Source organism: Zosterops lateralis, assembly GCF_965231275.1.
Source record: "Zosterops lateralis genome assembly, chromosome: 10".
NCBI lineage: Eukaryota > Metazoa > Chordata > Aves > Passeriformes > Zosteropidae > Zosterops > Zosterops lateralis.
The window spans coordinates 12477284-12548112 of NC_139770.1; the positions used below are offsets into that span (position 1 = coordinate 12477284).

Sequence of the window (70829 nt, forward strand, 5' to 3'; positions counted from 1 at the left end):
CAACCTTTTCAGGAAACAAAGGCAAAGATCACCTTCTCCAGGAGAACTAGATTAAACAGTCTCTCCTGAGAATCTACTTTCCGCTACGGTACGCTGGTTTAAAATACCACTGACCATATTAACAGTGTAATTATACTTTAACTTTACAGATGGCAGGGAACTATCTTCCCTCCAGTGATGTAATTAGGAACTCGAGAGCAGGCACTCCAGGGGAAGCAGGAGCTGAGGTGAGAGCTCTGCTGTCAGGGGACCCTCTGCATACACAGTGCAAACTGTCTGTACAGGACACACACAAAGATTCACAAAGCCAAAACCAGCTTGGTTGCACACCCCACATTTGCTGTGGCTTTGCTCAGCAGCTGCTTGCATCTCTCCATTCACATTTAAGGCCTGGAAAGTACAAAATTACAAGACAGCAATCCCTTTTTATAGTATCAAGAGACCAGCATCATGTGCTATTCCACCACCTAAAAACAAAGCATGACTCGTCTCTGTGAGCTTTTCCAGTCTATCATTACTCCCTGTGCTGAATAAGAAATGAAGAACTCTGACCAAGTGCACAAACATTTTCTCAGTAGGGCAGCTGAGAAGTAAATCTCACTTTAATGTGACCCCAAGTAAGTAAAGTCTTTTTAGTATCAAATGCTCATGTACTCAATTAAAATCTGTTAGCAGACAGTCCTCTGACTTAGGGCAAAGAGACAACATGACACACATATAGGAAGTAAAATCTCAAATATATTTAAGGACAAATTAGCACCAGATTTTTAGCCAGTCATATGGAGCCAATGTTTTAAAATACCAGTGGGAAGTCACACAAAAACAACTGATACCAGCTCAGTGTAAAAGATATAAAAGAAACACTTTCCTTGCACGGTGTGCTGTGCTCTGCTCAAGCTGGGAAATAGGGAGTGGTTACAGATTCTACAGAATAGGGCTGCAAATAGCAGAGAAGGAAGAGGGCAATAAAGATAATTTTACCTCATTTGTCAACACACTAAAGCATCTTGTCAAATTAACAAACAAGCCTTAAAGACAAAAAAAAAGAGCAATAGTGTCTCAAAATGTAACAAATATCACTCATTGAAATTCAACTGTTTAAAGATTTTAGTCAGTTTTACAGGACTTGCTTTGATTGCAAGAGCTATAAAATACATCCTTTATGGAAGGAAAAAACATTCCTGCACAGCTCCATCTGCTCCCATTGAAAGGATGTTTCAGCAGCAGTCAAATGTCTGGGCTGGCTTCCAGATAACAGGAACAGCCAGGTCTCTTTTGTTCTCAGAAGGGGTGAACTCCAGCCACCAGAGCCCACTCTCATCTCCTGCCAGGCCAATCCACTGCAGAGAGCTCCCAGGTGAGCTAGTGATGCCCACTTATCTGTTTTTTTCCCCCTCAATTAAGGCCTGTGAGACAGTGCAGTCCTTGCCCTGAAAAGGCAAGATACTGGTGCCACAGCTAAGCCTCCAGGTGCTTCGTGATCCTGCGGATTTTCTCTTTCTTGTTCCTGTTCCCATGTTTTTTCCAGGGCTTTCCCACCACATTGGCAGGGTTGGATGCAGCCGCAGGCACGAGGCCGCTCCCAGGCCGGTAGCCCATGGCAGCCCGGACACCTTTCATCAGGGCACGAACGTTCTCCTGGAAAAGGAGACACAACCACCAGTGACCGAGGAGAAGATACTCAACCACTGCAGTCTGTCAGTAAAACCAGACACAGGCAAGCTCAGACCCTGCTCCAGAGCTGCAGGAAGGTCACGGCAGGCAGCCAAAGCCTGCCAGCAGCTCCAGGTCTGCCAAGCTGTGCCGGGTCCCCAGCGTCTGCCACTGATGTGACACCGTGTCCCAGCCAGTAGCAGCTCCAGCAACCAGGATGGATCCTCACAGCCTCTGCTCTGTGCACAACAAATTGTCTTCACAAATAAATCTGGCGCCCAGGAAAGCCACAGACTAAAATAAGTTGCTCAAGTCTGGAGTGTGGGCAGCACTGACAGGGCTCGCAGCTTGTGCCAGCACTTTAGGCAGACAGAGCAACAGTCTGGTAATCCCAAAAATTCTTTTCAGGTCACAGTTTTCTGAAATAGCTCACTTTTTTTTTTTTTTTTTTGAAAAGAGCCTGAGTTCTTGTTTTCAAAATGCATGATTATCTTAGCTGTGCTAAATAAATGTGTTCCTATCCAGCTAACCAAACAGAATGGAACATGCTATCTATGACCCATCCTCTTCGCAGCTAAAAAACCATTCTGATCTTTGTCAAGTATGCAGATCTGGTCAGTTATGGATTTCATTGTTCACAAAGAGTCATTAATACACTTTTTCAGTAGTGTAGGGACAAAACAGATCCCTGGGATCGAACAAGAATTGTACAAGTCAAGAAAAATTCCCATTTTCCACCTAATCTTGAGATTTCTTGACTGGATTTTAAATCAGTTTGTATTCTTTTCATCTGATTTCAGGTACTGACTCAAAACCTCCAGGTAGTACTAAATCAATTGTCTTAAAGCTTATCACATCTTCTAAATACATCAGCTTAGGAAAGAAATGTCAGTTTGAAGGACCTGTTAGTTCAAAACCATGTTCTGGGTCAGCTCCCGTGTCATTCCTCCTTGTCTTTCTTCCCAGTCACCCTCCTGTTTGTTCAAGATTGATGTCTGATTGCTAATGACCAGTCACCCTGCTGATCTCTGAAAAAATCATCTGTGCACACCTCATTAGCAATCTTTCTGTCACCTAGGACATTTCCAGTGATTTAGGAGATAATAAAAAGAACAGAGAGCTCCTGGATAGAAATTACATGCAGATCCCACAGCAGCAAACACCATTAACTCAACCCAGCACATCTCCATCATCAGAGGTGGTTTTCCCCAGTAACTGCAGGTGAGTGCTGCAGCAAAAATCCCTAGAAAAAATCTCTTCCAGAATTTACCTGATGAAAAAACGTTTTGTCCACCACATTTTCAATTTGTTTTGCTTTGGTATTCTTCTCAGGCTTCACCTGTCCAGTGGCCTGCAGAGTTGTACTATCAGGGCATCTTTGATGTTGGTGCTGAAAATCATTTGGGTCAATACCAGGAGGGGGGTGGCAATATAACAGCTTCCCCTGTGAAAGCAATGGGACACAGTTATCACAAAAGAAACTTGGAGAGGAAAGAAAACAACTCCTGAAGTTTAGGGACTCACACTGGCAGACTATCAGTACACCTTACTTCGTCTCCCAGGCAACAACTGGTTTGACTCCTAAGTTAAAGTACTGTTCCACCTCTACATCAAAGTACCATTTGCAGCTGCAGTGTCCAGCTGCAAACAACACAGAGCAAAACCCTCAGGAGCACCAGGGGATCCTATTAAGAAATTATCAATAGTAAGTTGCCAAGAGGTGCTGCAGAAGTATGCAGTATTACAACACTCAGAACAACAGTCCTTAGTGCCAAATACTGGTCCAGCTGTACATTATGGGTTAATTTCCTGAGTATCTGCTAGCTATTTTGGAGATATAATTATTTATTTAGCTGGCACCATATTTTTAAGCAATCACCTTTTCAAGATTAGGCAGCTCAAGAAATTCAATTTATTCTTTTAAAACATAAAAGCAGCTCAATTTAATGAGTCTTTTGATACCTGCTGATTTTATCCAGAGAAATAGAATTTACTTCATTGTACTCCAGTGCAACCTTTAATCCACCTCTGAGAAGGGAAGAAAACCCAGATGTAGGAAGCACTTACATTGACATAATCTTTTAACACATATCGAGCTGATCTTGGCTGGTCTGGCTGTCCATGAGCTGTCATAAAGCCCCTCATATCTGGAAGAGAAATCCAAAGTATACTCTGTGTAAGTACAAGAGACTGTTAGTATCTTTCCCTCTGCTGCCTAACCACTCATTTGTATTCTTTCTCAAAAACACTCCCTTAGAAAGAGGCTTCTCTTGGGGAAAGCAGAGGGAAAAAAAAAGAATTTTGGTGACTATAAAGGTACTGCAGAAACATCTTGATCTGAAAGAAATTAAGAGCTGACTTCTTCCTACTAGCAGAAAACTGCTAGGGTTTTGTTTTTGTTTTAAAGGCAATGAATGAGAATTCACTGCATTCTTCAAAGTCCAATTCAGACACAGATGGTGGGAGGTATGTGAAAGGGTAAAGGCACCACACTATGGAGTGGTAGGGCATTTCACCAATATCTTCCAAACCATCACTACATCTGTCAGATGAGACTGGCAAGCACCACTCCAACATACACAAGAGATGAGCCATTAACAAAGACCATTCCTGAGAGGAGGGCAAGTCCTGTTGAAGAGGTCCAATGCACAACAAACCCAAGCTGGGCCTACTTTCCAACGTTCTCCTAAGGCCATGTTCAGGACCATGCACACAGTGGAGGTGACAGGTTTTAAAAGGATCATCACTCACATCCATATGCTGTCAGCAGCTCTTCAGCTGTTGGCTTTCGATCTGGGTCCTCATCTTCCCTCGGCCTGATGATATTTATTCCATAGGTTGCTTCCAAAATGTTTCGTGGGATATGCTGGCAAACATAAGCTAGTGAAGGAAACTACTTTGTGATTTACAGCTACACAAGTAATCTTGCCCATGTCACTCTGAGAGCACACACAAAGAATGACTTTTGGACTTTGTTGCAAACCAGAAAAATAACACAAGTCTGACAATACAACTAAGTTGAAATGAGATAGGAAAACACCAACACAGCAGGACTGCTTTATCCAGTATGTCCCACCTCCCTCAAAGCACGAGCACGTGTGCTGCTAGCAGGGCTGGAACATGCTACTTGGCATACTCCAGACCCAACCCTTGCATGCACTCTCCCAAACCCCATGCAAAGGATATTAGAGAAATAGGTGGAACATGGTCCCTCATCTGATCTATAGGCAGAATTCCAGAACAAATCATTTCTGCCTTGGTAGAGACGAAAGATGGCATCACCAGACCGGGGCAATCACAAAGGCACAGGCCAGGCTCCACATACAGGGTCTACGTGATAAACAACCCATTAATTCACTATGGCAAGTCAGTGTGCATGGAGGAAAAAGGTACAACAACAAAAAAACTCAAATGCATTAAAAAAACATGGATGCAAATGACAATAATCAGAAATTCTACTAACACAGACACCTGCCCTGGTCCCAGCCAATGAATTAAGGAGGTCAGATGTGGAAGACAGCAACACTTTCAAAGTTCCTAAATAAGGTGTCCAGATGGGGGCAGCAAGATCTTCAGCTCTCCAGTCTGATGGGAGAGAAGAAAGCACTCCAGAAACCTTTAAGTGTGTTGTACCTTCTGAAACAGCTAGAAGTTTGAAAAGTACAAGTCCCACAGTGGTCGACACTACACCATTGGAGTTGCTGCCTCAAAATCAAAGCTTGATCAATATGAAAACATCAGCAAAACTACATTTATTCAAAGCAATGATGTAGACAAGGATAGTTTGAAACCTTGACCTTAATTATTTGGAGGAACACTCACTTTAAAAAGCTTCTCTCCTCATGACTGATGTTGGGAAAAAAAGGGACAAGGTAAATAAATAAAATCAGGAGACCAAAAACATGCCCAATTGCACAGCAGCTCTCATGAGTGGCTCAAAATCAAGCACAAGTTTAGAAGCAAGAATTTAAGTTCCAAAATTATACACATTAAGACCACCCCTCTCCAACCTACTCTGCTGGCCACAGTTCAGGCTGGCAGAGTTCTCAGTGAGGGCATGTGGTTGCAACTAGGTCATAATGAAGCTCTCTTCCACTGGGGAAAAAGAAATGATAAGAAGACTGATGTTATTTGTTAGTAATACCTGGAAGTGTTTTGTACGGCCTGGTGTAGCAGACACCGACACCTTCTTATTTCCAAGGATTGTGTTGATGGTTGAACTTTTGCCAACATTAGGGTAACCCACCTAGATGACAAAGAAATGAAATGTTAACAGGCACGGTGATGCCAAAAGACTGACAGAGCTCTGACACAAAAGTTCTTCAATAAAACTTATTAAAAAAAACTAGGGCAAGCAGCAGGGCACATTGAGCTCCAGGAACTTCAGTATTCTCTTTGCACAAAACCCAGAGTAGTTTGTGCTTGATAGTTTCTATACCCTTATAGGAAGCCAGGCTACAGGATGAATTTTTCCCATGGAGGGCACATGGAATTAAAATTTAGATTCAGTAAGTCCCATTTAAGCACAAAGTCCAACTCACCAGCCCAACATTTACTTCCCCATCCTTCACCCTAGGTCCATTGTGCAGAGTTTTGAATATCTCCAGCAGCTCATTTCTCTGTACCAGATGGCTGAAGTTCCTGATGTTCCTGTTCTGCTCCTGCACTCCATGCTGCACTGCAGCACCATCAGTCCTGCTTTCCCTCCTCTCTGGAGCAACAGCATTGATGTTGTCACCAGCTTCATCTTCAGAACAGGTTTGCCAGTCCTCCTCTTCCTCATCTGCACAGTCTTCATATTCATCACTGCTGTTATCATCACTCCCCAGAACCTGGTTTACACTTCGCCAAGTGCTGCCTGTGGAGGCTCTTTCTGCGCCACCTTGTGCTGTGTTGTCATCTTCTTGACTGGAGCCTTCATCCTCAGAACTGCTCGGGTGCTCCACTCCCCCCTCAGCACCCAGCTCCTGTGGGAACAGCAGGGCAGAGGTGAAATGCAAAGACAACACCAAGCCTTGCTGCTGGCTGCAGCTGCTGCCACCAGCCAGATCCCAGGAGCTGAAAACTCACTGTGTTTACATCACACTGAGATTTTTCAGAGCTCTTAAGTAGGATGTAGGAAAAACTAGCCCATTTCAGGAGAAATACAAAAGTATTCCAAGAGGGACTGTTCACAGCTTCTCTGTGAAGTCATTAAGAAGTTCCTCTCCAGGATGAATGTTTGTACACCCACACTAGTTGTTTGGGGTTTTTTAATTATTAAGTGTTCTGAATAAAAAGAATAAATGTTGTTTTTTCAAAATGTTCAAAACAAAGACAGTTTGTTTCATGTCTAAATATTTCATTAAAATAATTTCAAGCTGTTTTGTTCTCAGTCAACTCTACACTTCTTCCCTGCAAACAGTTTCCATTCAAAAATGAAGATATTTTCACAACAATAGTATTTTGATCTTTCTTCCCAAAAAAAGAGAACACCTTCACTCTCACTATTAAACCAGTCTGTAAAAGCATTTTATACAAGGACTGTAAACCAGATGAACAGAGTAGGTATTTTTGGAAGGATATATGGGGTATTCCAAAGCTGAATGGCTGTAATAACAGAAGAAAGCAGCACCTATTGATAATGTAATTTGGGGCAGCAGCTCAGTTTGTTCCACTGGGTAAATGGATTTCAGGTACTTTAGGTTCTCCAAGAAACACCTCCCCAGGAAAGAAAAAAACTTCTGTACAGATAACCCCATCCCTCACAGCATCCCTCTTGGAAAGGTTCATAATTCTTTCAATGTGTTAAGAGTTTGCAAGCAGGTCCACAAGGGCTGTTTCTGTCTTCTGCACTATGTTCACCATTTTATTCTCCTCACTTTTGTCTCTGAATGATCCCTCAAATGCTGTTTTACAGCTGCACAGGTCTTTAAAATAATCCTTTTATGCTCAGGGATGTCACAAGGATAGCTGCAAGGCAAGTTCCCAGCTGCAGCCAGCACAGACCTAGTTTGAACTGGTCACCTACAGTACCTTTGATTCTCCACACAGCCGTTCACACTCTGCCAGAGCTGACCAGAACACCACCTTGACACCCTCTTTCTCAAAGAACTGTGCCCAAGCAGCACGTTGCTCTTCACTCAGCAAATCTGCTTTGTTGATCAGGATCATGTTCTCCTTGTCATTACTGACTTCCTTAACGTAACTTTCCTAAAGAAAACAAGAGAAAGATCAGTTTGTACTCTGGTTTTGACTCCTTCCACCCCAAGGTAATGCAAGAGCAGCAAGACAAATTACTCCATGCAGCTCCACATGAGTGTAGCCAAGCTCACCATCCCTGGGTTGGTGGAAGTGTTTTGTTCAGCAGACAGCTACAAAAACAAATTGGAGCATGCAACTAGCACAATACAACTTGTTGCTGGCCATGTGTGCAAACACCTTATCTGCTTAGAGCTGTGACAAGATATTAATCAGCCCCCTGCAGCAGGAGTGGAGTTCATAAGATAACTATTTGAGCAATTTCATGTCTCCCTGATGCAGTGTTCTATAGCCTATAATTACAAACCTGTCACTTCAATAATTTTTGATATTTTGTAATCCTCATCCATTTTTATTCCACTATGCTTCTACGTAAGACAATTCCTTTATGTGAGGACACTTCTAGTGGGCAATGAGGAATAATATAATATCTGCAATGTAACATCTGCAGAAGTGCCTTTAAATCCACAACATTTTTTGTGAAATACCAAAAGACAAAGAAAAATAATTTCATGCCAGAATACTTGCATCAATTAATAAGATATCCACTTAGGCACAACAGCAAAACACCTTCAAGGGTTTGAATGCATTAAACAAAAATATATCACATAAACATTAAGACATAAAATGAAGACAACATTCAAGAAAGTGGTTTACCTACCAGATCTTGACATCTAAACAGAAGGGGGTTTCTGGCATCTACTATCTGGACTACAATATCACTGCAAAACGAAAGGAAAGCCCCATAAAGTACTCCTTTTTACCTCGCCTCAAAGGAAGCAGTAAAACACAGCAATCATTCACTTTTAGGTTTTGCTAGGAATTTTAATAGTTTTAACTGTAGTATCCTACTAAATACCTTTACTGAACCACACAGCATCTCAGCAGCCCACCTGCCCAACAGAGCCATGCTTGTGCTACAAGCCAGTCCTGCCATACAGAGTTTCCTTCTCACTCAGCTCATTCTCCTGTACAAATGTACAGCCAGCAAGGGGGAAGAAAACATGCCAGTTTTGCTAGCCCATCTACCATTCAGAAATGCTCAGCAGACAAGAACCACAGTAGTAGTACTCCATCTTTTAGAATGGTACTAAAAACTGTGATAACACAACTTTTTTTCTGTCTATTCTCATCCTCAACTGTGGCAGGGTGGTTACAGAGAGAAAGAAAAGGTGCTTTTCCTACACAGAGATATTTTGGAACACTGTTGTCTTGCTTGCATGAATCAAGATGTACAAAGGCTCCCACAAATGACCTGCAGATTCTAAGCATTTGATATTGGGCATTTTCAAAAGTTCCTCTGTGTTCTTTTTGTCACAAAAAGCATAAAACAATGAAAAAATAGCCTTAGACTTCACTAAAATATATTGCTCCCCCATGGAAGCAAGGCCTTGCAACATGCTTTTAGGAAGCACCTTCCAAACCCAGAGACCTGGTTGCCACCACATACACGAGCAGGACTCATTAATTCCACACAGTAATTAAATGCAATGGCTTCAGATCCCAAAGGCATCCATGCTTCTTTTGTCAAAAGGGGAGGAAAATTTAACTACAGCCTCTTCCACTAGAACTTCTCCAAGCAAGTAATTTAAAATACTGCCATATATTATCACATGCTGATTCTATTTTTTTTTTTTTGTCAGGGATTTCTGTTAAGTCAGGACAGCTTTAGAACACCACAGGTCGAATTGAAGAATTTCAAGCCTCACTAAGCAGTTTGTTATGTATTTTAAAAAAAAATCAATAATCCCCCCAAGGGAATAATTTAATAAGCCACATGGGTACAAAGAGGGACTGCACAGTTACAGACATTCAAAGATCAATACAAGAGAAAGCTGACACCATCATACTGGGATGGGATACAGAGAAGTCACTGAGCCACACTGCTGGGAGCTAGTTTGAAGCAAATACATGGGAAAGGCTGATAACAGATCAAATTATCTGGAAAGGTTAGAGGACTGAGTGACTTTTCCATTCACTTCTGAGACAGCATCCTCACTCTACATGAAATAAGCTTCAACAGGAGCAGAAAGGCATTAATAACACATTCCAGTCACCTCAAAACACCCAGTACACTCACACAGCACATCATGATACCCTACAATGGATGCTCCTGACCAGCACTCTCCCAGCCAAAGGCCCAGCAGCACTCAGGACAAAGCCCCTTCTGTGAAAGGACCAGCTCACCATGACCTCACTGGTGAAGTATTTTTCAATTTTAGGAAAGTGAGATGAGATTATCTCAAACTTAATTACTAGTGAAATTAAATGCCCCAGTTAGATTAATGTAGTACATAGCACTCTTATTGTATTACAGCTCAGCAGAGCAAACAAAGCTATTCCTGTGATATGACAGCCTGCTGTCTTCTGTGCACTGCTGCAACTTCTCTGTGTGGCAAACAGCCAAGAACCAAGATGTTCCTTCTTTCCCAACATTCCTTAATCCTTGCCTCCTGCCCCTAAACATCAGCTGCAGCTGTGTAGTTGGGGAAGAGGGGAATGGGTTAATCTTGGCAAGAGACCTCAAAGGCACTTTCTTAAAGGAGGCCTCCCATACTGAGTTACTGGAGGAGGCCAAGAGCAGCAGCCACTGAAGAATCTTCAGACTCAGAGTGAACCTCCTGCGGATTACAGTGCTGAGAACCAGCTGGCAGCACTAAGAAGCTGCCCTTCTTCACATCACATTTTGATCACTTCCAAACAATATCACTGCAGTGCTGATAATAAAACATTACTAACTTAATAATTTTTCCTGTGCTGAGACACTTGAAGTTTGTCTCAAAAGCTACAGTTCATGAAAACACATTCAACATTGCTTTTCAGAAAGTGGATAGCAAAATACTTTACCTTCTTTCAATGACTCTCCAAAGCTGACGCCAAAATTCTAAGTTTCTTTCAAATGGGGTTAGAATTAACTTTTTCTCTTCCTCGAGGCTAAGGCAAAATTGAAAAAATTATGTTACATTTGGTCCATGGCAGGCTGCAACCTCACTACCAGTTCTTCCCTAGATCCAGAAGGCTTTAGTTTTGCAGAGAGCAATCAAACCAAGCTCATATAGAGGTAATATTTCTGATTTTTTTTCCAACAGATCAAGCACTCAAGTACACTGCTGTCAGTGGTACTGGTTTTGTGGTTACACAATGGCTCCTGATCTTGTCAATGCAGAAATGGTAAAAGATGGAAAGAACAAGAACTTAGGAAGAGTCTGCCTGTGAAATTTGAGAGCCACGATAACAAACCAGGGAAGTTATCCCAGGTGCCAGCAGTTATTTCTTAATTGAGTATCACTTGGAAAAAATAACTAATTTTGGGGATGGTACCTGAAATACCTCTATACAACCTTTAGCTTGGTGTTACCACCACCTGAACAACTTCACTCAGGTAAGCATGGGTTTGCAGGGTGTGAGCAGATACCACCCAACTCTCCAAGCCAGTGGATGCAACACCAGACCAGCACAAGCTGCTGCACGTAGGCTGGCAACACTGTTGTGTCTCTTAAAAGACACATCCAGTAACCCTCTACTTACAGGTGAATGAAGAACATCACATGCCATCCTGAATTATTAAAAGAACATGCAAACACAAGACAGCTTTGCAAAGCTGACCACAAAGGCATTCTGGACTGTGGCTGAGATGTCCAGCTTTCCAGGCCAAGTACAGAGAGCTACTGAACAGAGTTTGTTTTATTGGTCCAACAAGGATAAGTACAACCCACTGCTTCTCATGTCACTAAATGCTGCCAGCTACTTACCCAGTCACAAGCAGCATACTCACTGGGCAAGCTGTCGCCTCCACTCGAGAAAGCTCTCTCTCTCTGCTTGCTTCAAGTCCTCTGCACTGGTTGTCCTATCCCAGTGTGGTCTATAACAAGCATATTTTGGAGTGAGTGGTCAGAAATAGCAGTCAGTCCAGCTACATGACTTCAGGAAAACAAAAAGAACACCACACAATCAGCTATGCTGAGGTAACAGTTCAGATGTGTGTACACCTTTTTGCCTTGTTCCTTCCAAACTCCATTAGCAGAGAGCATGAACACCACAAAGTTGTTTTCTTGAGCTAGGTTTTGTAGGGTTCTTAAGATGGGGATTAATCTTTCTGTTTGCCATTCACAGAGCTCTGGAAAGGCTTAGCAGGCAGCCTGGATGCACCTGCTACAGCAGTGCCAAGCTTTGGGCAGGAAAAGCACCCCATCAGGCCAGAGAGGCTGGAACTGGCAGCACTCACAAGGCAGACAGGCACATGTGCTGTGGGTTACAGCCAGCTCACGCAGGTTATTTAGTGGTTTCTCAAAAAGCAGAGTATTTTCAGCCTGAAGGCTGTCCTCAGGCTTGCAGCCATGGAGGGATCAGGCACAGAGCCCCACACAGCCAAGAGACAGTCAGTCCCAGCCCTGCAGAACTCACCTCCGTGGGATGCGCAGGAACTGCTGGTTCTCCTGGTGCAGCTGCCGAACGCGCTGGGCCTCCTGTGCCGTGAGCAGCCCCGTGCTCTGGGCAGACACGATCTGGGCATTCAGGCGCTCTGAAGGGAGACAGAGTCATCCAAAGCCACCAGGCCCCAGCCCTGCTACCCCTGCCACCCCATCCTGTCCCTGTCACCCCAGCCCTGGCTCAGGGCCTCACCACCTGCCCGCGGCTCCCGCCCGGTCAGACCCACTGCCAGTGCACACTCATCCCAGAACCGGTGTCACCCCGCCCCGGGATCCCCTCAGCAGCCCCGGGATCCCCTCACCAGCCCCCGGCCCAGCCCAAGCCCGGGGATCCCCTCACCATCCCCGGGATCCCCTCACCAGCCCCGGGATCCCCTCACCATCCCCGGGATCCCCTCACCAGCCCCGGGATCCCCTCCCTAGCCCCCAGGCTCCCCTCACCAGCCCCGGGATCCCCTCACCAGCCCCGCCGCTCACCGGCCACGAAGCGGGTCCCGGCCAGCTCGGCCGTGGCCAGGAACTCCTCCAGCGGGCTCTGCTCGGGCGCCGACCGCAGCTCCGGGCCGCGCTCGATGACCACCTCGCTGGCGTGAAGCTGCCGGGACAAGACACCACGGTCAGCCCGGGCCGCCCCGGCCTCTCTCCCGCCTCCCCGGCCCCCGCCTTACCCATGAGGAGGGCCCGCGGCGCTCCAGCCCGCGCTGCCGCTGCAGGGAGCGCCCCAGCCCATCGCTCCGCTTCTTGCCCATGTGCCGCGGTCGCCGCACCGCCGACGGAAGGGGCGGGCTGACGGCGGCGTTCTACCGGCTCCTTCCCACCGCCCCTTCCGCCGCCCGGCCCCTTCCGCCGCTTCGGCCATGCCCGCCCGCCGTGCTCCCCCCGCCCGCCGCCAGGCGGAGCCACCGCGCCGGCACCGGGCCGGGACCGCAGGACACGGCCTGAGCCCGCCCCAGGGAGGTTTGGGCTGGACTAAAGGAAGAGTTTCCTCACTGACTGAAACGGTGATTAGACCTTGGAGTGGACTGCGCAGGGAGGTGGTGGAGTTACCGTCCCTGGAGGTGTTTAAGGATGTGGCACTTAGCGCCATGGTCTAGTGGATGTATGTTGGATTTGATATTAGAGGTCTGTTCCAACTCAGTTTGTTCTGTGATTATCCATCCATCCATCCATCCATCCATCCATCCATCCATCCATCCATCCATCCATCCATCCCACCCTGTGGTGCTCAGCTCTCCCCTCCTCTGCCCCAGCTCTTACCCCCTTCCTCCCACAGCAGCCACCAGCCCCACCAGTAACGAGCCTGGGGCACAGTTCACTCCCGCCCCAAGGTCGGTGCAGCAGCAGGAGCCCCTGGCAGTGGGGTGACACGCCGGGCTGTCAGCCCCAGCCCAGCCCCAGGCAGTGGTGGTGGGGCCAGTTTCTCTTGCTGGTTCGCCCTGGTGCAGGTGCTATCAAACCACACCGTGCAAAACCCTGCCCGGCAGCCAGCCATGGGGACAGGGGTTTGTGTCTCCCTCTGGGGAAAGCCACCAGCTCCTGTGGCCGAGGTTCACTCTGTGCCCTGTAACACACCCAGGCCAGTGCAGGTTCCCCTTCCGTCGTTCCATCATCTCAATATAGCAAACAGTGCATGTGAGGAATGATGCTGGCAAAATGGGATTGTGGATGCAGCTGTGGGAGGTACACTATGAGGTTGCTGGCAAAATCTAGCCAGTCTGGGCATCCTTGCCAGATGGGGACATTGCATGACCAGGCAGGGAACCACTGAATGGATTTCGGCAACAGCCGTTGTGGCTGATCCGGGTAAAGATGGGAGAGAAGGTTAAATTAATAAACAACTTGACCTGTACTTGCTCACTGAACTGATTTATGAAGCATTTCTCCTTTATGGGTGTTGGTTTAAGGCCAGACAGTTTTCACTACAACTCTGTAATGTGTATCAGTTGTAACTGGAGAATAACCTGTCTGATCCCAGAAAACAGCAGCAGACAAAGCTTAACTTCAGGAGCTGGCCACCAACAGCATGGCAGCATGTATAACCCTGGGGCAGGAGCGGTCTTTTCTTTCTTGTCTCTTCCTTTTTCTTTCTTTTTTCTTTTCTCATGCTTTGCGATGCTTCCCCATGATAAACGCCCATTAGGAAGAGACACAATTTTTCTTTTCTTCTTTTTTTCAAAGCCAGTAATTTGGGCATAAATTTCCCAAGGGCGTCTGAACCTTTGCCATGCTCATCCCAGGCTCTGCCACCACCAGCAGCCTGGTCTGGCTCCTCCTTTCCTTCCTAAAGGCAAATAAGAGAGATGAAAGGGGACTCAGCAGTCACCTTTTCATTTAGGCGAGGTGCTTCAATGGAAGGCTGGTGGGCTGCAGACAGCAGGCAGAGATTTAGTAAAATAATTTCTAATCAAGTAATCTTTAATGAAACCATCTCAGGTCTTTATGTGGGGACTAAAGCAGTAATATAAATGCTCATTATTGTCTTTCTTTTGTACTTCAGTTAAAAGTTACCTTCCCTCTACAATGCATAATCACCAGCCAGAGCAGCCAGCCAGCCTGGCCAATCCCCATGCCTTGGGTCTGGCAGCACTTCTAACCCTACAGCTGAGGTACGTGCAGTGCCATTCCCAGGCTGCCCAACCACAGGTAAAATGCTCTAATAATCCCATTGGCACAGCCCTGGCAGCACAACCTCGGCACTAATGGGGTCTTTGGCTGGGGACTCTGCAAGTGCAGAGCTCAATGGACCTCTATGGGACTCTTGCAGCTGGAATGAACTGGAAACAGACACTCCAGGACAGGCAGAAGTGCTGGTGCAGTGGGAAAAGGAGGCTTGCTTGCCACCTGCAACCCCTCCTGGGGCAAGGAGATTTGAGGTAACCTGAAGAACAAAGATCTCTGCATTTAGACTGGGATGTTTTTTCCACATGTTGCCCTTTCCCCCCCAACCACCTTTCCCCATTTCTACACTGAAGTGCTTCAGGGACAGTTAACTGCAGGTATTTTCTACCACCTTTGTGGGACCCACTTAAGCAATGTCCAAATTGCCCTCATTCTTGCAACAGATACATTTCTGGGCACTTCATAAACACCAAGGAATTATTTCTGATCATGCCAGCAGCACTGTGAGGATCACTTTGAGCAGAGCAGTGCTGAAGGAGATACAGACTGGGTCATCTAAGTGACAGAAACATCAGAGCTAGAGTAGTAATTGCATATTTCTAATTGCCATATTTCTCATCCCTCTCCCACTGCTTTGCTTTGCCTACCTGAGCAAGACAGGCTGCTACTGGTCTTACCTGAACGTGACAGCCTGCAGCTCCTAGAGGACATTTATGCATGGATTAATCACACACAGTGAAAAGGGACACTGAGGTACAGATGCTGTCACAAGAGCTGCACAGAAGCAGCTTGGCACTAGAGTGTGTGTGCCCAGAGCACATCCAGGCGAGGAGAGCTTGGAGGAGAGGAGCATGCTGCCGTGAAGTGTGATAAACCTGCTGATTTGCAGCCCATTCCCATATGATGCAGCAGCTACCACAGCATGCAAAATGAACACAATTTTTGCTGCTGGGCTCTGCTTGTACAACTCAGCTCTTTGACAGAGGTACTCAGGCTGGACTGAGGTGTTGTCCTGGGAGAGAAAGCACCCCTGTGCATCACAAAACCTCTCACCACTCCTTTGAAAAGCACGGACTGCCCAGCACTGTTGGCTCTTTGGAAGGTGGCCACAGCTTTGGGAATTCTCATAAAACCATTGCACAGACAAAGTAGAATCTGCTGTCCTTCCAGCGCATTGTAATCATTGACTTGGGCTTCTCTCCCAACTTCTTCTGCCTTGGAGCCAAACCACTGCTCCAGTTTTTGATGCATATCCTGAGAATGATTTAGCAGCAGCAGTTCTTTTTCAAAAGCCAGTCATAACAGTGCGTTTTTGCCTAAAGGAAACATCGTTCTTTCTGGACAACTTTTCCTCCATTTTCCTTTAAGGCGGCACTGAGAGATCTTAGGACCGTGTCTCTAAAATATTCATGTGATGGCTATTCATTATTCATGCAGGTTCACAATGCTCAATTCAGCGGTACTGCCAGCCTCAGCCTGACAAGCAGACCCATTAAGAAACCCTCCCCACAGCAGCCCTGAAAAAAACCAAGACAATTTTGCTCTGTGCACAACTGCAGCTGCTTGAACCCCCTTCTTTCCAGCTGTACTCAGAAGCAGACTGGCACTGTAAGAAAAGTGGGAGCTTGTTCCGCAAGCTTCCCATCTTTTGGTGAAGGTCTTGCTCCTCTTTAGAGAGAGCAGCACGCTCAGGAAACTCTGAAGCAGGGCTGCCTGGCCAAGGCTGAGCCCTGAGAAGGCACCAACCCCGCTGGGGCCCTCGGGTGAGTTTTTAGACTCCGCTTCTTCACCAGCCCTATGAAGATAAAATCACCTCTTTGCCTGGCAGGGTGGGGGCAAGTTAATTAGAACTGCCTGCCTCTTTGAAGGCACAAAACACCGGATGGGAAACCGAGGGGATTTCTCCAGCTCCCATTGTGTCAGCTCTGCCTGGGAAGTCTCACCCACGCTGCCCACTGCTGCTCCTCCACTTGGCCCCATGGTGGCAGCCCCCAGGATGGAGCACTGAGCAGAGGATGCTGCCCCAACACCTCCTCTGTGCCCCTTGGCTGGCAGCACGGTATGAGGACGGATGTCCAGCACCAGCTCACCAGCAAGCTGCCCCCTCGAGGGTGCCGTGACACCCAGGGGAGAACTCTGCTCCACTGGACACCCTTCTAATTATAGCAGGCGGTGCAGGAAGCGCCGGGGCTGCCGGTGCAGGAAGCGGGGCGTGCCGCCCTCGGTGGCTGACAAACAACCGCGGCAGAGGTGTGCCGACAGCACCACGGCCCCGCCGAGCAGCAGAGCCCTGCCCCAGGGCTACTCCCGGCCATCGGCACCCTGAGCAGCACTGCCATCACCCGTGGTGCCCCCAAAGGAGCCAGGCCTGCCTATGCGTGGGCCTCACACAGTCTTCACATGGCCCCGGCATCATCTGTGCTCCCAGCCCCGAGCCCTGCCAGGGCACACCCGCTGCAGGATGGGGTGCTGCTCCCCTTCAGAGAGCCAGGAGAGCAGCAGGGGTGGCATGCAGCTTCCATTAAAGGCTGTTAAGGACCCTTCTCCCTGAGCAGGTCATGCTGTCCCATGCCCTGCCAACTCGTCTCAGGCTGTCCCCACTCCTGGTGACAAGGCCACCTGCCCTTGCTGCTGGCCAGACCTGGATGGTGGCTGGCGGGGCTGGGGCCATGGCACCCTGCCTCCCACCACTGATGGCCTGTGAGGCTTAGGAGCCTCTCAGTCTTTCCGCTTCATGGAAAAACCTGACAGTTCAGCATTTCCTTTGTCCTGGTTTGGAACAAAGAGTGAAAACTTTGACATATTGCATAGTTATAGAGACTCTGAAATATTTTGTTTCGGAACGTACTGAAAGGCTGGTTTGCGGTGTTTCACTCTGACTGTGTCATTTCAGCTGCTGCAACACAAGAAGTTCTATTGCTACCTGGGGGGAGAAAGCCTGACATGTTTTCACACACTGACAAAATCAGTACATTCTCATGAATTATTTTAGTCTTGTCATTTCAACTTTCCCCAGCACCTTTTCCCACCACTCTCCCCAAGCAGAGATCTGCATCAGCTCCAGTTCCAGCTGCTGGACATTAAAGCCACCCCTGAAGTGGGGCTGCTCCCTGCAGTGTTTCACCCTCTCCCATAAGACAGATGATTGCATCTCTCACACTGCACAGGGCAGCCAGCATAGGCAGCCTGGCAGTTCCCTCCAACAGAGGTGTTGGGCAGCTGCCTGCCTGTCTGCCCCCAGAGACACTGTGCACCCCAGAACCTACGGGCTCGTGGTGGGCTGTGACCATGGGTTCCAGCACAGACTGGAGTGCCCAGGGCAGGAGAGGGATGGAGTGTGGCAGGGAGTGGGGTCTGCCGAGGGCCAAGTGCAGCACTCACTGTGCTGCCGGCACTGGCCCGCGGGGCAGAGATGGTATCTCACATATTTTCCCACGCCTGCTGAGGATTTGCATGCATGCATGAAGGCAGGTGATGCTCGGGAGCTGCTGGGATATTGCATAAATAGAGAGCAGGCTGTTGCACTCCCCCCAGGCTGCAGCACCGTGCAGATAAGCCCCCAGCATGCAAGTCCTACACGTCAGGGTGCTGCTGGCCTTGCAGGCCAGGAGGGAGCCTTGTGATCACTGGAAGCAGGCAGCACACCCTGGCCCCATGGGGCAGGCTCCCTCTCACTGTGCCTCAGCTTCTCCCTCTGGCAATGAAATGCAGACACCCAACACCACAGGAACAGCCTCAAGCATGAAGCAGGTGTCCCAGACTTAACTGGGCTGCTCCCTGCTGCCAGACTTCACCCAAAGGCTATTGGCTCAGTTCCTCAGCCCAGCACAGAACTCAGAGCATTTCATGTGGGAATCGCTGTCACAGACCACCACAATTTGTAATGTGCTCTTCAGTGGCTGAAGCATGTGGCAATCATCTGTGCCCAGAACTGAAGCAGTTGCCACATAGCAGGAAAGACATGGTCCTGAATTAACTGGGCCCATTAATAAAGCTAAGAAAGTTACGATGGTTTGGCACACCAACTGGTGGGCAAGCATGGTGAGGAACTGAGCTGAGACAGATTCCATTCTCAAGCAGGGATGTGACCAGAAGACACCTTCCCTGCTGCTGCACTTCCAAGTGGTACAGAGGCAGGTATTCTGCAGTGCTGCTGCTCCCTAGCCACAATGTGGAGCCCCTAGCAGGTCTATGAGATGCTAATAAGGAAACCTGTACCCTGAGAATGCAATGCAGAAATGGCAGTGCTGGTGCCTTGGGACTGGGGAGACCATGAGGAGGGCAAAGGGGTCAGACACCCTCCTCATCTTACACACCACTGGGGTTTGCAGACAAATATGCCCAAGGGCTGTTGGAGAGCCACAGGGCTCAGCAGCCTGCATGTAAAAACTTGAAGTCTGTGTTCCTGAACACAGATCACTTCACTCAGGATGGCAGAGCCCAGCATGACTCTGCAAACAGCTCTGCAGGTATCACTATCAGAAGTATCTGTGTATCAGCACCAGCCCCCCAGCTCTAACCTCCCCCCAGAGGCAGCACCACAGAAAGATGTGTGGGCCTCCCTGCTTGCTCCATCCCACCTGGAGCAAACACCTGCCTGCTGAGCCACCAGCCCAAGGCTCAGAACAGGTTCCTCTGCCCACAGCTGAGGGCAGGCAGGGTTTTGGCAAAGCAACTCCCTCGTATGGAGAGACAGCTGTGCCCACGTGTCTCAGAGGGGTGGAGGGGGTTGCTCTCGGGCTTGCAGCTCACAGGCACAGCTCAGGCAGGTGGCAGGTGTGGGTCTGAGGAGCTGTGGTTCAGCAGAACACCTTGAGGGAGGAGGCAGATCTTCAGGCACTGTGGGAGTGCCATACCATGTGTGGGTGTCAGATGTCACCTCAAGCCATTGGATTTATTTTATGTGCACAGCAGTATCTTCTGTTTTCACCTTGCAAGACAAAGAAGACAAAAGAAAAGTACATTGAATGCTGCTTGGAGATGAATCATCTGTACAAACCAAAGTCTTTCTCTCCCTGCTATGCAGTGGGGTGGTCCTGCAGGCTGGCAGGAGCTTTCTGCCACAGGCTGCAGCATAGCACCCAGCCCCTCCTGCCCCCCACACCGACAACACTTTGGGGGCTCCCAGTGGGTGCCTGGGACCCAGCCTGCATCAGGGCTGAGAGCTGAGACCCCCCCAGAGCAGCTGCTGCTGGGCACTATGGCTGGGGCAGACCTCAGCCGCTCACCTGTCCCCTGTGAGCTCCCAGTGTGGTTTTGTGGCAGAGGCAGAGGGCCTGGTTCAGCATGGTGCTGCACCCACATGTGCATCCCAGTGGGTGCTGGGCTTCATGCTCAGGGCCCTGGCAGGTTTGCCCCAGCCCTGGCCAGGCAACAGCTCATGTGCATTTCTTGGTGCACACCCAGCCCCTGCAGTTCTCCAACTGAAGTTTTCTCATTGGAAAATGGGAGCATTAACACATCCACTTCTCAGGGCAAGCTACAGCCTTCCTAACACTGTCAAACACTGCCTTCCTAACACTGCTGTGCTAGAGCCGCTGAAGACAGGAAATGCAGCCTGTTACTGACCCACACCTACCTCTGGCCTCTGGAAACCAGGGCTGGAGCCAGGCATCCCCTGGTACCAGCTGTGCCTGAGCTGTCTCAAGGGATGGTGCTGACCACGCTGCCCTCCAGTGAGGGGGATTTTGGAAATACAAGCAAATGGGCAAGTGATTTTTAATAGTTTGATGCTGGTCACTGTGGTTACTTGCAATTCCCAAATAATCTGCTAGATGGCATGATGTAATAATAGTAATAATAATAATAGCAGCAGCAACAACAATGATAATGATATACCTGTTTAATTGATCCAAAGTCTAGAAATGATTTGTCAAATAATTTAGGGAGGTGTTTACATATTTTACTTCACGAGTACGTACTTCCCCCCTTTTGTCAAGCATTTATCTGAATCTGGATGAAGTACCATTATCTGCAACGCTGGAATTTCTACTGTTTCTGTCAAGGATCTGACACATGACATAAGAAGCTATAGTAACAACAGAGACTAACTTTCTCATTATGTCTCTGAGTGTACTCAGCAACCCCAACAAGAAGTTACAAGACAGCTTCTTGTTCTTCGGCTGCTGCATAAAAATAAAGTGCAAAGGATTACTCATACATAATAACTAGTGTTTGCTGCAGGCCCTAAAGCTCTCAGAGCCCAACTAACCAAACCAGAGGAAAGATCATGTTGCAAGAGCGGGACTTGTCCATGGCACACCCTGGCCGGGCAGGCAGCTGAGGATGGGGCTCTCCCGGCCGTGGGATCCATTGTAGAGTGGGGTCCCGCAGTGGCTTTGGGATTTTTATCAGTTTAGGGGGATTTGGGGCAGAGGTATCCCCCGCGCTGCCCTCTCCATCCTGCCCGATGAGAGACAGGAGAGCTGCAGGAGAGCGCTAGGGCACCCACTGCCCGCCCGTGGCCGGGGTAGCGGGGTGAGCTGAGCTGAGCTGGGGCGGGCCGGGGCTCTCCCGCTCCTCCGCGGCGGCACCGCCGGGTGTCCCCGCTGGGGGCCGCGCTCCGCCGCGAGCGGGAGGGGACAGGGACAGGGAACAGGGGCCGCCCGGCACCGCCCCGTGCCCGCCCCCCGCCCGCCCCACGGCACAGCACAGCACAGCGGCGGGGCCGGGGCTGGGGCTGGGGCCGAGGCTCGGCGGCGGGCGGCGCAGAGCGGCGGCGGCGGGCGGGCGGCGAGCAGCGAGCCGCGGGCTCGGCGGGCCCGGGCAGCGGGCGCTCCGCCCTCGGTGCGCGGGGCCTCCCCTCTCCGCGCCCGCGGAGCGCGGCGCCCGCCTATATCTACGGCCGCGGCGGCGCGGCGCCCGCAAGGATGTGAGGCGGGCGGGCAGCCCAGCCGCCGCCGCCGCCGCCGCCGTGGCATGCCCCCCCGCGCCCCGGGCCGTCGGCGCGGCGCCTAGCCGCGGCTCCGCGGGGCCATGCTGCCCTGGAAGCGCAGCAAGGTGGAGCTGGCGGCGGGCGAGGCGCGGCGGCAGAGCAAGCCCAAGGGGTACGCCGTGAGCGTGCACTACTCGGCCCTCACCTCGCTGGCCCGCGCCTGCCCCGAGAGCGCCCTGCACCGCGTGGGCAGCATGTTCCGCTCCAAGCGGCGGAAATTCCGCGTCACCAGCGAAGACCCCACGTACACCGTGCTCTACCTGGGCAACGCCACCACCATCCAGTCCAAAGGTGAGGGCTGCACCGACCTGGCCGTCTGCAAGATTTGGAGCAAGAGCGAGGCGGGCCGGCAGGGCACCAAGATGAAGCTGACCATCAGCGCGCAGGGCATCCGCATGGCCCACGCCGAGGACAAGGGGCTGCGCCGGCCCGGCCACCTCTACCTGCTGCACCGGGTCACCTACTGCGTGGCCGACCCGCGCCTGCCCCGCGTCTTCGCCTGGATCTACCGCCACGAGCTGAAGCACAAGGCGGTGATGCTGCGCTGCCACGCCGTGCTGGTCTCCAAGCCCGAGAAGGCGAAGGCCATGGCCCTGCTGCTCTACCAGACTTCGGCCACGGCGCTGGCCGAGTTCCGCCGGCTCAAGAAGCGGGACGACGCGCGGCACCAGCAGCAGCAGCTGGTGGGCGAGCAGAGCATCCCGCTGGTGCCGCTGCGGAAGCTGCTCAACGGGCAGTGCTGCTACAAGCCGCCGGTGGAGCGGAGCCGCAGCGCGCCCAAGCTGGGCTCCATCACCGAGGACCTGCTGGGCGAGGAGCAGGAAGAGCGGGCCATGCACTGCGACTGCGAAGACATCCTGGAGGCGCTGGGCGAGCCCGAGGGCGACCTGCTGCGCCCCGGCACCGGCCGCGGCGAGAGCCCGGAGCTGGGCCAGCTGCTCCGCGACCTGGGCGAGCTCAGCCTGGGCAACGACCTGCGCTCGCTGCGCGCCGACCTGCGCGTCCGCCGCCTGCTTTCCGGGGAAAGCACGGGCAGCGAGTCCTCCCTGGAGAGCGGCGGCACGGACGGGGCCGCCCTGCCCGGCACTGACGCCGAGCAGCCGCCCCCCGGCGACCCCGAAACCGGCTGAGCCCTCGGGCCCGCACGGGCTGCGCGGCGCCGCCGGGGCGCACCGGCTTCCCCCGGGAATGCACGGCCCCGCCGGGGCGCACCGAGTTACTTCTGACCCCTCCGGGAGCGCACGGCCCCAGCGGGGCGCCCCGGGCTCCCTCCGGGAATGCTCGGTCCTTTCCGGGCGAGAGCGGCGCCGCGGGGGCGCACCGGGCTCCCTCCGGGAATGCGCGGCCCCGCCGGGGCGCACCGGGTTCCTTCCGGCCCGTCCTGGAATGCGCGGACCCTTCCGGGCGTGCACGGCCCCGCCGGGGCGCACTGGACCCCTCCGGCCCCGCCGAGGCCCCTCGGGGGATGCGCGGTCCCGGCAGTTCCCCCCGGGGAGCGCCCGCCCCTCCCGTGCCGGGGCCGCCGGAACCGGACCCCAACCCGCCGCGGCCCGAGCAGGGGAGGCGGCCGCGGGCTGTTTACCTCCGGCTCAGCCCTTGAAGATCTGCCAAATTCCTGGAATAGCTTTCCCCGGGGAGGGCGGCGGGAGGGAGGTGTTGCGCCTTGTTTACAGTCAAGAAATCTCACATCCGAGAGGCCCCCCCGCCGTTTTCTCCATTAAAGTCACTCCATCGTGCTGTTGTGTCCAAGAGGTTTGCACTGTTGTGAAGTTGGGGTTTTTTTTATTATTATTTTTAAATTAGACTCTTTTTTTTTTTTTTTTTTTTTGGGCCCCGGTCTCAATGCTCTAGATCTTTTGCTGTGCAAAAGAAGACTACTCGTGGCTGTTCACCTGTACATAGGGAAATGTATGCAAATACATTTTGTTATTTTTAAGAACACCACCATTTCAATCTCCTCTGTTTGCACATATGTGAAGAAAATAAAGATAATGGTAACTTAAACTGGGGTCACTGTGGCAATTTTGCCTCTGTGTGTGGATTGCTGTACGGAGCCGGGGTGTGGGGAGAGATCCCTTGGGAAGGGCTGTAGGTGCAGGAGAGCACTGCACAAAAAGGCTGTTTCAAGCATCAGGCGTGATTCCCAAGCTCGCTGGAAATGTTACACTACAGGGAAACACAGTGGGCGCTTAAGGACTCTTAAAAGGCACAGGGATGAGGTTTTCTCTCCGCAGCCGCTAATGATGGGCAAGAAAATGTGAGAAACTTCTTGTCAGGGCGCCCTGGCTGGATTCTAGTCTGGAGAAACCCAACTGCAGTGCCCTGATAGTGCCCTGAGGCAGGTGCCCCTCGCCCGGGCACTGGGGATACTGCGCGGTGTGAATGCTGTCTGCAGCCAGGTGCTGCAGCTGGTCCCTCGTTGCTCGCAGTGCCAGCCCGAGACAATTTTAAAACCTCACCCGGGGTAAGCAGTGAAGTTGATTAGCCACGGGACTGCCGCGATATTTTTAGCTGTAAATCTGTAAGTGGCAGGCTCCCAGGGCAGGAGAGATGTTCCGGTTTCATTTGTCCCCAAGTGGAGGTATCAATTAAGAGATAATTAATCTGTCATTTCTGATGTCTAAATGTTTTCCACTGTGCCTGTGCTGCAATCGGTGGAGTTGCAGGAATGTCAATGAAAAGCCCAGCTGCCAGGGCCAGGCCACACTCCTTGTGCAAGGAACCTGCCTCAGAACTTGTAAATACCTCATTAAAACCCATTGCAAAATCTGCCACCACACCAGACCATTGTCTCAGTATGAGTCAGTCAGAGGAGGGAGGCACAGTGGTGTGGCTTTCACGGGAAGGGCTAATGGGAAAATGGGGGAATCCCCTCAGAGTGGGCACCTTCTTGCCCAGGCACCTTCTTTCCTTGTGATGGGCAGCAAGATGCAGCAGCTGACAGTGGCCACTGCTGGATTTGAGCACGCTCAGGCCGGCACTGCAGAGACACACCTTGCTAAAGAAATACCGTGTCTTGCTGCTTTTCCTCAGACAAAGCTCCCTTTGCCTTTCCCAGGGAGGGAAGGGGCACGAAGGGGAAATGAAACACCAGAGAGAACTCATCCCAAAGTGCTTTCCCCAAGATGGGGCTTGCCAGAGTGCCTGGCTGGCAGCAGGGAACCAACCTGCAGTGCCCTGGGCTGAGGTGAGTGCCCCAGGCCCGTGCCCAGAGCTCTGTCACTGCCCTGCTCTCTCCCGGGGCACAGGGAGCGGGCAGTGCTTGGAGCAGGGAGCAGTGCGGCACCCGGGGAGCAGAGAGGGCACGCCGGGGGAGGCACCTGGGGAGCAGAGAGGGCACGCCGGGGGAGGCACGGGAGTTAGTTAACTAACCCCGGGTGTTGAATGACCGGGTGGTGTTTGCTTTACATCCTCCGTGTGTGCTTAAAGGTGGTTAATGGCCTGAGCTTAGTCAATGCCTTTCCCCTCTCCAGAAGAGCCATCGTGTCTGCAACAGTGAGAAAAGGTTTTTATCGCATGCCAGAGCTAAAAGCACAATTCCCTGAGCAGCAGTAGCAGCAGCCAGGGCCTGAAGCATTTCCCCTTGAAGCCATTAGCAGGACTACTGTGCAGTTTCCTTAGAAGCCTGTATAGATCATTAGCTGTAGAGTCCAAATCCCTTTGTGCCTGGGATATTTTGGTACTAGAACCATAGGAAAAAAGTGTCATATGTACATCTGCAGTGCTGGTGTGAGGTTATTCATGTGTGCTTAGCTGCCCTGCCCTCCCCGTTGCAGCATGCCGGGGTCTGCAAATGAGAACAAGTGCATGTGAGGAGAAAAAGGTCATTTTATTTTCCACACAGCAAGTTTGAAGGAACATCTTCCTAGAAAAAGGAGAGGAGGAGAGAGCGAGACCTTCTCTTCAATAGATTTGAGTGAAAGGCTGAGCCTGCTGCTGTTTTTTCCTTTTTAAACAAGTAGCTGCTTGCTAAGCTGAAAAGCCTACTGCTGGTTGATGGGCTGGTGTGGGGAGGTGCAGCGGGGCTTTGGGAAAGGCCTGTTCCCATACACAGAGCACAGACACACTGTTCTGTGGTCTCTGCTCGGTGACAGGGCTGATGCCAGTCCCTGTGCCAGGGCTGCTGCCCATGGACAGTGTCCCACCCAGAGTGGCACTGCCCCTGCTCGGGCTGTGGGCAGGGACACGTTCCCTGTTCATCAGGCTCCATCCATCAGCACTAACTCAGCCTTACAGCTGGGGATGGTGAATCAGCCCCTGACGCAGTGGAGGCGTGAGGGCTGCGCAAAGAGCAGCAGAGACTCTGAAACTGCTCCCCAACAGCCAGCAGCCCCATCCCACCACTGCTTTTCCAGGGACAGGCAAGCAAAAGGAGAGCTAAGGCAGCCTGATAGCTCTGTCAGTAGGTTTGAACTGTGGGGGAAGAAGTCAAATGCAGGAACAGGTGTTTGCAAAATTACATGTCAAACATTGCTATCTGCCCCTGGTGCAAATCACTGCCCTGCCCAGTCATGGTGGGCCAGCCAAGGAGGTGTCCAGCACAGCAAGGCTGAACATTGAGCTTCATACATCTCTGAGCTAGCTGGCAGTGTGTGATGAATTGGCCAGAAAATACCTATAACAAAGAACACAACACTAGGAAAGGCAATGATCCTGCTCTGAGCCTGACACATGGAGCTCATGCTCTGGCAAGTCAGCTTAGGTGCTGCACCTGAGGTTCCCTGAGTGTGTTATGGCTAAATAGAGCATGTGAGTATTCCATGCAACAATGATGGCTCCCAGAATATGAAGAGATTAAGGGGGAAAGAGCCCTTTTTGCTAATACTATTTATTGACTGTGTATTTGCTGGTGTACTATGGATTTTTTTTCCTGAAAACGAGGCTGAGGGGGGACCACACAAATGTGGAAGTGTTGGCAGGATCCCATGTACAACTTCTTGTTTTTCTCTGCCCTTAGCATGCCCTTCTCCCATCTTTAGGTCTTCCTCATCCATAACAGGAAAAAATATCACGTGCAACCAGAAAAATCAGCCAGTGGTCAAGTGGAATGAGAGCCAAGCCATGAAATGACTTTTAGCCCAGACTCTAGTACTGATTTAGATCCAGAATTATTTGCAGTTTAGTTTGGAGATGTGCCTTGCATGGGGCACATCCAGTTTGCCTGAACAGGGGGGACAATGTGGGAACTGCTGGCTGAGGGGCTGCTTTGGACTCCTGGATGTGAAATCTTGTTGAATGGCACCAGGTCAGTGGTGAAAACCTCCTTCTTTTTGGGGGCTACAGGCAATACTCAGTATCAAGTACAACCCTGGGACAGTTTCAAGTCACCTTCAGCACACACACTGTGACTTCCATAGAAGCAGGAAGGCGTCAGGATTTCCTCCTTGGCAGTGTGTTGGAGAAGAGCAGCTGACCTGTCCCACTGTTGTTAGTCATTCCTGAGGCATCACAACTGTCCCATTGCCCAATTCTTGGCCATCACGCCAAACCCTCTATTATTTAGTGGGGAAAAGATCCCCAATTTCAGCCTGCAGGGAAGGCACAAGGCAGGCAACCTACTGTCAAACTGTCCAAGGGGTTGTGGGTGGCAGCACTGCACAGCCCCTGGTATTCTTGGGTGAGGGTGGACAGGGTCCCACTGATGATGAAAAAAACTGGTGTGCTGCAAGGAGAGTGCAGTGCCAGCCAGCTATGCCTCACCTCCTGCTTCTCCTGGAGCTGGGAAGAAAAAAACCCTGCATTTCCAAGGTCAGCAGCAGCCCCAGCTCCCGCAGAGCTCATGTGCTGTGAAGGCGTCTCCCCCTCCTCACCCCAGCCGCTGGTAGCAGCAGGGGCTGTTTTCCTCAGCAGCTGGAAGGAGATGATGTGCAAGGACAGGAATGTGAGGGCAGGCAGCCAGGGCAGCACAGGGACAGCGTGGGGTCCCAGAGGCCAGGCCAGGTCGGTTCATCCGCGGGGCTCAAAGAGCCCCATGGAGGAACTGAACTGACCCAGCCTCTCAGGTTCTGCTTCTCTCCACATCTCCATCGCCCACCTCAGACAAGCTGACACCTCCAGCTTGCTGCCTGGTGTCTTGTAGGGGCCTGAATTTTGGTTAATGCCTGGCAAGGTGCATGAGCTGGGGGGGAGCAGAATTGTCCGCTGCTACAGCCCAGCAGGAAATCAAAGCTATGCATTCAGAAAACCATGACATTCCCCATTGCCAGTGGGGGCCCTGCCTGGTAGGAGGGCTGAGCGCTATGAAAACACTCAGAGAAACAGTTATATAATGAAGGACAAGGTCCCAATCCAGCCCTTGGCTCGACAAGGTGGCTCTGCAAGGAGCTGAGCTCCAGGCTGCAGCTGCCCAGCACCCTCCAAGATCCAACCCTGATCACTGTGGTCCATGCTGCTGCTGAGGGGTGGAGGTGGGAGAAAGGCTGAAGAATGCTTTTTCCCAAGCTGGGAGATGTTCTGCATGCTCAGACTTGATAAGCCAGAGCACAGCTCCCATGTGTGGGCTTAAATCAAGCCCCTTTGATGGTAGGAACTGGGCAAGGTCTGGGACAGGATAGCTCAAGATTGATGAAGGTCAGAGTCTGCTAGCTGCAGGCATCTGGGCTTTCATGCCACTGCCCAGATGTCTTGGACACAGTGGTGGCACATCATGGTATACATCATCTGTCCCTGTGCCCCAAAATTGGAACATATGCTCAAACATATGTTCTCTGCTCTGTGGGAAGAGCTCTGGAGAACTGGTTACAGTAAAGGGCTTTGCCTCCTCCCTTACACTCCTGCTCCGAGATGGAGGGCAGCCGGGCAGCCTGCCTCCTGCAGCAGGTCCTGCTGCCACCCCACAAAGAGGGGTGACATGCTCAGTGTCACATCTGGGTCTGGAAATCCCTGCTGCTGTGGCACAGATGAGCAGGGGGGACACAAAGCAAAGGCTCTGGGACGGGATTCATCTCTCCTCCCGCGGCACCGTAAAGTTGCCCGCGGTCGGCTCGGATGCGTGAACAAGCTGAACTGTGACATTAATTAGAGCTGACAGTGCTCCTGGAGGGAGCTGGCAGAGCAGCAGCAGCTTTGGTGCTGCTGCTGGGTCTGCGTGCAGGGCCAGGCTCTACACCAGGCTGGCCAGGCTGTGCCATGGCCCTTGAGTCCTGCCACACTGGGATCTGTCCTCACTACAGCTCCAAAAATCACAGTGGGAGGTGCACCCTCAGCCCCAAGGGACAGCAGAGGCAGTGCCCAAATCCAGCCCCACTGAGTATCTGCCCAGCATTGCTCTGCCCTTTCCAGCCAGCCCTGACTGCAGCTGGGCACTGCCTTTCCCAGTCCTCCACACTTCCCTCTGGCTCTCCCCTCTTATTGTGGCTCTTTGCCCCCAAAGTGCTCTGCCCTCAGCACCATTGTTCCTCACTAGCTCTTTTCCCATCCCAGTTTCCTACTGAGTAAGAACTGGCACTTGCTGCTGTTTCACAAATGCCGTCGAGGATTGCCTGCACTGGAACACAGCGCAGGCAGCCCAAAGCAGTAAGGGTTCTTCCTTCACTGGCCAGGGAACAGTTAAGGGAATTAGGATGAAGAGTTGATATAAATAATTTGGTAGCGCCCGTAGGAAGATTGCAATTTAGCTTAATTATCATAATTACATTTTCAATCTCTCTGCTAATACTTATGAAACAATAGAGTCAAGTGTGAATGCAGATGCCTACATTTCCTACTAGTGACTTCTCATTCTGCTGCTTAAAACAAGTCCATGGAGACATTGAACCAGGCAGCAGGGATTGCACATAGGGATGTGGTATTTCCCCAGCACCTTGTTTTGGGCATTGGGAAGCCTCATTCCCCTCTGCCTGGCAAAGGGATTTTAACTTCAGCTCCAGGATCAGCAGTATGATTGTCTGAAACTAGCTCACTTTAGTGTAAAAACATAATCTCTTCTGCTAGAAGTGGAGAAAAATATTCTGGAAATATTTCTTTCTGAGCAGGAAGACCCACACTTTCTCTGCCCAGTCTGTGGTTGATGACCCCCAGAAGCAGCTCCATCTGTGTTTCACAGTGGCCCAGGAGACGAGACCAGTGCAAGTGGAGAGCCAGGCCTAGGCAGCTACTGGCAGGAACGTTCATTTGCAGCAGCTAATCAAAGCTGTGTTATGACTTCTGAACTTCATGTTTGCCCTGCAGCCTGCTCCTGTCTTTGCTCACCTGGGAAGAAATAGATGCTTCTCAGCAGCAGAGGCAGGTCCTGGGGCCTGTGCCCTGCCCACTGCTTCAATGGGGGTCCCAGGAGAGCCTGACCAGAAGGTGTCCTGCCAGGGCCCTGGCAGCAACAGGCACCATGGCCAGGAGGCAGATGAGCAAGGGGAGGACATAGCCACAGAGAGCTCAGGATGTGCTGCCTCCATCGTGCACAGACACCTGAGGAGCACCCAGGGCCATGGGAAGAAGTCCTTCCCCATCCCAGCATCTGCCTTCATTTGAGATGTAGCATACAATACACAGGTCCCTTTGCTGGCTCAGCAGCAGCAACTCCACCCCATGTCCCAGTGATCCCCCAGGCATCCCCAATACCTCCACACATCCAGCTCTGATCAGAGCAGGACTGGGGCAGGTGTATGAGCTCGGGCTCCCTCAGGGCAGTCTGCACTATCCTTGCTGGTGTCCTGTCCTGCCACAGTGCTCTGGCAAGTTGCAGGTTGAGAACTGAGCTGCTTATCTTCAGTGCTGCTCTGATCTAATTTTACTTTCTTAAGCAATGTCCAGTCTCTAGAGAGTGTCTTGTAATGCAAAGACTGTGCATGGCAAGGGGGGCAGTCCCTGCACTTACACAGCAATTAGCCCCACCAGGACAGCAGTCATCCCCACATGAGGACAGCAGTTATTCCCCATACCAGGACAACAGTTATCCCCATACCAGGACAGGAGTCATCCCCACACCAGGACAGCAGTTATTCCCCATATCAGGACAGCAGTCATCCCCACACCAGGACAGCAGTCATCCCCACACCAGGACAGCAGTTATTCCCCATACCAGGGCAGCAGTTATTCCCCATGCATGACTTTGCTGCTAAAACCCTCTGGCTGCAGCGCTGGCTCAGCAAATTTCCAGCAGAGCATACAGCATGGTACAGCTGTGCAGGAGACCTAAGGTCCAGCAGGGTCTGCTGGAGCTGGTAGTCACTTTAAGATCTGCCTTCTCTCTGTTTGGACTCCCAGCACAGTCCCACAAAGACCTTTTGGTTACTGCTGCTTTGAAGTAAGCTGATCCCCTGCCTCTCCACTGCTCTCACTGCTGTTACCAAAGAGAGACACAGCAAGGAAATCGAGGCTGCCACCAGAGAGGCAGAGGAGCAAGGACCACTACAGGCAAAGGGTACTGCAAGGGCCTGTTGTGCAGCAATAGTAAGACTAAGACTCCTCCTTGCACCTCTGGGCTAATGTAGAGGTGAGGTTCACTGGCCAGGTTATTGATGTTCATTATTTCTGCTGCCCAGTCTGGGCTTCAGGACTTGGGATGTGACCTGAACTCAGGTGCACTCTGTGGCCGTGCAGCCTCCCTGTGAAAGCAGTTTCATGTACACTTGCACTCATGCTGCCCCATGGCACCTCTGTAAGTAAAGCTCTGCAGAAGGCTATTTCAGGACCCAACATGACTCTCCCTGATGTCAGGACCAATTAGTTATATCCTGCAAAGGAAAAAAAAAAAAGTCTACTAAAGCCAGCTCTGGTGGGACAATGACATTAAGATGTTCCAGGTGCTCATCTGGGTTCCCCAAGCAAACTAGGAGCTAAACATAGCCCTGGAAGAGTGGCAGGAGGGGGTGGCTGCTGTCCTCTGCACTGAGGTCTCCTAGGGCAGACATCTCCTGTGTGGGCCATCCCTTCTCTTTTGTACTCTGACCTTCCCTTGCTCTGCCCCTGTGCAGACTATAGCCCCTGCACTAGGGCCATAGCTGAGATCAGTCTGAGCTCATCTTGGTGGGCTTGGTTCATGCTTTATCCCACTCAACCAGGCCATCAAATCTCATTGTAATTTTCCAAGGAAATACACATTTGAAGAAAAAAGAGGAAAAAATAATTAGTCGAAATAGTGAGAGACAGAGAATTTTAGTCATTTCATATTCTCATTGTCCTCCCTCACAATGGTATTATCCTTCTCTAAATAGATGCTGAGCTGAAGACATAACAACACCCTGCTTCCCCCAAATAGCTCGAGTGAAACAAATGCAGGAAGTTTGAAGGGGTTGGAGCAGAGCTGTGGCCAGACAGGAGCCTGGGCACCCCCATGGGTTGCTTGGGGCCATGGGGGCTTCACGGGACAGGCAGCTGAGCTGCAGTGAGCCAAGACCCAGAGTCTCATGAAACAGGGGCTGCTGCTCTTGCACTGCAAAAGAGCTGATATGGGAGGTCGTGGCTCTCAGTCCCCATGTCTGGTCCTGGTGCTGTCCTCCATCTCCAGGAAATCACCAGCAGGGCAGCCCTGAAGCATGACAAAGGCAGCAGGAGAGACACAAGCTCCACAGCCCATCACAGCTCAGTCCTAAGAGCTGGTGGTGGTGGGTTGGCCTGTCTGCCCCTGGCACAGTGCAGCCCACTGGGAGCACCTGCCAGAGCAGCCCCATGCCAGCACCTGCCATGGTGTGAAGAGAAGGAAAGCAGTGTCCCCTGGCTGGGTGCAGCTGAGTTCTGCCACTGGCACCAGTGCCTGCTGTGGTGTGGGGAGCCCTGCTGCTCCCACTGTGCCAGGCATAGGGTGATGGGGACATTCCAGTCCTGAGCGGCTGCCACAGTAAGTTGCTTCATATGGGGGTTTGAGGTTTCCCTGTCATGCCTGTGTGCTGTGGGGACAGTACTCCCTGCCCTCTTCCCAAAGCTGAGGTGACATTCTCTCTCCCAGGCAAGTGCCAAGCCTCACCAAGTACCTGGGGCTGTGCTGGGACCCCAGCAGGAGCTGTTATAGTAGGACCAGGTTTATCACATGCAAGGGCAAAGCCCCTGGCAAGAGCCACACTGAGACAGGCAAACGTGGTTTGTCCCTGGGGAAGGGGCAGCCCCTCCAGACAGTACCTGCCTGCAATTCCTGTGAGCCTTGACCAGGTTCAGCTCTAGAGCAAGGCACGGTCGTTGCTGCGGCTGAACTCACAGTACTTCAGCAACTTTTCACAATTGTCTTTAATGGCAGAACCATTAGTAAGGCACTCAGAGGTGCAGTTAGACCTTCCCTCCCTGAGGAATACTGTTAACTGAAACCAAAGCATAGAAGCAAGGAAATTGCTCGATGAAGTAGTTTGGTAATTGTGAAAAAGAAGAACTTGTTTTCTTTGTCTTGCAACAGCAAATTGCACAACATGACCTGCAGTGTCTTCAGCCTGGCAGGTTTTCAGAAGGAGGTTGTGGGGTGATTTAAAATCCACACTGTGAGGAGGGAAATGATTCTGAGCCTGCTATGGACTGTATGGTATCCATAAGGAATGTGGCAGTATACGATTGAGGTGGCAGTGATTGTGTTTGTTTTCCTATTCGGGTACCCTACCTGGGCATGAGTGAGCTCTCCTCTCCTGTTTGGGGGCCAGCTCAGAGAGGACCTGGCTCAGCCTGAGGGCTCGCCTGTGTTCCCTGGGTAGGGTGAGCTAAGGGCCCACAGATGCATTAAGCAAGAGGAGCTTTTATGAGCTCATTTTGCTGGGTTGTTTTAAGAGCTATTATGGTGATGATGACTTTTAGCCCTGTAACATAAAAATACTCTTTATCAAGGTGAAGAGATGCTCTGCACGTCAACCCAAAGTGGAAGGAGAAGAAAAGTCACTAGGAGAGGTCAGTTGGGATCAATTACTCGTCCTGCTGTCATGCCTATGTACCCCAAGCTCAGACATGAGCTGCATGTGCTACGTGCAGGACAAAAAATTAGAAGACAAAAATAGGTAGTGCTGAGAGGAACCAGCAGCAGATACCAGAAAGAGCCCAGACCAGGAGAACAAACCCAATCTGAGGTCCCTCTCCTCCCCCCTCTTCTGATTCCTCCCCTCCCCAGGTGCTGCTGCCTCATTCTGGCTGTGTCATTCAGATGCAAACGGGAATGCTCCAGGCAAAGGCTGCTGAAACCTTACATTTAATTCAGCTCGCAGAAGTCTACTGGGTACTAGGAGGAAAACAAAAAAAAATAATATCACAAAAAATCTTCCATCTCTGTTTTGTCGCAGTTTTAAATTGTAAAATCTGTGCTTTGTTCTCAGCTATTGTTGCAAAATTGAACCACTTTCAGCCTCTCACCTTAGTTAACCGCGGGCTGCCCCCACGCAGGGCTGCTGAGTACAGCACGGAATGAAAGCCCTCGCTCGCCCTAGAAACCTGGAATGTGTGAACCTCGTTAAAATGCACATAGGGAGCCGGGCTTTGAAGTGGAGAGAAGCCAAAAGCCAGCGAGCCCCCAAAGGATGCTGTGTGGCTGTTCCCAAGACGAGGAGCACACCTCCAGCTGAGAGACACGCTGTACCTGACAGTCCCGTAATGCCTGCCCAGAACAGCCCTGGCCTAGAAATAGCTCGGTGCCAGATGATGCTCTCAAGAGACTGATGAATGTTGCCGACTCTCTGCAGCATCTCAGCAGCTGGCTCCTGCCTGGTCACACCTTCCTTTGACTCACCAGCACCAGGCCCTTCCTTGAGGACCTGCAGCACCCTTGTCTGATGAGCACTGAGTTCTGCTCAGCTGGGATGGAATGAAAACTTCCTTGGTTCTGCAAACATTGCAAGCATATTAGCCTGTCCTGGGGCTCTGCCTGCCTGAGCAAATCCAGCATGCAGAGCTGCCAAGATAGTGTTTTCCTTTCTTTTTGGAGATGTGATCCTGGGAAGGGAATGAGCTCTCCTCCACCTGGGAGAATGCCAGTGGACAGCAGTGACAGCTGGTGAATTCCTGGTATCACCATGACCAGCTCAGCCATGGGCTTCACACTCTCACTGGACTCTCTGGGGCCAGGAATGCTGCAACAAGGGAACCTGAGGCCACTCCAGCCCTCCACATGCCCTGGGGCTGCTGCCACTCTGAGCTGGCTGTAGGGTGCTGCCCCCCAAGTCATCCCAGATCCTCCCTCATCCAGTGTCAGGTGGCTCCTGGAGAAGCCTTGGCCTCAGCCAGGAGTGAGATGGTTGGTGAGCCCTGGGTATGGGACAGCAAAGGTACCTGCAGTCTGCCCTGTTCCTCCTGCCATGCTCTTGGCTGCTGTGCAGGATCTCTGTGCAAAGCTGAATGGCTGCTGCACTTCATTTCCCAAGTGGCCACTGTTTATCAATGAACAAAGTCAGCCCTTGCCCATGTGAGCAGTGCTCACCAGCAATTCTGTACAGCACAGCGACCTTCAATGTTGGAGGATCCAGGTCCAGAAAACCATTCCATCCATCCATCCATCCATCCATCCATCCATCCATCCGTCCGTCCATCCATCCATCCATCCATCCATCCTCTCTCTCTGCAGAGAAGGCAGGGATGCTCCTCCTCTCAGCAGGTAATGTAGAGAGGATAAGTCACTTACAAAGTAATTTAGTGTAGTTCTTAGTTATTAATACTGTTCTTTCTAATTTTTTTAAGTTCTGTGTAATTGCTCCCCTGCTCTGACTCAGGCTGTTCCAGGGAGTAAGAGCTGTGCACTGTATTAGCACTACCTGCAAGATGCATGAGCTCCTTAGCTCCTGCCTAGTCTGGCTGAGGGGATCCTCCCCTCTTCTTTCCACACCAGACCCCAACCTGCCCCTGCAGTGCAGCAGGAACAGCCTGGTCTCTGTAACCTGCTCCAGCTCATGGCCCCAGGCTCCTGCAGCAGCACTGATTTCTCTGCAGTCACTCCACAGGGGAAGCAAAAAGCTCCCTGGTATCTGTTTTATCTGCATCCATCTTAAGCACTGGAGAAAGATTATTGGAGCTCAGCAGAAGGGTATTTTTTTTTTCTTTTTACATGATTGAATTGAGAATTATATGTGCAAAGCCATAAATTGTGTGTGACCCATCTGGTCTTGTTCACCTACAGTACCTTTCAAATAGTGTCCCAGTTCACCACCATGGGGGCCTGATTTGCACCCAGAAATCTCCAGAGATCCTAAGCCTTCTCCCTCCCTGGTTTGCTGTCCACAAGGCCCATTGCTTTGCTCCCAGAGGCTGGGCAGACAAAGGCTGTGTGTGAGCAGCCTGGTTTCTGACCCAGACTCCACAACAGGGCTCCCAGCCTCAGCCCCTCATTCCAAGAGTTCACTGAGTGCCCACTGTCCAACCCCTCCCTCAAGGACAGGGCATTTTGCTGAGTCACAGCTCTCACATCCTCACTACAGGCGATGTATCCCATACTGGAGGGCTGGGAGTCTTATTTACACAACAGCTCTCATCATCTGACATCTGCACTGAGATGACAATGTTTCCACAGAGCCCAGCATGGCATGTTTGGCTCACTGCTACGGCTGCCTCAGTTTCCCTTCTAGGTGGCTAAGCCAAGAGCTAGCACCCACGTCCCTCCACAGGAGTGCAGCAATGACCCTGCCACTCACACAAGTTCACTTTGGCTCCTGGTTTCCATCACCCTGTCTGTGTGTGGGGGAACCATGACCCCACCAGCCACCATGTGCAGAGCCAGCAAGGGTGTGTGGGGGGCATCTGACAGTGAGGCCAATGCCACTCTGCATTGCCACCCTCTGCCAGCCCTCTCCTTGGCAAGGTCTGGAGGCAGGGGATGCTCTGCCTGGGGCTGGCATGTGGGGCAGCTGGAGATGTTTTAGGTAGCTGTCCACAGGGTCTGCTGGGCAACCAGGTTCCATGAGTTATTAATAAGCTACGGGAGGGAAGTGGTGATAAATAAAACATTGGCACTCTCACATTCTGTGTGCATGCGGCTACAGATAAATATTTCATTCTCGAGGAATACACATAGATGCCTGTTGATAAATAAAAATTGGAAAATGTTCTATTGGATGGTTTTAAATATGACTCTCCCCTTGCATCTGAAGAACATGCTGTACCTGGTGTACAGCACAAAGATGCTAATTTCCCTCAGCAGAGGCTGCTTAAAATGTATCACTGCAGCACACTGGGCATGGTGCCTAGTGTAGCACACACACACCAGAAACATATGGCCCTGGCTTTTCCTTCCACACCACTATTTTAACATCACTTTTATAACAACACTATTCAAGCAGATTTTCTAATTATACCTTGCACCAACTGGGCTCAGGGCACAGCAGTCAGCCTTCTAAATATTAGCAGAGAGACACAGAAGGCAGCACATTTCCTCTTGTAAGTGTCATTGGAATTTGCAGTGTGCTCAGGCATGACTGGCAATGCCAACCTTGTCACTGCTGTTTAATTAGGCAGGTGACTTCTCCCATTGGAAAAACAAGAGATACTGAGTGGGATGTGGGAAAACCATGGGTCCCACCAGCCCTGCCAGCAGCATGGAGCTGCCTTGTGCTGCTTCCTACAGCCCTTGGGAACCCAGGGCAATCCTGGGCTTGAAGGCAGCTGGAGGGAGATGCAGCCCTCTCCGCAGGGAGCACCTCCTGCCCTCAGTGTTTGCTGCTTGGAAAGCCCTAGAGCCCATGACCCAGGGCCAGCACCCACGTGCAGCTTTGGTCTCTGCCAGCCCAGCACCAAGGGCAGGTGAAGGAGTTGTTTTTCTCCTAAATATGGTTTCTAGGGCAAGCCACTCCTGGCTGTCTCTGAAAGCAGTGCTGGAAGTGGATTTAGCAGGGTCATTGTTCACCTTGGCCTTCACAGAGAAGGCTGTGGGCTGCAGATGTCCTGGCAGAAGCCTCTGGCACAGCCTGGGCAAGCAGCACACGCCGGCAAACAACTGAGTGCCGAGCATGGTGTGCCTGGCCGCTTCACCAGGAGACGCCTATGCAACATACTGACATATTTGGAATTTTTCCAGTGGCTGGATTTGGCTGCACTGACTTGTAATTTTTTATGAGTAACCCTGTTTTGTGCCCTGTTATCACAGCTGGGTGCTGTGCCATGCTGGCTCTGGTCCCAGCAGCGTGCAGGAGGCTCCCAGCACCCACTATACCATGCTTTGTGCCACCACCCAGAGCAGCAACGAGGGATTTCCACCTGGAAATCCCAGGGACTGGGGCAGGCTGCAGCAGCAGAGCTTGGCGGGGAGACTTTGATCATCGGCCAGGGCTTGTCCCCATCAGCGGTCCCAAGCAGGGATGCAACACATCAAAGGGCAAGGATAAATAGCTCCTGCTGAGCACAGCAAGGCTCTGTGCCACCAGAGACTGCCCCAGGCCCCTGGGAAAGGCAAGGCAGGGAGCCGCTGCCCCAGGGAGGGGAGGCTCAGAGGAACTGTGAGGCAGATCCAGGCTCAAAGAGAAAAAAGAGGGAAGTTGGTCCAAGGAAGGAAAGAGCAAGGAGGCAGTGGTGGGAAAGCCAGTCAGGAGGCTGGTGGTGTGCCTCCAAGAGTATGTCTTGTGCTTTCTGGAGCCATGAGACACCAAGTCACCAGGGTTTGTCTTTAATAGCCCTTCTCTTCCTCATCCTCTGCTAGGCTCCATCGCTAACAAAGGTGTCCATCCAGTTGGCAACGAAATTGTAGCCATGTTTCATTCTCGGCATTCCCTGATGGACATTTTGTCCTGACCTCCCCCAGGAAACTGCTCTGCCAGCCAGAGGTGTTAGAACACATGAAACTCCATAGAGAGCAGGGAAGCCCTGCAGGGTGCAGGACTATTCCTAAAAGTGCTGCAACTCAGGGTTTGGAAGCTGGACTGCCAAGGGGACACACCTGACAGTGTACTGGGGGATGCACAAAGAGCTCCAAACCTGCCAAGGACCTGTGGATGTGGTGGTACAGGGTTGCACCTTGCAAAACATGACTTGGCAGGCAGTGGGGAGAAGTGCTTTGATGTCATGTCAGCCAGCTGGAATTACAGCCCCATCCGCTCTTCCTTGAGGGAGATCTGCATCCCTGGGAGGAGGCTTTCAGACAGGAGGGCACCACGTTGAGACTAACAGGGGCTGCACTGCCTGTTCACTCTGAACATGGACTGCCATCCCTGCTCAGGCTGTACCTTTATCCCCTGGCACCTTCTCCCACTTGAGCCATCACTGCCAACTGTCAGGAGAGGGTCATTTTGCCCCTCCTCCTCACAAAAAAGATTTTTTGTGTGGTAGCACCTTTTCCCCCACCTGGTACTTACATGAAGCATTCAGTTAAGCCCAGGAAGTCTGAAGCCACAGTACACACAACTCATGGAGGAAGTGCGGGAGTTTTATTTCTGGTCTGATCTAATCCCTATGCTGCAGGTCCCCACTTCTTCCAGCTCCATTAAGAAATTCCCATGCTGAGTTATATGGCAAGAAATAGACTCAGAAGGAAGATGCATTGCACCCAAGCCTCATCTCATCCTACTTTAATATTGGTTTATCACACTGAATAAACTGGAGTAACTGTGCAGAAAATTGCTTCATCCACATCATGCCCATCACACATGAGGATTTTTTTGCTTTGAGTAACTTGCTGTCACCAGTGGCCAGACCCACCTCTGACAGCAGTTTCCTGGGCAGTGTAAGGGTGCTGTGGGGGCCAGGGGCTTTACCCCCTGGGACAGCAGGGCAGGGCCTCACAGTGGGACAGAGCATGACACGGGGGGCAGGCCCATTGCTGGGCTGCCCCAGGGTTGAGGTCAAGGTGGGAAGTCCACCTGCAGGTCTGGACCAGAGGTGCCCATGGCTGGGGAGGCCATGTTGGTGCTCTCCTCTTTACTGCTGGTTTGGGGAGTGATGCCTTTGCAGTGGTGGGGCAGGGGCAAAACCACCATCTCCCCAGGAACATGTGCCTCCTCTGACTAGTGTCTGCAGGCAGGGCAGGCTCTAATCAGTGCCCAAGCTTGGGGCTTTGTTCCCCACAGGACACTGACCCCACATGCTGGTCCTGGCAGCAGAGTGCTGGGATGGCAGGGACAGGCACAAGCAGGTCACAAGGACAAGTGACTGAAATGTCCTATATAACAGCGTGTGGGAGAAAAGCCTCCACCCCAAGAACTCTTGAACTGCTTGTGACAACCAGAAAGGGAATAAAAATAGTGCCTATTGTTGTGTGCAGACAGCAGGCTGCAGCAGGGTTGTGTAATGGTACCAGTCAGCACGGGCTCCCTCTTCCAGAGATAGCTATGTGGGTCAGCTGGGCACAGCTCAAAATGGGGCCAGGTGGTATTGGTCCCTGGTGGACAGGAGGGATGACCCAGCTACTGTCCTAATGCCCAGCTGAACCTTCCCCCCAAGCTCAAATCTGGGGCTGCTGACAGCAGCTGGCACAATTCTCTGCTGTGTTCCCCCAGCCTGCCTTCCCTGGAGCAGACCAGGTCCTGCACCTCTCCCCTAGCCCTAAGCAGCATGGCAGCTCTCCTCTGGATGCTGTCCACTTCCCTGCCTCCTCCAGAGCCAAAGATGCCAAAGCCAGCAAGGAGCAGCCTCACCACTGCCCAGTGGAGGAGACACTCCCTACTGTGTCCTGCCCCACACAAGGGATACATTTCCCCCTAATCCTGCTCTGCAAAACTGAGAGATTAAGAAGGGGAAGAGCTTCCCAGCAGCCAACATGGCATCAGCAGGAGCCAGGCCGGCTGGACTTGCAGCTGTGCCAGGGCAGCCATGCTCCTGTCCTCACCCTGTGCACTGTCAGATTTTGCAGCTGGTGAGCTGCTGTGCTTTGCTGGTTGGCTCCCAAATTGCTTTCCAATGCCATGGTCCTGTCAAATGTTTTAGCAAAGCCAAGATTTTGCTTTTTTATGGATTAAACACAGGTTTGTTGAGACCAGCAGGAGCTGGTCTGTGGTCAGAGGTGTGGCTGCAAGGTAAGTGGGTCAGGGAAGTGCCTTTCACAGACACCAGCCAGGGCCTGGAGCTGCCATGCTCGAGATCATGCCCGGCACTTTGCTGGCACTCAGAAATCACTTGCAGACGTGGCTCAGCACAGTCAAGTGGCAACTGCTAATGTATTAATGGGGTTTGATGTACCACTATGTCTTAACCTGATCAGAAACTCCTGGCTGTCAGTGGGCTTGGGTGGGAGTCAGACAAGGTCCAGGGAAGGGTGCAAAGCAGCTCGGTGTGAGTGTCAGATCCACCGAGCACCAGCCTGACCTGCACTAGGGATTCAGGAGGGATGAACACACACATCCGCAAGGCAAGGGCGGGTGGTCTCCTCCAGTCCCTGCAACCTGACACCCCATCTGAGCCCTCTGCTCTCCTTAGTGGCAGCAGAAAGCAAAAGGCACAGGTGATAAAGGCAGAGACACCAGACATTCAGCCCAGCAGTAACCCCCACCTCGTTGCTTCATTGCAGCCCTGGGCACAACTTTTCTTGTGAAGTGCCAGAGCAAGATGTTCTCATCTTGCTGTAAATCTTCACTGTACTCACCAGCACTTGAAGTTTGTCCCTACTAAATCCCTGTGTGCCTCTCTCCCTCCATCTGGGGAGCATGCAAATACTTTTAGAGTTGATAAGTCCTTTCTATGTCAACTTTCAGGTTTATTTATACAGCAAAGTATCGCTTCATTATAATGCAAATAGAGGAATCCCTGGGAAGCAATCAAAGCAAGCAGGGAGGTTTGTTTGCACCATTTCATGTCAGACAGGCTGGGATGAAAGGATCAGCCGGCAGGAGCCTGCAAATGCCACCTACGAGTGCCACCGTGCTTTTGCCATGCTCAGGTGGAAAAAGGGGTGGACCGAAATGGGGCTCCTCTCCATGCTGGCTCTGGTAGATAACCTTCCTTCCCATGGCTCCTGGCCATTGCCTGATCTGCCAGTGCCACCAGAGCAGATTCTCATTAGGTGTAATTCCTCTCACAGCAGACACCAGTGTCCAGCCAGCTCAGCAGCTGCCGGGCTCTGTCCAACCCTGCACCCAGCAGCCACCCGGCCCCTTGCCCAACTCCTGATCCCGGCCCATTGCCCAACTCCTGATCCTGCTCACAGCCCCATGCTCCATCCTGTCCTCTCATCCTGCTCCTGTGTCTCTGGCCACTAAAAAAGCCAAGCCATCTGAACAGGTCACTTGTGCCCTGGATGGCAAGGGGCTCAGGGTTGTTGGTGCCCTGTGCATGCAGCAGGGCAGCAGAGTGGGCAGCAAGAAGGAGAAAGACAGCAGGTGCAGCAGTGCCAGTGAAAGACCTGGCATAGGAGGTCATGGTGCATGCCAAACAGTCACCACAAACAGCAGATCACTGCCTGTCCCCAAGGGAGGCGATGGGGACCACGGCCACCACTTCCCCAGCAGTGTGGGAGTGCCCAGCTCCCCCCGGGCACCTCCAAGAGTGTGTGAGGCCCGAGGACAACATCCCCTCCCCAAAGGCACTGCAGCCACAGGGACATCCTGCAGGGCCGGGGGTGGCAGCTGGTGTTGGTAAAGCAGGTTGGCCAGTAAAGCAGGTTGCTGGTTCCAGCTGGGAAAGCAGGATGCTGTCCTGGGCAGGGAGGCAGCCCCAGACCCATGGAACACTGAGGAAAGAAGACCTTTGCCCACTCTCTTTGTGAGTAGAGAGATGGGGCAGGATCCATGAAAGGCTGCTGGAGCTTCACCAGCTGCAGACCTTGCATGCTCTAGAGGGCTGGATATTTGCAGCTCAAAAGGAAAGCCGCTGGCATGGCATAATCCAGCTGAAGCAACTGTGCTTAGAGTCACTAGAGGCAAATGGCTCGTAATGAGGGAGTTTAGTTGAATGAATATTTCTAGATCAATTGCAGATTTGCTGATAACACTGGCAGCCTAAATGGGTTTGCACTATCTTTTATATGGGGAGCAGAGAGCTCAGTGCCTGCTGACAGTGCTCCTGGCCCAGCTCTCTGGGGGTGCCCGTTCACATCCCCAGACAAAATGGGCTGATCTTCCCCAGGATCTGACTGTCCCTGCTAGGGTGCACACATAGGAAACACTCCTACCTCGGCAGCAGCAAATATTTAGCTGAAAAGGGTCTTGGGACACATGTGTTCCCCTTTTCTAAAGGGGTGCACTCCCTGCAAATCCCTGACACAAGCTTGACCTACTCCAAGTGCCTCCCCATAGGAAGATGCCGACATTGCAGAAATAATCAGCCTATTTTTAAAGGTTAGGAATGCTCCTAGTAAATCCTCCCCTGAGTTTCCTTCCCCCCAGCTTTTTCTCACCCTCTGCCTCTCCCCTGAGATAGCAATCAATGATACCGCAGGTTTAATTAATGTTTTTGACTTCCAGCATGGGGATGTGATTTCTCCTCTGTGCTTTTGCCAGGAGTGGTCTTATCCTGCCAAACAGGCAGGTAATCTGGGCAGGCAAGACTGGTTTCCTACCTGCAGGTCTAACAAGGCTGTGCCTTTGGGATTTGTGGTAGTGCTGGCAAGGCAGCAGAGCCCCAGTGCCTGCACCAGGCATCTAGCTGTTGCTAGAAGAGCTGTGAGCTGAGGCAGAGTAATGCCAAGACCTACACAGGGAGGGGAGGAAGAGGGCACTCCCTGGCACAAGGGCAGCCAGGCTGGGTTTCTGCCCAAAAGGATACCCTAGTGCAGGGAGGACAGTAGCCAGGATGCTGCAGGACCCTGTGCAGTTATCTAGATAATCCTTGCTTTACAGCAAGAGCAGCATCAGCACTGGTTTTGCAAACTTCAAGCCCTGGCAGTGACTTCTCCCTACAGCAAGGAGGGATGAGCTGTTCCCCCAGGACCCCAGCCCATCACTGCTGCAGCCCCTCAGCCCCACTGCCACTCTCTGCCATGATGTAACACTGGCATCAGCATGGGGACACCCAGAGAGTGCTGAGAACAGCTGGCACATTGCTGCTGTCTAGGGCTGTTTTGGGGCCCTTCTAGTTTTGTCTGAGATACTCAGACTATATAAAATTAGATTTAGCCTTAGTGCTAAAAAAGACGTGCTAATACCTTTCAGCTGAGGGCTAAAGATGGGGCCACATCTATTAATAACCCTGTCATTTTCACCCTCTGGAGTGGGATTTCAAGCCAGCCTGCTCCAGCACAGCTGAAGACTCTCTGTTGCTCAAGAGCCACCTTTAGCCGTGACTCTGTTTCATGCGGGGTGGCAACAACACTCCATTGCAGGTGCTTACTTCTCATTACAGGGATGCTTTTTCTCCTGGGGTGTTTAGTTAATGCTGATCAGCACAGATATGCCATTAGAGCTAAGGCAATCTCTGCTGGTCAGTGTGGCCTGGAAGACGGTCAGGCAGCCCTGGGAGCAAGGCAGCAGTGAAGGCAGAGGAATGGGGAGCTCAGGGCACAGGCTGCACTCAGAAGGCACAGGTTGGCTCAGGATCACGGGAGGATCCCCAGGGACATCAGTGTCAGGCTGGGAAGGCAATCTGTGCCAGCCACAGTAGGGAAAGGGAAGAAGGCCTGGACAATTCAACAGTGTCATGGGTCTCCTGTTCTCATGCAATCCATGTTGCAGACGGGGAAGGGAAAGCTCAGACCTGCTCCCCTCCCAGTGGCACCCGCCGTGTCTCAGGTGCAGCAGGGACACATAGGATAAGAGGAGGTGATAATCCTGTTTTTCCCGGTCCTGTCTGCATTCTCATGTTACCACACTTCTGAGAGCCCCAGAAAAAACCCTCCTATGGTCCATGTGAGGGTAAAGTCTCTTAATCAGCTATTAAACTAAAGTTTTGAGTTAAAAGCTTCCCAGAAAGGTGCTGACTGCATGCAAAGCAGGAGCTACCCAGTTCACATTTGGCTGAGCAGGAGTACCTGTGGGCAAAACATACCCCTTGCAGTGAAACAAAAAAGCCACGGGTGGATAACATACCCTGAGAGCAGAGCTTTGCCTCTTCACAGGCATAAATCACCCATGAGTGGGTTGTGATGTTCTCTGCTGTGCCTGTTATCTGCTGTGTGAAGCTCCCTGCAAACACTCCCAGCTCTGCAGGCAGCTTGAGTGCTGCCTGTGGGATGAGCAGGCTGCACCCTGACTTGCTTATTTTACTGTCAACATCCCCAGGGTCCCTGGGCTACCACAGCCTCATGAAGCAGAGCATCAGCTATCCACCAGGCTGCCTCCATGCTGAGCCAAGGACGATTTTGCTTGTTCTGCCTCAAAGCATGTCCCATGAATGACAAACACCTTGTGCCTCCACAACAACTACACCTCTTCCCCACAGACCTTCCACTGCTGCCATGCACCCAAAACTCCCTGTAGATTGTCCTCAGCTGCTTCCTGCCCCCCAAACCTGCTGGGTGAGGGGCTACTGGTGCTCTGGGCAGTCTGTGCACAGTGAGTAAGTGCTGGGCACCTGCTGCAGCCCTGCCAGGTACAGAGACCCCCACAGTGCCTACTCCTGCTGCTTCTGGGGCCCCAAAATGAGGCATGCCAGCAGCCATGCCTGGAAGGGGAGGAGATGACCAGGAAGGCACCCATTTCCTTAGGAAACCAGCACAACACAGCCCTGCTTCTGTCTGAACAGGTGAAAGCAGAGATGGGGCTTGCTGGAGGAGATGAAGAGCAATGCCAGAGGCAGTCACCTGGTCCCACAAGGAGAGGACAGTCTTGCTGTGGCAGCACAGCCATGCTCTGCAGCCTTGCAGTGGCCAGGCTCAATCCCTGTGGATGAACCTGGGGAGTGGCTGTCCTGCACTGCAACCCCTGCCTGCTAGGAAGGGGCTGGCTGCTCTTCCCAAAAGCAGCCAGAGTCATAAATATTGGGTTGTGTCAACAGCTCTGCTGCTCATTTACCCATCCCTGGTGCTGCTGGTGGCTGTACTGGAAGCACTGAGCACAGTGTGTGCTGTCCACCAGTCAGTTTCACACTTCTGATGAGCAAAGAGCAGGAGGGAGGGCAGGGTTCTCCATGCCACGTGTGCCTGGGCTGCTGGGAACCATCAGCCTGACTGGGAAACTGCAGGTGGGGCTGCAGGGTGGCGGGGAGAATTTGTTAATTGCTTGCTGTCAAATGCTGTCGTTTCTGTGAAACTTGAGACAGAGGTCTACTCTCTCCTGCCTGGGCGATCGATGCACACAGACCTCGCTGCTGCTCGAGAGGTTGCTTGGGCACTGCCTGTTTCCTGTTGCCTACTGAGCTATTTCCCCGGCAGCAGGGCTGCTGCATTGGCAGGGGCATGGCCAGAGCTGTTGATAGCAGACAGAGTCAGGGCTGCTGGGGGCTGTGCAGTCTCCAGGCTGGATCCCCGGATGCATCAGGCCAATGCAAACCTGCAGGAGCATGCTTGCCCCTTGCTCCTGGTGGCCCCCACTCTTCCTGGTGACCCCAAAGGCAAGGTGATGAGCAGCACCATCCACCCCCTTGCTCTCCAGCCATCACAGAGTGGCTCTGGCTTGCTCCAGGCTCCCCATGCAGTCTGGCAGGAGGGCAGCAGAGCCGTGCTACCGAGCACAAATCCCATTAAACGCTCCACAGTGCTGAGCTGCAGCTCCAAGCTCTGAGCCTCCCAAAGGACATAAGGCTGCTTAGGACACCCTAAGCTCTTCATGCAGATGAATACTTGAGGCCATCAAAGAGGTCTTAAAAGCTTAAGGCAGGTAAATGTTTAAATTGCTCTAAGCCCTCAGTGTCACAGCCGGGCCAGAGGGAAGTCCCCAGCTAAAAGCCATCTCTGCATAGTCACCCTCTGCCACAGCACAGCAGCCCTCAAGGGCCACCAAGCCCTCCCTTCCTCAGCTGCATTGCTCCCCCAAGTCTGTCCTTCTGTCCCTGCCATCTTCCCCCAACCACATCCTCACAGCAACGGCTCAGGCTGCCATGTCTCTCCTACCATATTTATTTTCTGTCTAGACTGTGATAGTTTTGATATGCATCCCTCCAAATCCCAGCTGTGCATTCTGCTACCTCTCATTACTCAGGAGAGTAATGAAATTAATGCTTTTTGGTGGGCAGTTACACAATTTATTCAAGATCTACCCCTGAAAATCCTGAATGAAATTGCATGGAGTATAGCTGGTGCCCCAGTAATGTTTTCATAAATGAATCTGGAGGTTTCAGTGGGATCTTTAATACACACTAAAGAGGAGTCTGTCACAAACTTGTCCTCTTGCAAAGACACAGCAGAGTATCTTTTATCCACAACAGCCGATCAATGCACACATATTTTCCTCAAGTGGTTTCTTGGTGTCACTAATGACTTGTTTCTTCTAGTTGCAAAAAACCATATTTGCACTAACGGGATACCACAAATTACTTCACTTGCTTCCAAGATGCTGAAGCTGCCCTTAAGCTTAATACTGCAAGTTATTGCAGGTATCTGTGCCTCTTTCCTCTGAGGTACCATGAGAAAAGCCTTGCTGCTCCTCTCCCTCCCAGGTCTTGTGTTCCTACATGTTTATTGTCAGTGTGGGAACAAAGTCAGCTTTTCAGTTTGAGCTGTGCATTTGCCCTGGAGAGGACCCTGGATGTGGAATGCTCACCAGCTGAGCTTCCATCCTGCACCTGCAGCCATTTCCCTCCCCAGGCTCTGTTAAATCAGGAAGTGCCACCAATGTAGCATTTCCAAACATACTCCCACAGAGCAGGAACACTTCTCAGAGCTGCCTGCCTTGGAGCAGGACTCACTTTCAAACTACTTCTTCATTTTTAGGAATATTTATTGTGCCTTGTTAATCACTGGACTTGATGGTCCTAGAGGTCTTTTCAACCTAAATTATTTTATTCCTACATCATCAGCCTTCAGTTTGCTGTTTAACTGTGCTGGGATTCACAGCACCTGCAGCACACAGGCACTGCAAAATCAAAGCAAATCAATGTTTTATTTTAACTCAAGAAACATCACATCCAGCCAAGAGGTTCAACACCTGCACACGTCCTTTTCAGCAGCTTCCTCAGCCCAAGCCACTTTCCCACCCTGTCATCCCATCCAGTGCACAGCACTGCTGCTCCTCCTGTGGCCAGTCTGGCCCCGGTCTAAAATGACCCCATTAAGGACATCTTGTGATCTTCCCAGCTTTTGCAAGGAGATGACACAAGGACCAGTTGTGACCAGGGCTACCAATAAGCCCCATTCCCTCTGAAGTTCAGCCAGGAAAGCTGCCGACTCAAAGCCCGGCAGTCGCGTCCCCAGTGAGGGAGGGATGGATGGATGGCCAGCATGTGATGGATCACCACTTTTAGCCTTGTGACAGGCATGGGAATCTACTGTTGGGTCTTTCATAGGTCTTATCTCAATGAAGAGCCATAAAGAAAGTGGAAAATGCAGCCAAGCACTTTGATGTGGGTCAACACAGAGAGTTCTCAGTGTTCAGGCAGTCACCTCAGAGTCCCCAGGTCACCAGAGGACGTTTTCTTCTCCCAGCTAAGGGCAGAGACCTCTAAGAAAACCCTGCTCCAGCCTCAGGAACTTGGCATGTGTGAAAATATATTTGGAGGGAGGGGAGAATTTCCATATGAAAGAATGAATTGACTTGAGAAGAAACAGGGAGACTGCAGCATGACACTGACATGAAAAGCACATTCATGAATATGGACTGGGTAGGAGAGCCCAGAAACACTCATTTCCACATTTGCAAATGCAGATTTATTTTGCATGCAGGACAAATGCTAAAAGGGCTCCAGGTCCTTCCAGCAGAAACCTGTAGCAGTGTGGTTGGGATGCTCCTGTGCTACTGCACCAAGCTCAGACCCTGTGGGCAGGGACACACCTGCAGGTCTCATCCTAAAAAGCATTGCTTGTCACAAATCCCACTGTTGGGATAGGAATGAGGGATCTTCAACACACTTGCAACACCACCTTTTTTGGTGTTTCACTTGCTTGCAACACCACCTATTGCTTCTCTTCCCCTGTGTAAAACTCTGCTCCCTCACTCACAGTCACAGTCTGGGAGACTCCAGGCCCTCAGCACAGCAAATACTGGGATTTATAGTTCATTAAGGCTGAGGTTCCCTTTCTGTTGAAGGATTTTCACATGTATTTCACAGTTTCTTTAAAAAAATCCAAGTCCAGTCCAGTAAATTGAATCTTTTACCATGGTGCTAATTTTCATACAATTTCTAAACCTAAAAAAGCAGTTTATTAAGATGCTATAACCTTGCCATTACATCATGAGACAGGAAAACAGTGCGAGAACTTACTTAAAAAAAAAAAAGTCAGGCTTACTCAGCTCCTAATGTAGCCCAAGTGATCACTCAGGCATCCTTGGAATGAGAATTTTGAATTAAGGGTGATGATAGCCTTAAATAATAGCCTCCATACTGTCTACAAGGCTTTTATTCTATTAACTCCAGCATCTCAAGCAGGATGATAAATTCACTCGCTAATGGTCAAATAACACTTTTTCTTATAGCTTGTATTTTATTTCTTTTTTGCAGATACCGTCTCTGCAATCCAGCCTGTGCTGGTGCTGACAGTACTTGCAAGAAACCTTTCTATTCAGCTGACTTTTAATGACTGAGCAGCTTTACTGCTGGGGAGGTTTTGGTCCCCGGGATAAAAATAAATGGGACATGCCTTTATTTCTCACTACTCTGCGCTTTGCCAGTTCTTTCTTTTGCAAAGAAATATCACCCAAGTCCCCAGGACATGAAAGAGCACATTCACAACCCCAGCCCTCTCGTCTCTGCTGCCTGGTTCAGCTTCACTTCTCTTCTCTAGGTTCAGACACCTTCATATTTTTTAGAAATATCATGATTCCCTGAACTATCATTTATATCCCACACCTGGTCTGTCACTATGTTTGTTTCAGGATTGTTGCAAGAGAGACAAGGACCCTGCCACTGCTGTGGGAATGCAGTGATTCAAACAAAGCCTTGCCTAAATACCATGTCTTGTCTACGGACAAGGCAGGAAGCAGCAAATATCTTTTTTGATTTATACTCGGGAACACAGGTACAACAAGCAATTCAGTAAATAACATGAAATGCCAGCTGGGAAGGGCTGAGGCTCTCAGGGAATTTTCCTCTTCAGAAAAGCTGATTATACAACAATCTGACATTTAAAGTGTCCCAAATTTCTTAAACTGGACTCATAACTGGAAAATGCAATGGTGACTATCACCTCTGTAGTGACAGAGGGGAAAATCCAAGTTCTGATTCCCCTGGCCCCTTCCCCTGCCTGGTATTTTTCCATGGCCTGGTTACCCTTTGGACACATCCCAAGTTCCTTCCTGTGGTGGTCTCTGAAATTCATTTAAATCAGGAAATTACTCTGCCTGTTTTTCTCCACAGACTACATGTGTCCAGGCTGACAAATCACAGCAGGATGGATGTCAGCCATGATTTAACCCTTCATGGCCAGGCCCTTCTGAAGGCCACTTCTCCTCCCAGTTCAGTGTGCCAAGACCACAGCTTCTGGAAAGGCTCATTTTATTTACCCTGGGCTGGACCCTCCTTGACTCCAGTTCACCATCCCCAGGACTGCTCACAGCCCCTCGGATTCAGGGGTTTTCTTGCCTGGCTGCACAGTGGTGGCCCTTGGAGACCAACACCCCTGGGGCCACAGACTGGACACAAGGGAAGGAGCCACAGGGATGTGCAGAGGCTGTTGCTCAAGGAGACGAGAGGTTTTCCAGGTGTTGCTACAGGATGGGATGTAGCAGGGGCTGTTCTGCTGCCCAGCTTGGGGCAGCTGAGCAGGTCCCATCTCCCCGAGAGACAAGTGAGCCACAAGTGCCTTCAGTGATTCACATCAGCTCCTGCCAGCTCCATCAGCCTTTCTGGGCCATCAGCTCCACGAGGAGGGCTAGGCATTTTTCTAGGTCTGGAGAACTCCTGGCACAAATGTCTGTGCAATGACCAGGCAGAGGTGTCACCTGAGCTCTTGCTGTGAGCACTGGCAGGTGTAGAGACCAGGCCTGCTTAGCAAGGTCACTTCTGCTTTTTTAAAGGACGTTCCCAATCCCCATGTGGGAACAGATCACACCCATGGTGGGGCATGGCAGCTGGGGCAGATAGCCAGGCATAGATTTGGGGTTGATTGTAGTCTTTAAATTCATATTGGGAGTGATTTGGAGAGACCCCAGGTCCTTGTGGAGTGATGAGTCATTTGGCAAGGTCACGTACATGGGAAACCTCCTAACCTGGAAACATTATTCCAAGTAGGGCAAATAGATGGTGCCCACTCCACCCACCAGCAAAGTGCCCAGGCTGGTGCATCCTGCCTGGCACAGCTTTCTGTGCAGAGGACCAGGGTCAGGAGGAGGGAACTTAAAGAGATGGGCTACACCAAGGATAAGCCAGACAAGGTTCCCATATCCTCCCTCTCAAGCTGCCAAGCAGAGCCTGCTGCTAGAAGACAAGAAGTTGGAAAAGATGATTAATAAAGGCTTGGGAACAAAGTTGACTTGATTTCTTTTGAAATGGAGAGCAGTTCCTCAGACAGCAGCTGGCGTGAGCCTGCACAGCTTCCAGTGGGAAGGGAGATAAATGCCTGCCTGGACACAGTCCAACCCAGTGTGAAAGGAGACACATTAAAGAGGCAAACAAACCTGTTGCTCTCAGTCCCAAGGTGCTGAGATGGGCTTTCAAAACTTCAGCCTGGGCAGGGGCAGCCACAGAGCATGCTGCCCTCTGCCATTACACTGGGAAGGCAGTGCCAGGCAGCGTGGCAGGGTCACAGCCACCTGTACACTCACCCCTGTGTGAGCACAGCAGAGGCCAGCAGGAGACAAACCCTTCCATCAAAGGCAGCTGGACCAGGAGATGTGGGGAGCTGGTTTACAGTCCCTGGAGAAAGTTCCAGAAGCTGGCCAGAATGGAGATCAGAGCTGCTGGTTGTTTCAAAGTCTACATTGCACTCACTCTATAAATCAAACAGGAAGATGCAGCAAACTCATCACAGTGAGATTAAATGGATTTCTCACTGGTGTTATGCCAATGCCATGGAGCTTTGCTTCATCTCACTCATTTCCAGGAGCTTTAACTAAAAGCTTTTTTCCTGTACTGTTTGTGATGAGGGTAAACAAAGCACCAACTCCAGGCCAGAGTGACAGGGAAAGCAACACTGAGTATCTGTGCTGCACAGCACTTTCTGCTAAATGGGGAATAGATGGGGTGAAGTACTCCAAACCCATGTGAGGGTGGGGCTTCAGTCCCCCTCCAGACCCAGGAGGATTAAAAAAGACCTGCTGGTCTCCACTAACTGTTCCAGCTTGCAGCTTTGGCAGGTAGTCCAGCCACAAACCACGTAAGTGAAGGGAATTATTCTTTTAATTAGAAACAAGCCCCATCTCCTGAGTAGCCTGCAATACCTAAAGGGCTGTTTGTAAAGAAAATGTTTTATTTCCAGGGAGATGGCTCACTTGTGATGGCTGTAAAACCCATTAATGAGAGGAGATGGGTTCTAGAGCTGTTATAAAATCCACTGGCTCATTTCTTGCTTTAGTGTTGCTTACAATTCAATTTTCACACAGGATCATTTGTTTAGCAGGCATTAATGCAGCAAAGGTGAGTTAACTGCATCCAGCCACAGTCACATGCTCCCAGAAACCTGTCTGGTTTCTGACTCCTCTGCCAGTGCTGCTTGCTGGTCCCTTAGCAGTTCCCCTGGGTGACACCAGGCTGCTGTCCCTCTGCAGCCCACCTCCACCCAGGGGCACTCATAGGTGCCTGCCTGGGGCAGTTCTGCAGAGTCCCAGCATCATCTTTTGGGCTTTGCTCCTCATCTTCACAGTGCTCAGAGTACTCTGCAAAACCCAGCCTATGAGGACAGGTCTCTTCTTGTACAGGGCAGCCTGGATTATTTTATGACAGCAAAATGGAGTGAGAGGAATGGGGCAGCTACCTATCCAATGCAAATCCCTCTTCCATAGAGACAATAAAAAATACATACATTCCCACAGGAACACCACTCAGCTTTACACATTGAACAGAGAATCTATTAAACCAGACAGCTTCTCCTGAAGCTGGTTCTGTATAGTTTAATTAAACTCTACAGACAGCTTCACACACCCAGCTTTAATAGGAAGGCAGAAAAACCCCACTGCAAAAGCTCCAGCAGAGTCACACCAGGGCCCCCAGTGGGTAGGAGATATTTGGGGCAGAGACTGCTGGCAATGCCAGTGCTGGGCACCTTCTGTCACCAATGCCCCTGCAATGCTGAGCTGTGAGTGCAGCCTGTGCTGGCTGCTGCCTGCACTGAATTGCAGTGCACTGTCTCCATTTATTTGATTTGTATCGCCTGAAGGAAAATGCTTTTGCTGTCTTCATGCACTCTAAGCATTTGGCTTCAAAATAAAAGCTCTGGGGATCTATCATCACATGCTTTCCTTCCCATAAAGAAAAGCCAAGTTCCAGTCTTTTTGGGCTGAATTGCAGAAAAGTGCTTAAGCCCACCACAGCTGCTCCACCTTGCCCGGGGATGACCTTGCAAAGGTTATTTTTGAAGGCTGCAGCCTCCTCCTGCTGCAGTCTGACATTGGAACTGTCACATCCTGCCTTCCTGCTTTACCTGGAAGACTTCAACAGCCTTTGGAGGAGTCAGAAAAGTAGCAGCATGGCTCAGGTTCCTCCTCCCTGAACAAATGCTCTCAGAACTTGATCCTACAAACCTACATGCATGAGTGCCCCCCGCCCTTCCACTGGCATCACATGGATGCCCATGTGCATGGCACAGCCCTGGGCCTTTGTGGGGTGGGAACAGGTCGTGTCTGCTGGAGGCCTGGGTCATTCCCCTCTGCATCCGGTGAGCTCTGGCAGGATTTCCTCCTCTCCAGACATGCAGAGGCCATGAGGGAGGCATGTGATGTTGTGTGTGCTTGTGTGCTGTGTCAGTGCTGCTCCTCCTGCCCCACACACAAGTGCATGACCCACACATGTGTCTGACATGACCCAGGGACAGTGGCACAGATGTGAATGGCCTGGGTGAGCCCAAGATGAAGGCCCAGATCAGAGTTGCTGGGAAAGAATTTCTCTGCTCTTGGGAATAAGGAGAGGAAATTCAGTTCCCTGATTTCGTCCAGTGAAGATACTGGTTTCTTTCTCTCCTTAGACACTTTTGCACAATGCACTGTCTGTGGTCCATTACACAGACACACAGACCATGGGGGATGTCACTGCTGGCAGGGACACCAGGCAGCTGCAGTGTGCTCTGGGCTCCACTTTCTTCCAGACACCTTCACACAGCTACCCAGGCACCCACCCACAGGAGTACAGCCTCCCTCCCAGCCCACCACCAGCCAGGGAGCTCATTCCTTACTCTAAGAGGAAGAAAAATAAATATTTTAATTATTTATTTTGCAATTGGCTCCAGTCCCTCAGATCAAGACATTCAGCACAGCACACCCAAAAATCCAAAGCACTGTTTTGCTCTAAAATATTTTGCTTGCTCCAACAACACTGTTACTGCAGTAGCAGATCTCATTCCTCCTGTCTCTCACTTTATCTTTGCCTCTCCTCCCTCCCCCTCCTGTTTTTCCCATCTGTGTGTGGAGCAGAGGAAGCGGAGATTAAACACAGGCTGCTGACTCTTCCTGCGGGCTCTGGATTGCCCAAACCAATCGACTTTGTTCAGTCTCTGCCTTTCCCTGCCCACTTCTGACAAGCTCTGCAAAGATCACAATGTATTTACTCTTCTCCCAGTGCAGTGAGGAAGATGAAGCATGAATGTACTGGTACAGAAATGACAAAGAAAGGGTCTGCAAATGCAGTGGTCAGAGGATTCAGAAAGTTCCGACCTGACCCAGCACAGGGTCCTGGTTAAACAATTTGCTGAGAGCTGCCAAGAGGCTGTGCAAGCATCAAGCAGTGTGCTGCTGGCTGCACAAACTTTCTACTTGTGTTAGTCTGTTGGGGCTTACACATACACGATGCCTCTGAAACAATAAAAAATGGGTCTTGAAAGCTCCTACCGATTCTGCAGTGAGCTGTGGCATTAAGGATGTGGAGGGAGGTGACCCTACCAGCTCACGGTTCATTCAGCAGCAGCTCATGGGTGTTGCTCACCAGAGAGTGGAGCTGTCTTTGGCAGCTTCCTGCCCTACTTCTCTTTCAGAAATACATAATTGTGACATTGTGTTACATAATTTATCATGTTACATTGAGATCGGGGCTGTCCTTGTGCAGCTTATTCTTCTGGGTATTTGAGCTGCCAGGGAGGAGACAAGAAGTGCAACCCCACAAACAGCCACTACTTTAGAAAAAGCTTTTAGAGTTTGAAACAGTCTGAGACACCCTATCCTTGAGCACACAATCAAAAGGAGTTGCACAAGCAGAGCTTGGTCTGACCTGTGAGATGGCATCTGCCTGCTCCATGAATGTGCACAGCTCCCTGGCACACTGCTCTAACCACAGGATGCTGGAAAGGATCCCAGCACACCAGCAGAGCTCTCCCAGAAAGCCTGTTCCTTTTCCAGTGCTTCCTTATGTGCTGATCAAAGGCCCAAGAAAAGGGCAGCCATGAGTGGATGAAATCCTCCCCACCACTGCCAGCCTCACTGGCAGCACCTGCAGGGTGGTCTGTAGAGCCAAGCAAGCCAGTGTTTGCTGGAGAAGCACCCTCCCAGAACAAGGTTACATACTCAGAGCCACAGGCAGGCAAAAGTGGCCAGAAAACACCTATGCAGAGCAGCAGGAACTGTGGTGCAAGGGCTCATTTCCCAGAAGGTGCTAATGCAGCCAGAGACTCCAGGTGCCAGCACCCCCATGGCAGCTCCACACCTCCCACAGGACAAGCTTCTCCTGCTCTGTGTTTCCTCCTCCTCCCCTCACCAGGGGGATGATGTTCAGCCTGGCCCAGGACAGGCACTGCCTGGAGCTCTGTCTTTGCAGTCTCAGTGCAGCCTGAGCTGCAGTTCCTGGTCCTTGGCATGTGGAATTTCACTGGAGTCCAACACGCCACCCTGGCAGCTGCCTCTCTCATCCCACCAGTGGCAGGATGGGCAGCTCCAGCCTTCATCTCCTCCATGCCAGAGTGGCAGGTGTGTGTCACTTGCTGTGGTGATGAGTTTTACAGGCACAGCAGCAATTCCTGCAACAACCCACCCAGCTGTTTAACCTGCAAATGAGTCTATTAACTCCAGGAATTATGACACTGCCCCATCCCTGGAGCCTCCAAGTCTTCACCGAAGGAAAGCATGTCCAGCAACAGGACCATCAGAAAGGGGATACTGACCTTGCCTGGGCCAGTGCAGAGCTGCTGTGGACAGTCACTGCTCATGATACTTCTCCCAAAGCCACAATGGAGAAGTATGCCTACCATTGGTGAGCTCCAGAACAGCCTTATAACCACTTACAGAACAGTCTTATAACCACTGCCTATCCCAAACCTTGTCACAGGACAGGGATGCTCAACAAGGCACCACCAGGAACTGATGGCAGACAGAAAACAGTCCTCGCTGTTCCCAGAGGGAACTTCCTTGTCCCATTAATGTTTTTAAGTGATTGCCACTGGGTTTTGCTGAGTCGAAGCCTGTTCAGTGCAGGAGCCAGTGCAGCTTGGTACCCTGGAGCTGTGGGAAGGGTGGTTGCAAACCCAGCAACAGGTAGAGCATGGGGAGTCACAGGGCAAGAAATATCCCAGTACCACCAATCCTCCCAACAGCCAAACAGCCATGGCACTCAGGTACACAGTTAAGCACCTTATTGTTGAGAGAGGGAAGTTTGGAAACAGAGCTGTTGCCTTTATTTTCAGGAGAAGACTACAGCTTGTCCTGCCTGACAGGCTGGGTTGATGCCTTACAATCCAGTTTCCTCAAGGGTTTTTAATACCTCCTGACATCAGTTAAAAACACTGCATACAAACAGATGCTCTGACCAAGTCTGAAGGGCAAGAGAGAATTAGAGATGCCATTTGGCTATTACAAGTAGCTCCAAGGGGATCAGCTCTTGGTGTTGCATAATTTAATACTTTAACCAATTAACTAAATGACTAGAAAAGTCTTTCCTGGTAAGACAAGCAGATGACACAAGCTGATGGTGCCATAAACAGCAAGGAGCACATGCTGCTAGTGCCAGTGATCTGAGTCACCCAGGGAACAGCCCCAAATACACCTTGAAACTGTGAGCACAAGGGCAGGGTGGGACCTGAGGGCGCAAGTGCTGTGAAGGATGAGATACTTGGCACAGGGAAGCACTAGCTGAGGACGTGACCTAAGGACCACAGCTGATGGAAACAACCAGGCTGCTCTGCAGTGATGAGGCCACCGACAAATCACTGTTCTGTGCTAGACACAGCACCCAGAGAAAAATAAAATAAGGTTAGAAAAGATCTCTGGAGGTCTCTGGTCCAACCTTCTGCTCCCATCATGACTGTTGCAAACACTGGATAAAGACATTTGAGTTTTGGAGATCTCCAAGAAAAGAAAAGAGACATCACCCAACATCCTCTCCCCCAGTGACTCCTCCAGTGACCTGACCCAAGCCCACACCAAGCTCTTGGCACAAAAAAATGGGGGAGAGCTGCCTGGCCAATAAAACAAGGCTTTGAAGTGAAGGGTATGAAGGATAAGATGTTCCAGGTGTAGCTGGTGTACACAGACATGTCAGAGAAAGAAATGAACACTCCATCACTGCTTGAAGAGACCAAATAGCACCTCATGGCTATAATGTAACACCTAACAAAAGTCACTTGAACAGCATTAGCAGTTCTACAGTGAGACAGATCAGACACTGACAAATTTACTGCAAACTGGAGGAAGCAACTGTTGCTGCCAGTCTCAAGTATAAAGAAAAGCCACCCCTCCACCATGAGCAGAGGGTTATTTGTACCTGCCTGCATCCACCTAAATACCTGCAACCACCTAAAAGGCCTCACCAGAAGCATCTGGGTGCATGAAGCTAGTGGATGGCCAATAACAAAAGCCAGTGAGGGCAAAGTTCAGGTGTGTCGTGCCATGGGATAGGGCTGGGTGCCAGGACAGTTGTCAGCCTTATGCAGCTGTCCTTCCAAGGTGGCAGTGATGTGCAGCTGTGAGGAGCCCTGTGCCAGCTGAATCAGCCTTCCATCACACCTCTGTTAAGCCTTTTTGTGCTGCTCATACCTACAGTGACCTGTCATTGCATCTTCCAGGGTGTGTGTGCAGGGCAGGGGTTGGGGAGCAGCACCCTGTGCTCAGGGATGTTGTCCTTCCTGTGGCCATGTTCCAGTTTCCTTCCCCCTTCTCGTGACTGAGTCAGTCCCTGTGCAGTCCCAGAGTGATGACAGCAAACCAGACACCTGAGCTCTTGCATGGGGCCTGCATCCCTGTGGAAATGTGCCAGGGCTGGGATGGGTGGTGACCCTTTTTGAGGTGTGGGGCAGCAAGCTGGGAAACAAATGATGGACACACAGCTAGGGGGCTACCACACCATTTGGTCCCCACTCTGTGGATGTACAGCCCTTGGGTTGCACCAGGCTCTGCTCAGGAAGTGGAAAGGGGCATTAGGGATGTAGAGCAACCCATGCATTTGTTGGGGTGAGGGTGGCCAGGCAGGGCAGGTGCAGGGTCACAGCCCAGGGGTGCTTCCATTTAGCCCAGCCGGAGACCTCATCATTCCCAGACACCTAAAATAGCTGCCACCCAGCTCTTGGGTGATACACAGGCAGAACTATGTCCCAGCCACACAGTGACCTCCTTCAAAGAGTGTACAATTAAAAAGCAAGTTTGTAATTTGATAATTTGTAGAGAAGAAATTAATTGCTAGCTGTATCTTGCCTGCCTGCTGTGATGACTGGGGCACATGTGGGCTCGGGAACCCTTGGGAAGGGTAATTACTGGGGAGGGATCCTCAGGATTCCAGCACAGTAATGGGAGATGCTGCTCACCTGATCACAGCCTCAGCCTTGGCCATGCAGACGTGTGCATCCACCACTCCAATGTTAGAGATATTCAGGATAGAGCACCTGTTTCCTGCAGCAGGGGCAGGATCCTTCCCAGATGCCAAATGTGGGAGAGTCCCCTGCTCTGCCACAGCCCATGTAGGCAATCACCAACCTGCTTCAGCTGTGCCTCTTTTGGGGAAAGAGGGAGCTTGTACACACCTTCAAAAGCAGGTTTCTTTGTATTTTCTTCTTGCTATTGGAACCAAACATGTTTTCTATGTAAAATCCCAGCAGCAGAGCCAAAGTGCTGCCAGGGAGGGGGTGCATGGAGGGACCCCATCCCTGCACAGCACAGCAGTGAGGAGCCACTTGCCTCATGGGGCTGCTCCTTTGGAGCATTGCCTCACAGGGTGCCCACATTTCCACTCCCAGGGGAGCTTTGTGCTTTGGGTGTTGGCTCTTGTGCTGTAAATCACGTGTGGGGGGAGCACAAAAGGCTTATCTGCCCCTCCTGGCATGAAAGGCAGCCACTGCACCCACCCTGCAGGAACCTGCCCAGCCACCCACCTCCACCTCTGCTCTGCCTTGGCACAATGGCTGAAGAGCCCAAGGGGAGCAGCACCTGCTGGTCCGTGCCCACACAGAGCAGGACAGCAACACAGCCCACTGGAGCAGTCAGTGCATTGGAAATCTGGAAATCATTGTCCTGGAACTGGGTGTACAAATAGACACCCCAGAGCAGAGGCCAAGAACTGTCCCAGCATGTGTCAGCACAATCCCCAAAACTGTGTCCAGAGCAAGATACAGGTTTGCACATCTCAGGGTAAAGGCAGTTGCAAAAATAAAGACCAGAATAAAAGGCATAAGTCTGTGACAAACTGCATGAACGTCACAAGACTATTGAAGGAAGAAGTGAGCACAACGAGAAATCTCTGCCCAGACCAGAAAGGCAGAGGGTGACAAATCATGTAGACAGCAACCCAGAAAAGGAGAGGCATTTGATAAATATTTCTGTTCAGCATTTGGGAGGCAAAAGCCAAACAATACAGCATGTTATAAAATAAAATACAATCACAATAAAACACTTTCCATCCTACGTGGGCTTCAGGAAGATGTTAAACAATAGCTACCAGGGTTAGATTTTTCAATCAGCAGGTCTGACACATCGGTGAGTGTAAAAAGGAGATGGGGAAGGAGCACCTAATTAGCTCCAGTGGGTCCCTGGGACTTCCCCCAGGGTCCCAGTGCTGGCACACTGCCCGTGCCTCCATGGAGTAAACAGGATGTCCCAGGCTGCTGCAGCTGACATCAGCCCTGTGCCGGGGGCTGAAATGGCCCTGACCAGACTTGGGTGATAAAGGTCTGAAATGGGGAATTATCATTAGTGTCAATTAGCACCATATGATGAAAAAGAGATCTTGGCATGTCTCATTTCTGGAGATTGTCCCTCTCAGTCACACTGGTTGACGGCGCTGATGTAAGTGACTTGCGTAAGGCTTTTGGCAACTCCAGCTGCTTGGAGTGAACGCCTGGAGTTACTGCAGTGGGAATCCAGATACTCCAGAGCTCCCCAGCCTGCTGCAAGCACGGCCCTGCCACTCAGCCAGCTGTTTCCAGGGCTCCAGTAGGGATTAATTCTCAGCTCCCCATTATTTAACACCTCCTCAGTTTCCCAGTGAAGGCAGGAGCTGACCAGGCTCTGGTGAAGCCATCCTGGCACAGGTACAGGAGCTGTACTGGCAGCACAGCACCTGCCACTAGGGCAAGGGGGCTGCATTCTGGCTGGCTGGGGGACAATCCCCTCTCAAAAAAAGATGCCTCTGGTAGGGAAGGGATTGAACAGAGCCATCCAGGAGGGATCTGCAGCCTCCCTGAGAGCCAGGCCCACTGTAGGGTCAGCATCTCAGGAGGCAGGGAAACTGGAAAAAGCCTGAAGAAGCAGCTGAGGACCAAGGAAGGGCTGAAAAGACAGACTTCTAACGAAGAGAAATTCCTGGGACACCACCAGTGCGGGCCAGAAAAAGAGGTTAAAGGGCTAACTTGATCCCAGCTTATTAAAGCTCTTTTTGATGTGATTAAATGTTTGGCAGTGCCTCTGTTTGGCAGACAAGGACTAGAGAAGGCTGTGGTTAGAAATCAGGCACGGATTCAGTGTATGAGCACCCTCTGAAATACCCCATCAAAGCCTGTGGTGAGTTCCCCACCCCTGGCAATGCTGTGGCCAAGGTGTGGGTAGGCTCAGAGTGACACACCAATGCAGCTTCACTATGGACAAAATCTGTGCTGACAGAGCAGCCCCCTGGCATGGGCCTTGTCCTTGTGCCAGCCCTGCTTGGTGGGATGCACTGGGGCTGCAGGCAGAGGAGAAGCTGTTGATGGGCTTTCAGAACTATTGACATAACAACAATCTCAGGGAGGGATCTGGATTTACAGCTGGCCTCTCCCTGCCTCGCTAAGTCCTGTCCTTCATCATTTACCTGGAGTAACAAACCATGCTTCCCATGGGTTTGTCACTTACTGGATTTTGATGGACACCTCTCCTAGGCAATTCCAGGTGAAGACAACTGGTTGCTCCATTTTAGAAGACAGTTTGCTGCTGACAAGAAGCAGTGAAGAAAGCTTGGCTGATTAATATACTGTCTTTTTTGACATGCATGCTAGAAATTGAGGAGTGGATAGAAAGGTGATGATAAGCCGTGTGATTACAGACCCATGAGGAAAATGAACACATACTTCAAATTGGAGGCAGCAGAGCACAGCCTGAGCGACAATTAACGATGGGTTCTGCAATCTGTCCTTGTGTGGAGGCCACTGGCTTCCCTGTAATTTGAAGTGTAATTGGAGTAATTACTCAGAGCTCACCCTAAGGAGCATGGTGGAACATCATTTTGGGTTGTTTCTCTCGCTGGTGATGTGACAGCTCCTTGTAAATCACTCTGAAGTACCTGGGTGTGATGCTGAAGGAACTGGGCATAGGCTGTGCTGGCCCCTCTGTCCAGCCAGTGAGAAAAAGAACAAGAGTCCTTCAGCAGCAGAGGTAATGCTCAGAAATTAATTGCTGGGCAATTACCTAATTCATGCTCCTCTTTCCCCCCTCAGTTCTCCCAATAAGCATTGCTTGGCAGGCTGGGCTGCCTGTAATCCCTGCTCCACATTCCAAGCTGCATCTAATCCCTTCCAGCAGGCAGCTGCCTTTCCTGTTTTGTTCCCCCTGTCCCAGACTCAGACACCCCCCCCTAAACAGCCCTCTGCCAGTGGCTGCCTCTTCCCTGTGACTCAGAGGTGTGCCCTGGTGGCTCAGTGCTGCTGCAAACCATCCATCAGTGGTGCAGCAATGGTCACTCACTCCATTGAAATTGTCACAAGCCTGCCATGGTATTCTTATTATGGCAATCCCAGATACTGATCCATGGGCTGCTGCTGGCAGTGTCCAGTCCCCAGACAAGCTCTGTGGCTGCAGCATCCCCTGCATCCCTGTCCTGCCAGAGACTGGGCACTGCCAGCTGGAAAACCTCCCCAGCATCCCACCCAGTGAGCCACCTGGGGCTGAGGCACCTCCCAGCTATGAGCCACAGGCAGACAGGCCAAGCTAAGAGGGTGACGCCACACACCAGCCCAGGGAACACAGGACCTCTATCTGCCACCTTGGGAGTATCAGCTGAGCAGTGGGTTTTGCAGAGGACACTGGGCAGTGTGTGGCTAGAAGGTGCCCACACCATGAAGCCAGTGGGACAGATGGACCTGTCCTGTCTCAACATGTCCATCTCCAGCAAAGCCAAGAGCAGCCCTGACAGGCATGAAGGTGTGAGCGATCTTCAGGGAGCAGGAGGATGCTGTGAGTGTTTTGAAACTCAAAGGGCAGAAGACTCTGTGCTCCATGAGCAACAGGGCACAGACTGGCCCACAGCCCAGTTTCTGTGGCTCCTCTTCCCAATGGAGGAATTCAGCAGCACTGGAAATCAGACAGTGGCATTATGCAAGACTGGTCATGGCTGTTTATTGCTTCTCAGAAGGCACGTAGTAATCCTGCTCTCTGCTCCTCAGAGTGTAACCTGTGAGAAGCAGGTGCGCTGCAGACCATGAGGGCCTCCTTCCCTAGGGCACTGCTCTCAGGGAACTTGGGACATCACACTCCAGCAGGCAGGGAGCCTACTCTGCAAGGTGCCCACTTGGCTGGAGCTCACGGTGCTTCCCAGCACCGGATCAAGAACAGAGTCATTTTTCCTGGCTGTGGCTGTGCACTGCCAGGAGGTGTTGATTAGCTTGGCAGGTTGCTAATTGCCAGGAAGGGCCCAGCACAGAGGTCATGGTGGCTGTTCTCTGGGAAGAGGAAGGTCAGGACACCTTGGTGAAGTGTGTGGACGCTTGGGGAGAAGGGGTCTCACCAGTGCCAGGGCTGGAAAAACCCTGCTGCTGAAGCATGGCTCCCTTTTAAATTCCACTGGTTTTGAAAAAACACAGCCAAATGCCCATCTGTGTCTCACCTTGAATCAGCACCTCACATGCTGGAGGAAAACAAAGTCCATGATATCAGAAAAAGCTCCTCCAAGGTGCACTGGCTTGCATGTAAGACAGCTGCATGGCAAGCTTCTCCTTGTCCTGTGCTTAGTAACCACCAGCACCTCCCTCCTCAGTTTTAATGTCTTTTTATATTTTTTTTTTTTCTCCAAATCACCTGCAGCTCTGTTCTGAGGCTCCTGCCTCAGCTTATCCCAACTAAACATGGAGCAAACACCTATGCTCCTGGCCTGCACCACAGCCCCCTGTGCCTGTGTGCCAGGACAAGCACCTTCTCACCCTCCTGTGGGACACTGCCCAGGATTCAGAGGCTGGAGAGGGTGGCATGAAGAACTTCACATACCCACAGCCCCATATACCTACTCACACTCACGTGCACTTGCCCTCCCTCAGATACTTGTTAGCCCTCAGCCAAATCTTCCATCACCCAGACAAAAGGGACACCTGACATTTTTGGACAGGTATTGCATGAAGCCGGTCTGGGAGAGAGGGTGAGGGTGTTTAAAGGCTTTTGTTTATGATGTCTGCTAAAGATAAGCCTCCAAGAGAGATGAAAGATGCCTTTTGGAAGCAAGAGTAAGGCAGGAAGGAATGCCAGTCTTAAATTACTGTGAAAGCTGACACTGCCTTTTAACATTCAATGTGCAAAAAACCTGTGTCCCACCACATCTTGAAAGAAGCCTCTTGGATTATGAGAATGACCAATTACTGGAATTACTGGAGGTAATTCCTGCCTCCTCCTGGCAAGTGCATAAGCTGACAGCAGATATTGTCTTCCACACTATTGCTTTTCCCTTGGAGGCAGAGGTTCACAAGGTGTGAATATAAATCCATGCAGAAAGCCCAGCTGATGTTCTCCTAATGTGGAATAAACAGTGGAGAAGAGGAGCCCTGGCTACAGCAAGGTCTGGCCAGTGTTTAGGGCCAGTGTTTCACCTGGCCAGGCAGAATAAAAGCATCACTTCTTGATTTATTTTGTATTTTGATTTATAGTCACAGACTCTCAGTGTGAAGCCTTCCATGCAACACACATGGGAAGTGTTTCTTCAGGGCTGAAATTGTTTACTGGACTTATTACAATCAGGAGCAGGTTTTGAGTTTCCTTTCAGGCTCTCAAGGCTTTAAAGATAACACTGTTGGCAGGTATTTCACCTGGCATCAGTCTGAAAGAAGAAAAATATCTGAGACCTCAAAGATTAACTGTCCTTTCTGTGAGAAATATTTATCACTGCTCTCCTCAATCTTTATTTCTATCAAATGCCTCTGACCAAAGATCGTTGCCCTATCTGAAAGTATTTCTTCCCCATCAAACACAGATTATGCAACACTCTCCCACACATAAAAATTTCATGTTTCTAGAAAATTACTGTTTCCAGATCAGCCAGGGAAGAAGATTTGCTGTCCCACTGTACTCTGTGGAACATGATGTGCTGTTCCCAAAGGCTAAAGCCTCCCAGAGAGGAGGACATGGGGGACCTTAATAAGGGGTGATGCTTCCCTCCATCCTCATGCACAGAACCCTGAGAAGCCCAGCTCCAGGAGAAGGGGTCTCCAGTCCTGGGGACCTCCCCAGCATGTTCTCATCCTGGTTTGCAGCATTCCTCAGCAAGAACCACCCCCCAGGCCAGGAGGGCACCATAGACCCTCCCAGGAGATGTTCCTGGGAACCAGGAGCCTACCTGCTCCCTTTTCTAACAGCATTGCTCAGAGAGGTCCCACAGCCTTGCCACTGGCACCCGAGGGCTGGGAATGAGCTAAAAGTCCTGAGACCAAATTTTCTCCTAAACCAGTAAAACACTCTGTGGTTGTTTGCAAGGGGTATGGGACAGCTGTGACACACATCTCTGTTCTGCACTGGGACATTGCAGAGGGACAGGAAGCAACCCCACAGTCTTTCCTGCTCTATTCCAGCCACAGGCAAAAGAATAAAAATTAGGGGGGAGCCCTTTTCTGTAATTTGCTTTGTTTGACCAAGGACAAAACTGGTGCAAGCAGAGGAACTGCAGGAGAGCCATTCCAAACAGCACCAGGGACCTTGCACTCAGTGAGGGAGTTGGGCTGGGAACCCCAAACCCTTGCACACAAGCCCAGCACAAATCCAGCTGGCATGTTCCTGCTACACTGAATAGGGAAATGTAATGGCAAAGTGTTTATCCGTGTTTATCCATAACTATGGAAAAAACATGTATCTGTCTCCACCAAATCCCCCTCCCCCAGCCCTCCCCCCACATTGCTGCAGAGCTTTATCCAGGGGCAGGAAGGTAACAGAAGCCTGGTTTTGTAGCAGTGCTGGGTATGAACTCCCTGAAGGCTGTAGGAGACACCAGAGATGAGCAGCAGACACAAGCTGCATGCATTGGATACAATACCTTGGATCTTCTTTCATCCAGAAAATAAACTATTAAAGATTTACTTGACAGGGGCATTTTCCTTGCTATTGATGCTTCCAGCTGTAGAAATAACAACATATTTCCAATGCTTGTTTGTTATGGCCATTTGCAAGGAGAAAAAAACATTGCCTGATTATTTCCAAGGCAGCAATGAAACGGAATTAGCAATATTGGATAATATAAAAAGTAAACTACAAGTAAATAGTTTGAACTTCAGCAATATTTGCAGCTGATAATGATAATGTTCAACTGGTGAGATGCTATCTTAATGACACACTCACGGAAAATGAGGAGGAATATTTGCTTCCAGCTAATTGCTGAGCCTCTATACCATGCAACATCATTTGATCTTGAAGGTTATGCAACAAAACTTTTCAATTGCCTTTTCTCATCATCAAAAGAATTTTGGGATTACAGAGGAGAATTCATTTTTCCACTCTGAGAACACGAAGAGCAGAGGCGTGCCCTGACAAGCCAGTTCTCTGTGCTTTGCCATCTGTGATGACCTGGGCACAATTGCCAGGAGACATTTCCTCCTGTTGATGGGCAGGGATGGTGGGACTGGGCAGAGAAGCTGCCAGTGCTGGAATCCCACTGCTGCAGCTGCCCAGCCCCTGTGCTGGGCACACTCCAGAGGCCGGGCAGGGGGAAGCAAAGCAGCCTTTGGCATCACCCTTACCCCAGACATCCCTTCACCCACCAGAGCTCAGCACAGCTCCAAAGCCAAGGTGCAGCTCCTGTGCTTCTGCCCCAGGGAGGTTCATGTGGCAGCAGCTCCTCCCTCCAGTGCCCACTGCCCCCAGCCCACAGCTGCTGAGCTCTGTGTGTGCCACCTTGGCAATGGGTCACTCCTGTGCTCCTCACCATTCACCCATTTATCTTTTTCAGCACAATCCATCATTTCAGCATAAATGCCACCTCACCTGGTGTTGCAGCTCTGTTTGTACCATACAAAGCAGGTGTCCTAGAGCAAAGGCTCCCCTCTCCTGGGGCCAGCACCTGCATCCTCCCCTGCCAAGCTGAGACTCTTGCCTATACATGACTCAGCTTTCCCCACAATGCACCATACATTTTTTACAAGGATGGTTAAAAATATCACAGTTTTATCTTCCTTATGCAAAAGACTGTGACATCTAAAGCAGAAATTAGAAAAAAAACCCAGGAAATCTTGGCTCTTAACTAAAACTGGACAGCAGCAGAGCACAGCACATTGCCAGGGGACCTCCTTCACAGCATCATCCCACTCCCAGGGAGTTTCTGCAAGCAAAATGAACGGGCTCAGCTGTTCTCCCCACATGTGGAATTTGGAGAAATTAGCATGCACTTAACTGTGTTTTACAGTCTGAGCCCAGATGGTGTGTAGGAGGAACCAGAGAGCTCGGTGCATGTCCATGTGATGGGCAGAGGGCTGCTGGGCAGCCCTGGTGGCAGAGCTGGGGCCCCAGGACATCACTAACATCCCGGTGCCCTCCCACAGCTGGCAGCTGCAGAGGGTGTCTGCAGTGTGGCTCCGTGGGACAAATGCCTTCCCTGATCCAGTGTGGGTCAGCCACCAGCATCTCCTCCTTCAGCCCAGCCCTGCTGCTGGCCACAGCACTGATTTAGCTTTGGTCAGCTCCACCCCTGCTCTGGCAGTACCAGAGTGTTGCTATTTTGCAAGCAGCTATAAAAGGCTCAAGCAGTTGGACGGTATCAATTGTGGTTTTCTGACAATGGATCCACAAAAAGCAGAGTTATTTTGAGAAGGGTAAATGTAGCCCAGACCATTATATTTTTCATTCATGTCCGCCCACAGCCCTCCTGCTCTGCTGAGCACGGTGGCACTTCAAACTCCATGTCCTGCCTAGATGTGACTTTGGGGACACAGTGACCGCTTTCTAGTGTTGCTGCTCCTCCAGGAGGAATTCTGGCTGCAGGAGGTCTCTCCCAAACATTCTCTGCCACCCTCCCATGCCACTCTGGGCACTCATGTTTACCTTACCTGGTGAAGCATGTCCCCAGCATCCTGCCCCACATCCTTCCCAGCCCACATAGGATGCTCTGGGTTCCTGCTGAGCTGCCCATACCACCAGAGCAGGGTGGGCATCAGTCTCCTGTGAGGGATGTGAAAGTGAAACTGGGAAAAAGATCCACATCACCTTTGGACACCTGGCTTCAGGTCAGCCTCCCATACCCTCTAGTCTGGGACTTTTGGGGCTGGAAGCTGAAAGGATAGCCAGAAAATCTTGAAATACTTCTAGGCCCCATGTTGGACAGTTGTTTCTCAGCCTCTGCTTCTTTTTAGCTTCTAGAATCAGGACAATGTGGTCCCTTTGCAGGGAGGCTTGGCTGAGCACAGGCTGCAGAAACTCATGGGCAGGAGGAGCTGCAGAACTGCAAACACCAGTAACTTCACACTGGAGACCAAAGAGTCATTTTTCAGGATTTGTACGTGATGTTACCAGCCCAAATCTAGTTGACACATTTATTCATTAAGAACCTGGTACTGTGTTTTTATGACAAATGTATGACTGCCTTGGCACTCGCTACTCAGCCCAGCATTGTTTAAAATCTTTCCTTATTATGATTGTTTGATAATGCAGCCTATTACACACAGGTCTTCAGGGAAGGAGAGGATGAAACACTGTGCATTTTATATCCTCTTTGTTATTTGCCAGTAAAACTTCACCAGAACAATGACTGGTGAAAGAAATTTAGTGGTTTCTGCTGAGAAATTTTTGAGGTTTCAAAGTAAATGACTCATGATAGGATATTTCATTACATTTGTGTTAATAATGCAGACTTTTGAATTTTCTATTTTTGCAACATTGGCTGCTTTAAAAATGTGAAACATGGGGGTGTCAGCACAGGCAGGTTTGCTTCCCTCCAGTTTATTTTCCATCATATGGAATTTTCTTCTAGATTTGTTCCTGCATCTTTTCCAGGTAAATAGGAATATTTACTATCTGGTGAATCTTCCACCAGTTTTCCCATCCTTTTGCCTAACCTGGGAATCAAGCTGCTAGCTTGGGGCTTGCCAGCCTTTTTCTTGACACTGGCACAGAATTGGCATCCTCCTTGCCTTCTGCATAGGTGTTACAGTCAATTCCCATTATTTAACTGGAATACACTCCAGCCCTGCTGGACTCCAGGCACTGCTGTTTCCCTTCTGCAGAGTGCAGTGGTTTACAATGCCAGGACATATTTACATCTATTCCAATTACTGAACAAAAATTACTGGACACTTCACTTTTCTATAGCACTGGGAGTTCCCTAAACTGCTGAGCACAGATCCTGCAGAATTGCAAGATTTTGTTTGTTCTGAGGAGAGGGTGTGAAAGTTGCTGATTCTCCTCAGCTGCACCATCCTTGTCCATAACCTGAAGGCTGCTTTAATCCTTGGGGATGATTCCCCAGAGCTGATGCACAGCATCTGTCCCAGCTCCAAGGGTGGTTGAAGGCCAGAGCTGTGGCTCTGTAAATGCAGCCTGCAGGATGCAGTCAGGCAGAGCACAGCCTGGTATTTTGGCCATGTAGCCCACCCGCCTGCTCTGCACCAGTGGCTCTCCTGCCCTGTGCCCACAGAACAGCTGCTGAAGTGGGTGCTCCTGGTGAGCCCACTGGGCACAACTTGGCATGAGCAGCAAGGAGGGAGATCCCAACCTGGTCTCCCTCCCACAGGTGGGTGCTTGGCTTCAGCAAGGAGAGGAATTTGGGGATGTACTGCCTTCCAGATCACCTTCCTGCTCTCCACAGCTCTTCTCTGCACCCTTGAGTTATGCCCTTCTTCATCTGCACTACCCAGCATCTACCAGTGATGAATTTTGTTCCCATTTTATTACCTACTGCTCCATATCAGCCACATTTTCTGCAGTTCCTCACATTGGCTCTGCAATTCCCTCTCCTGAATAGCTCAGCATCAGTGGCAGGTTCTGCCATGTCACCATTACACTCTATTTTTCCAGATAATGGTTTTTACTGCAGGACCATTGGGCCTTGTCAGGTCAGCTGAGTGTCCTTTACCTGGCCTGCTCTCCATGCCCCCATTCCACAGCTGAGGGGCCCAATCTCACATGCCCATTCATTTGTTCCCCCTACTGCTGCTGGTGTTTTTAAGCATTCTGTATAAAACTCCTCTCTCCCTTGAGCTCAGCGGATTATGCTGGAAGGAGACGTCTTTGCTGTGCTCCCAAGGTAGCCAGAGAAGTCCTCCAGCATAGAAAAGAAATGAGTTTGAAAGAAAAAAACATGCAGGAAAAAAATAACTCTTTTTTTCTGACACATTGCTTAGAGCCCCTTGTGCCACAGGGCAGGCACAAGTGATTTATTCCCTAAACTGATACTGTCCTTAGGATCTGAAGGTGTCTGTTTATCCTGACCAGCTCTAAGGAGGGGATGTGTTGTGACAAAGGCCACAAACATTTCAACAGCTGCAAAATGCACTAAGAGCGAGAGGTCTGTAGGTGATAAATGAGGATGGTTCCATGCAGTGCCTTTTGAGAACAGGGCTCTGCTGGCAGCCTGTGCCTTGCACAGCTTTAGGATTGTCCCCAGTAGGGTCACAAATTGCTGCTAAACGACTGCTGAGCAGGAGGAGAAGCTGGCACTGGAGCCGTGCTGGTGAAGACTGACACCAGGACAAGCGCCCTGCCAGGGCTGCACAGTGCCAAATCCACCAGGAACAGCCAGGACAAAAAGCTCAAAGGTGCCCATCTGTTCTGAGGGAACAGGGACCCTAGGACATGATTTTCTACCTGCCACAACGGCAACATCTGCCCCAGGAAAAACACATCTGGCTCTCAGGAACACCTCACAGACTGCTGAGCATCCCCTCATCGGTGGGCAATGCCAAACCCTCCTGCAGGTCCAGACTTGTGGCTCATTCTGGCAGCTCCAGACCCTGCTTTGTTACAGCTTTTTCTTCAGGTAGGCAAATTGTCTAAATTAACACCGAGGGTTTCGGTACAATACAGCTAATGCCCATGAAATACCTCAGGAAAGTAATTTACTCCAAGTGCTTCCCTTGTTAGCAGCTGATTAGTGAATAAATAATTTCCAGAGGAGAACTGGACAAAGCAAACCCTGCTGGCAATGAAAAGGCTACAGGCCCGGCAGCAATTTCTTTGCAATTAGTAATTAAATCTGCAGAGGCTTGTGATGGTCAGAAACAGAGCTACTGAAAACCTGCCTGAAATATCTACAGGTGCTGAGGAACGTGTCCCTTCATGACTCTGCAAAGCTTTTGAGGAAACACTCAGAAAACATTGCAGCAACCCAATAAAATTCTTATTAAAAGGAAAAGCAGGCAGTTGCCGACCCGTGTCCCAGGCTTACTGCTCTTTGGGATTTTTTGTCTTTTTCTGCATCCCTCAGGACAGACTTCACGCTGCCCATGGCTCTGTTGAAGGCAGAGGGGTGGTTCTGGTGCCTGC

The 70829-nt window shown here is 50.9% G+C and overlaps 2 protein-coding genes across 2 annotated transcripts; one reads left to right on the plus strand and one right to left on the minus strand.

The window, feature by feature from the left end:
• Window positions 1–724: 724 nt before the first annotated feature.
• Window positions 725–13077, minus strand: LSG1 (large 60S subunit nuclear export GTPase 1). Its single transcript, XM_083868300.1, has 14 exons — window positions 12992–13077; window positions 12801–12918; window positions 12298–12415; window positions 11669–11755; window positions 10741–10827; window positions 8555–8615; window positions 7669–7845; window positions 6195–6620; window positions 5798–5899; window positions 4840–4983; window positions 4405–4528; window positions 3721–3800; window positions 2924–3097; window positions 725–1638 (listed from the first exon to the last, which is right to left on the minus strand). The coding sequence occupies exons 1-14, from the start codon at window positions 13070–13072 to the stop codon at window positions 1459–1461; spliced, it is 1959 nt and encodes a 652-aa protein (XP_083724426.1). The 5' UTR covers window positions 13073–13077; the 3' UTR covers window positions 725–1458.
• Window positions 13078–21917: 8840 nt separating this feature from the next.
• On the plus strand, window positions 21918–23040 carry FAM43A (family with sequence similarity 43 member A; the record flags this gene model as incomplete). Its single annotated transcript, XM_083868280.1, has 1 exon — window positions 21918–23040. One exon carries the CDS (start codon window positions 21918–21920, stop codon window positions 23004–23006), a length of 1089 nt encoding a protein of 362 aa, XP_083724406.1. The 3' UTR covers window positions 23007–23040.
• Window positions 23041–70829: the final 47789 nt, after the last annotated feature.

Bases quoted from the DNA above. Each gene is read 5' to 3' on its own strand.
- LSG1 (XM_083868300.1), bottom strand. From the start codon at position 13,072: ATGGGCAAGAAGCGGAGCGATGGGCTGGGGCGCTCCCTGCAGCGGCAG. The intron at 10,828-11,668 runs GTGAGTATGCTG...ATTTTGCCTTAG, and splicing joins TGGAGGCGACAGCTTGCCCA to CCTCGAGGAAGAGAAAAAGT. The intron at 4,984-5,797 runs GTATTACTAACA...TTTATCACGTAG, and splicing joins GCCGTACAAAACACTTCCAG to ACCCTGTATGTGGAGCCTGG.